The 72,089-nt window shown below is 42.0% G+C and overlaps 1 protein-coding gene and 1 long non-coding RNA gene across 2 annotated transcripts; one reads left to right on the top strand and one right to left on the bottom strand.

The window, feature by feature from the left end:
* Window positions 1–33,926: 33,926 nt before the first annotated feature.
* Window positions 33,927–38,128, bottom strand: bambia (BMP and activin membrane-bound inhibitor (Xenopus laevis) homolog a). Its single transcript, XM_059972003.1, has 3 exons — window positions 37,702–38,128; window positions 35,273–35,557; window positions 33,927–34,713 (listed from the first exon to the last, which is right to left on the bottom strand). Exons 1-3 carry the CDS (start codon window positions 37,775–37,777, stop codon window positions 34,295–34,297), a joined length of 780 nt encoding a protein of 259 aa, XP_059827986.1. The 5' UTR covers window positions 37,778–38,128; the 3' UTR covers window positions 33,927–34,294.
* On the top strand, window positions 37,923–59,902 carry LOC132395425 (uncharacterized). The gene is made up of 3 exons (XR_009512607.1): window positions 37,923–38,013; window positions 54,861–54,965; window positions 58,206–59,902. It is a non-coding gene; the product is annotated as an uncharacterized LOC132395425 (long non-coding RNA).
* The last annotated feature ends 12,187 nt before the right edge of the window (window positions 59,903–72,089 follow it).

The following is a 72,089-nucleotide window of genomic DNA, read 5'->3' as shown; positions in this document are numbered from 1 at the left end:
TGTGTGGATAGTCAGAGGCTTTTTCCCCAGGGCTGAAATGACTAGCATGAGAGGACATAGTTTTAAGGTGCTTGGAAGTAGGCACAGAGGAGATGTCGAGGTAAGTTTTTTTACGCAGAGAGTGGTGAGTGTGTAGAATGGGCTGCCGGCAACAATGGTGAAAGCAGATATGATAGGTTCTTTTAAGAGACTCCTGGATGGGTACATGGAGCTTAAAAAAATAGAGGGCTATGTGTAACCCTAGGTAATTTCTAAGGTAAGGACACATTTGGCACAGTTTTGTGGGCCCGAGGGCCTGTATTGTGCTGTAGGCTTTCTATGTTTTTATGTAACGTTACAGGACTATTATCACTTACATGCAAAACTGGACATATAACCTTACGTCGTTAACATATTTTGGAATTAATAAAATGATATGAGATTCACCTGGACTAGAATGTTTCAGTTATAAAGAGAGACTGAATAGGTCAGATAAAAACACAAAATGCTGGCAGAACTCAGCAGGCCAGACAGCATCTATGGGAGGAGGCAGTGACGACATTTCGGGCCGAAACCCTGGATTTGTTTTCCCAGGAGCAGAGCAGGCTCTGCTGTGGCCTGAAAGAGGTATATAAAATTACAAAGGAAATAGATAGGGCAGATAATGAAGAACTTTCTTCCCCATGGAAAAAGTAGATTTCTGAGAATGCCAAGGCTTGGGGAGCCGAGTTATAGGGAGAGGTTGGACAGGTCGGACTTCATTCACTGGAGTGAAGAAGACAAAGGGGATGACTTTATAAAGCTGTATAAAATGCACAGACTTTTTCCCCAGGAAGGGGAATCAAAAACTAGAGGGCATAGGTTTAAAGTGATTGGGGAAAGATTAAAAGGGAGTTGTGGGCCAGCTCCTTCATACAGAGGGTGGCATGTATGTGGAACCAGCTGCTAGAGGAAGTTGTTGAGGCAGGTACAGTGACACCATTTCAAAACACCTGGAGAGATACATGGATAGAAAGTGTTTAGCAGGATATGGGGCAAATGCAGACAAATGGAACTACATAGATGGACACCTTGTTTGGCACGAACAAGTTAGGTCAAAAGGAACTGTATTGTACTGTATAATTCTATAACTATGATGGAGTGTCTAAGGCAAGGTGGCAGGTGCACAAAGCCCTCAGCCTACTGCAGTAAATGGGATTGGCAGCATCTATAATTTAACTTCCTAAAGCCATTCAACGGTCCAAGATAGGAACAGAGTACAAATTGTTAGATGAACAGGATATTCATACTCATTTTTGGCAAAAAAACTCACATTATAAACAGTACATATCGAGAAAACAACTTCTTTATCCTTTGTTGCTGAATTGTAATCAGCGTGGCAAGCCAATCTGCGCCAAAAATGGACCCAGGGAAAACATTTGTCCATCAGAGGCAGTAAATTACATTTAGCTCAGACTTAAGGGTGCGTGAAAGGTAATTCCTTATTTATTCAAAAAATTGACCATATAAAGCCCCCTTTCATGAGCACAGGATCTCCTTAGCTCTCATGAACAATGACTGTGATGCTGTAACTGGGGATACCATTTATTCTTGCATTATAAATCACAAATTCAGCGATTTTTATATTGCCCATTGAAGTCACAGAAAATAACACAGGATAAAGAGAGGACATTGAACCCATGAAGACCCTACTGGCTCTATACAACAACAATCTAATGTTCAACTTTTAGTTACTTAACCCTTTCATTGACATATCTACACTTTGTACATAAATGGCCTGATATATTTGTTGCTGTATTTTTCTTAGAATTATGTCCTCTAGTTCCAAAGTTCAAAGTAAAGTTAATATTAAGGTACATATATGTCACCTTAAACATCCCAGTGATTAAATTTCTTGTAGGTCTAGCCCCCTGGCTCACCTCAGGCTCGCTCAGCTCACTTCTGTCTGGGGGAGTAGTCTTTGGTCCCGTCAAACTGGGCAATCAGCTTGTGTGGATGCTGTGTGACGTCCCCGCCTCGCCCAAAAACAGACAGTACTCCATATGCGATTAAATGATCACACTTTACAGATATTACTAGAACTCAGTGATTAATAACGATACAGTATATATGAAGGAAAAGAAAATAAAGAAAGGTTGCCAAAACTTATCAAAGTCCAAATCACTTCGTGCACAACCATTGGAGATCAATTAACGAAGTCTTTTGGCCACCATTCGATCCCCTCCGAACTCCTCGACTCGTAGCTGAGGACCACCCGAAATGATCAACCAAGCACGTCTGTCCTTGTCTCCTCTCCTCGCCGACAACCCTGGCCTCAGACCCCGAGCAGGGGTCCATTCCATCGCCCAGCTTACAGCATCGTGTCCTCTCTCTCTCACCCTCTCGCGCCGACTCCCCAAATCCCGCCAGCAATAACTTACAGACCCAGAAGAGAGAATAACATTAATCCCAGTTGGTTAACAAATGAATACAATCCCGTTATCAGTAAATTTTAACCCAAACAAGCTTCCAGCACTCTCTCATAACAAGGAAGCATTCCTACTTTTAACAAGACAAAGAAGTCATTTTGATTAACATACGCAGAAACAAAGAAAAAGAAGAAACCCCCTTACACAATAAGAAATCTCCTTTACATAGGCGTACTCAATAAATCCATATAGAATAATAACCAAAAGAGAATCAATGAAAGACAACACCAACTGCGCATTCAACCAGTGTTCAAAAGACAACAAGCTGTGCAAGTACAAAAAGAAGGAAATAATATTAATAAATAAGCAAGCAATATATATCAAGAACATGAGATGAAGAGTCCTTCAAAGTGAGTCCATACATTTTGGGAACATATTAGTGATGGGGCAAGTGAAGTTTTGTGAAGTTTTCCTCTTTGGTTGAAGAGGCCGATGGTTGAGGGCTAATAACTGTTCTTGAACCTGGTGGTGTAACCCCTGAGGCTCCTGTGCCTTCTTCTTGATGGGAGCAGTGAGTGGAGAGCCTGACCTGGGTGGTGCGGGTCCCTGATGATGGCTGCTGCTGCTTTCCTGCAGCGACGCTCCATGCAGATGTGTGCAATGTGGGGAGGGCTTTACCCATGATGGACAGGGTCATATCCATTTCTTTTTGTATGACTTTCTATATCAGGGCATTGGTGTTTCCTTACTAGGCTGCTAAGCAACCAATCAATATACTGTCCACCACACAATTATAGAAGTTGGTCAAAGTTTTAAATGTCATCCTGAATCTCCGTAAACTTCCGAGAAAATAGAGGCAATGTCGTGCTTTCATTAGAATTGCACTTGCATGCTGGGCCCAGGACAGGTTCTCTGAAATGATAACTCCGAGGAATTTAAAGTTGCTGTTCTTCTCCTCGTCTGATCCTTCGATGAGAGCTGGCTCATGGAACTCTGGTTTCCTCCTACTAAAGTCAATGATCAAGTCCCTGGTCTTTCTGACATTGAGTAAGAGGTTGTTGCTGTGTGTGGCACCATTCAGTCAGATTTTCAATCTCCCCCCATATGCTAATTCATCATCACCTTTGATACAGTCTATGACAGTGGTGTCGTCAGCAAACTTGAATATGGTGTTGGAGCTGTGCTTAACCACACAGTCCTAAGTGTAAAGTGAGTAGAACAGGGGGCTAAGCACACACCTTTGTGATGCACATGTGCTGGTGGAGATTGTGGAGGAGATGTCGTTGCTAATCCAAAATGACTGGTGTCTTCAAGTGAGGAAGTAGAGGATTCCTCACTTAAGGAAATAAGGTTTATATTGCCTCAAAGTGGTCTTCCTACCAAAAATGTATCATTTGGCATTTTTCTGTGTTACCTGTGTCATGTGCATGTCTGTTCCAACCGCTTACCTGCAATTTTACATGACAGCAGTTAATACTAGGTTATATTCCTAGTATTTAGGACCACTGATCTTGCATGCATTGATCTCCAACAAAGCAAGTTCTGTTCCTGAACTTCTGGAAACAAGTTAAGGTGGATAACCCTGTTAGGCCCTTCATTTTACAAACCTGGGCTGCAACTACAGTTAGTCGTTTTTGTGTTAACTGAAACTACATTGAAGTAAGAATCAAACACGAGGAAATCTGCAGATGCTGGAAATTCAAATAACACACTGAAAATGCTGGTGGAACACAGCAGGCCAGGCCGCATCTATAAGGAGAAGCACTCTCGACGTTTCGTCAGGGTCTCGGCCTGAAACGTCGACAGTGCTTCTCCTTATAGATACTGCCTGGCCTGCTGTGTTCCACCAGCATTTTGTGTGTGTTATTTGAAGTAAGACTGATAGGTTTTGTCATTCTTTCTCAATGCTAGACCCACAGTAATTCCTTTCAAATTTACCTCCAATTGGCCATCACAAATTCGCTCTTCATACCTCAGGTCACTTTTCTGGCAGTATAAACTGTGCGCCTTTATTAAGTTTAAAATCCCAAACCACAGCCTCCTATCATCTTAATTCAGAATTTTGCATTGTAACCGATAATTTTTGAAAAGGGCATGTTGCTTTTTTTCTGCATGTCTTGAAGAAATGATTAGTTTCCTGCTGTTGAGGCAATACAAGTGAGTTTTATAGCTGCCTGGGTTGGTTTGTCCAGTGTAAAAAAAATCTTCCTCAGTATCACTTCTATCAATAACACACAATCTCCTCTATTCTACTGTCCATTGCTCACTGCTTATTTGCTGCAAGCTTTTTTTCCCACTAATATAGCATTTTCTTCCCTCATTTTCAAGCAAGTCTTTAAGTATTATTATTTGGTGCTTTAGTGGTGGGAGTGGTAACGTAGGAGGCAAATTTGCTTGCTTACTTCTGTGAATAACTTTAATAACAGTCAAATGTCAATCTAGGTTAGCATCTATCTGGGTTTTCACAATCACCCTGGCATTCTTTTTGTTTTTACTGCTCAACATTGGAAGAAATTCCTTGTGTTTTTTACTTAATGTCTGTAGCAGTGTTCCTCCTCTGGCCCTCACAGGAGAGAGTTTAAATGTGGTTCTATGTATTCCTTCATGCATGCCAAAAAACCCAATTTTTAAAGCAAGATTTAGTAAGTGATGCTTTCTCTCAGTTTGCCTTTAGTTATTTTAAGCTCCTTTAGTTGGTGTATGATAATCTCAGGGAAAGGTATCATCCCTCATGTTCAGCCTAATGTTAATTCACTTGGTGATAATATGAATGTTGTTGAATCCCCTCTCTCCAGTTGATTTATGTCACCTGCACTGAATTTCAGTTATAGACTCCTGCCTCCATTCAGTTATCCCTTAACCAAGGACAGTAAAATCTTTGTTTGAATGTGATTACATACCATGGAGCTTTTATGTCACAAATAATAACATTTACCTTGATGTCAAGCTGTTGATATGAGCAGAAACTGCAATTTTGATTTAGGATATCATCACTAGTAATATCACAGTGAAACTGTGGTGAACTACATATACCTGTCTGGACACGCCCCCTGCTGACTGCTCCTGTGGCTCCTCCCACAGACCCCGGTATAAAGGCGATCAAGGCCTGAGCCCGGCCTCTCAGTCTCCAGGATGTAGTATGGTGGTCACTCACTGCTTGTTCCTTCTTCCAGTCAATAAAAGCCGCTATCTCGCCTTTACGTCTCAGAGTGAGTTATTGATGGTGCATCAGAAACCAAATGACTTTATGCCAAAAGCACTTCAAGAGCTGAATTCCAGTACAAGAAAGCACTGAGTGATGCAAGATATGTTGTTTTCAGCACTCTGGCAAAGCTTCATATCCGGTTAACAACTCCATTCCTGCATCTCTTGTTCTTTTCAAAAACATGGCCCACTCTGCTGATACCTCGGCCCCATCGCCCTTAGACTCAAGTACTCCAATGTTCTCTTTGATAGTCATCTCCAAATCTTAAACTCTGCTCTCTGTAATCTTATCTCCCATCAGCCTAGCTTTCTCATCCTTCAAGCTTTCATCGTTGTACAGTAGCCCAATTTGCAATTAAACTCATGCATGACAAAATCTCATTCTCTTTTTTGCAATTTTCTACAAGGCAATTTCCACAACATTTTCCATTCCCCTGGCTCACACACCTTGTGTTTCTTTATTCCAACCATTTTTTCATCACACCTTCACCCACTGATGGTTCATGTATTTTAATTCACTTTCAAAAACTTGACCTCTCTCTTAACCTTATTTGAAATTACGGTTTTGAACCAGATTTCATCACCTCCAGCTACTATCTACATTTGCGTTCCTTACTTGTATTGACAGTCTTGTTGAAGTTCCATGGGCAGTTTTCTACATTACATCATTGTACACTCAGTAGCCATTTTATTAGGTACCAGAGTGTAACCCAGAGTGGTATTCTACTCCTGTACCCCATCCACTTCAATGTTCAATAAGTGTACTGTCACCTTCCTATCAGCTTGAACCAGTCCAGCCATTCTCCTCTGACCTCTCTCTTTATCAAGGCATTTTCCCCAAAGAATCACAATTCATTGTAGTTTGTCATTTTGCACCATTCTCTATGAATTCAAGGGGCCGGTGTGCATGAAAATCCCAGGAGATCAGCAGATTCTGAGATACTCAAACCACCCTGTCTGGCACTAACTATCATTCCACAGTCAAAGTAACTTGGATCACATTCCTTCCCCATTCTGATGTTTGATCTGAACAATACCCAAACCTCTTGACCATGTCTGCATGTTTTTAAGTATTGAGTTGCTGCTACATAATTGGTTGATTAGATATTTGCATTAACGAGCTGGTGTACCTAATAAAGTGGCCACTACGTATGATTTAGCTCTGGTGAATTTTCCATGAACCTGATAACAGCTCTTGCTCAACAGGTAATTATAGAAAAGAATACCACGCTGCGAAATACTAAGAAAACTCCACAAATAGCCTGCTAATTGAAGGTCAACAGCTCTGTGAATAAGGGAGCAGAAATGTATGAAGATTTAAACTTAATCATTCAGACTGGCTTGCAATTATGAACTGCCTTTTCAAGCTCATTGTTAAAATCCTTCTAATTAACTGAGTGGCACGTCCAGGTTTGGAAAGTGTCTACATCACCAATGTGCAGAATACAGAACGAACGCAGTCCTGTCATCACCCATACAACTGCTAATCAAAAAGCATCTGTTTTCGGTTTTCATTTACAAGAGGGCCTAGCTTCCCCTATATTGGTTTCATATGTTGCCGTAAACAGTTTCTCAAACACAGTCAGTAAGAAATTGGGATCATTAGCGCCAATCTTTGGGCATCACCAGTACTCCAAAATGGCATCTGCAAAATTCTGATAGGGTGAATTGTGCTGGCCACCATGTTGGTTGAATTTGTTAAAGCCATGAGTCCACATTGTGATAATCCACTGCAAGCATGCCTGACAAGTAGTTCACAACGCTAGTGGGTATGGAAAACTGATGGAAACCAACAAATATAATTATAAAGCTCTGTACCTTAGCTAACATCCTTCCTTAACCATGTACATTCTGTAGTAGGTAGGCTTCACCCCCTCACTCCCACCAATCACCACTTCCATTGCTAAGTTGGTAAATGGATTATTTTTACTTGTACTGAGGAACAGTGGAAACCTTGTGTTGCATAATGTCCATATAGATCAATTCATCACAACTTCATTGAGGTGCTACAAGTTCAACTTCAATCGTTATTTAACCATACATGAATATCCATGATTGCAGCCAAACGAAACAGAGTTACTACAAGGTAAAACAATAACAGAACACAGAACCAAATGAGCAACACACACAAAATGTTTGGAGGATCTCAGCTGGTCAAACGGTATCTATGAAGGGAACTGGGTATGTCTGGCTGAGACTTTTCAGTCATAGGGAAAGAGTGGGGCAGACAGACAATAAGATGCAAGGCAGATGGACTGTGAGATCAAGAGTCCATCTTATTGTACTAGGGAACTGTTCAGTGGTCTTCTAAAGGCTAGATAGCTGTCCTTGAGCTGAGTGCTATGTGCTTTCAGGCTTTTGCGGCTTTTACCTGTTGCAAGGGAAGAAGAGAGAGAATTGTGTGTGTGTGTGTGTGTGTGTCTGTGTGTGTGTGTGTGTGTGTGTGTGTGTGTGTGTGTGCGTGCGTGCGTGCGTGTGTGTGTACGCACACACGTTTCTTTTGATTGATTGATTAAGCTCTGGAACCTGGGTCTTAGCACTCAGATCTGCAGCTGGATCTTCAACTTTCTCACAGACAGGACCCAGGCTGTAAAAAAAAAAGAGGACAAGCTCTCCTCTACAATCACTCTGAGCACTGGTGCCCCACAACGCTGTGTACTCAGCCCCCTGCAGTACTCACTGTGCACCCATGATTGTGTAGCCAAGTTTCCATCAAACTCAATATACAAGTTTGCTAATGACACCACAATTGTAGGCCGTATCTTGGGTAATGATCAGTCTGAGTACAGAGAGGAAATTAAGAACCTGGTGGCATGGTGCGAAGACAATAACCTATCCCTCAACGCCAGCAAGATGAAGGAATTGGTTGTTGACTTCAGAAGGAGTAGCGGACCGCACGACCCCATCTACATCGGTGGTGCGGAGGTGGAACAAGTCAAAAGCTTTAAGTTCCTCAGGGTGAATATCACAAATGATCTGACTTGGTCTAACCAAGCAGAGCCCACTGCCAAGAAGGCCCACCAGTGCCTTTACTTTCTGAGAAAGGTGAAGAAATTTGGCCTGTCCCCTAAAACCCTCACTAATTTTTATAGATGCACCATAGAAAGCATTCTTCTAGGGTGCATCACAACCTGGAATGGAAGTTGTCCTGTCCAAGACCACAGGAAGCTGCAGAAGATCATGAACACAGCCCAGCACATCACACAAACCAATCTTCCATCCTTGGACTTACTTTACACTGCACGCTGTCAGAGCAGTGTTGCCAGGATAATCAAGGACATGACCCACCCAGCCAACAGACTTTTTGTCCCTCTTCCCTCCAGGAGAAGGTTCAGGAATTTGAAGATTCATACGGCCAGATTTGGGAACAGCTTCTTTCCAACTGTGGTATGACTGCTGAACGGATCCTGACCCGGATCTGGGCCGTACCTTCCAAATATCTGGACTTGACTTGCACTACCTTACTTTCCCTTTTCTATTTTCTAATTATGATTTATAATTTAAATTTTTATTATATTTACTTTGATTTGTACTTCAAGGAGCGCAAAGCGCAGAATCAAATATCGCTGTGATGATTGTATGCTCTAGTATCAATTGTTTGGTGACAATAAAGTAAAGTAAAAAAAAATGTTGGCTACTTTACCGAGATAGTGAGGAATGTAGACAGATTCCCTGGAGGAGAGTTTGCTTTGTATGATGAGCTGAGCTGTGTCCACAAGGCTGTGATTTCTTGCAATCATACGTAGAGCAGTTGCTACATCAAGCCAGGATCTTTTCAAATAGGATGCTTTTTATTATGCATTGATAAAATTGGTGAAGATCAAAGAGGACATGCCAAATTTCTTTCTTCCCTGAGGAGATAGAAGCATTGGTGAGCGTTCTTGGCCATGGCGACAACAAGATTACACCAGGTCAAGCTTGGCTATTGGTGAAGCTTACTCCTAGGAATTTGAAGTTCTCAACCCTCTTGTCCTCAGCACCACTGATGTAGACAGGACCATATGCACTGCACCCCCTCCCCTTTCCTAAATTCAAAGACTAGTTCTTTTGAAAAGGGAAAGGTTCTTATAATGCCATGTTACAAGGCTCTCTATCTCCTTCTTGTACTAATTTGAGGTACAGCCCAATGCAGTGGTATGATCTTCAAACTTGTAGGTGGAGTTAGAGCAGAACCTGGCCATATAGTGAAGAGATTTGGGGGCTGAAGATGCAACCTCGCGGGGCACCTGTGTTGAAAATAATCATGACAGAAGTTTAACTTCTTATTCTTACTGACCGTGGTGATTCAAGGATAGAGTTGCAAAGGCTTCAAGTTGCACAATGGATGCTGAAGGAATTTGTCTGCCTTTCATATTTTGCACAATCTCATTACTTGCACTTAGGGATACACAAGAAAGTATTTCCCTTACACTCAGCAAAATTAGCAAAGGCCTCACAAGTCAGGGAAATCACACCAATTATACCATATTGCACACTTGATTTAACTAACTACCTCATGTCCATGCTCCTGTATATCTTAAATGTTCCTCTTCTTCCCATTATGGTCCTTTCACTGTTACCTTAGTCTTGCTGTGTAGAAAACACAAAGTACACTGCAGATGCTGTGGTCAAAGCAACACATACAGCACGCTGGAGGAACTCAGCAGGTTGGATAGCATCCGTGGAAATGAGAGGTCAACGTTTCGAGGCCACATCATTCCCTCCACGACTGTCTGGTCCACACATCCCTCCCCACAGATCTCCCACCTGGTACTTATCCCTGCAAGCACAAGTGCTACACCTGTCCCTACACCTCCTCTCTTACCACCATTCAGGGCCCCAAACAGTCCTTCCAGGTGAGGCAACACTTCACTTGTGAGTCTGGTGGGGTCACCTATTGCATCCGGTGCAGCCTCCTCTACATCGGCGAGACCCGACGCAAATTGGGGGACCACTTCGTCGAATGCCTCCACTCTGTCCGCCACAACAGACAGGACCTCCCGGTTGCCACCTATTTCAACTCTGCTTCACATTCCCATTCGGATATGTCCATACATGGCCTCCTCTACTGCCATGATGAGGCCAAACTCAGGTTGGAGGAGCAACATCTCATCTACTGTCTGGGTAGTCTCCAGCCCCTTGGTCTGAACATCGAATTCTCCAACTTCCAATAATTCCCTTCCCACATCCCACTTTCACTCCGCCTCCTCTTCCAGCTGCCTGTCACCTCTCTCATGATTCTGCCTTCTTCTACTACCCATAGTGCTTTCCCCTTACATTCCTTCTTCACCTCTCCTGCCCTGCCTATCCCCTCCCTGCTTCTCCTCCCCCACCCCTTGATCTTTCCCCTGATTGGTTTTCCACCTGGCACCTACCAGCCTTCTCCTTCCCACCCTCCCCCCATCTTCTCTATAGGGCCCCTACCCCCTCCCTCTTCAGTCCTGACGAAGGGTCTCGACCCGAAACGTTGACTGCTCATTTCCACGGATGCTGTCCAATCTGCTGAGTTCCTCCAGCGTGTTGTACGCCTTGCTGTGTAGGAGACCACTGATGACTGTGGAGGAAAACTTTGAGTCATACTGTGCCAAGCAAAGAATCCGTACAATGGCATGGTGGTTAGCATAATGCGTCATCATTTGGGGATTCAATTCCACCATTATCTGTACATTTTCCTTATGACTGTATGTGATTCCTCTGACTGCTCTGCTTTCCTTTCACAATCCAAAGACGTATGGGTTAGTAGATTAATTAGACACATGGGTGTAATTGGGTGGCATGAGCAGAAGGACCTGTTCTATTTCAGTATCTCTAAATAAGCAATATAACATTTTAAAAAAACTTAAAAACCACAAGAGATTGTGCAGATGCTGGAATCTTGAGCAACGCACACAAAATGTTGTTGGAACTCAGCAGATCAGGTAGCATCTATGGAGGAGAATAAAGAGCCAACATTTTGGGCCGAGACTCCTCCGCAGGATTGGGAAGGAAGGGGCAGAAGCCGGCATAAGAAGGTGGGAAGAGCACAAGATGGCAGGTGATAGGTGAGACCAGATGAGAGGGAAGGTGGGTGGCTCTGGGAGGGGGAGACTAATGTGAGAAGTTGGGTGGTGTTAGGCAGAAGAGGTAAAGTCCTGAAGAAAGAGGAAACTCGCAGAACAAGATAATGGAATATGGGATAAAGGCAAGGAACTGGGAAAGAATGGAGAGATGATGAACAGGTCATGAAGACGGGGAAATGGAAAAAAATGGTGAATAGGGCCAGCCGTTCTCTTCTATTTTCCTGCCGCTTCCCAAATTTTTCATATCTCTCTAAATTAAACATGTATCTCGCCCTTGAAATATATTCAATGTCTTAGCTTCCAAAGCTCTCTGCATTAGAGAACTCTAGAGATTCATAAGAAAAGAAACCCTTTTGCATAAGTGGAGTCATGAGATTCAATTCAAAATTCTTCATGAACAGTGTAATAATCTGAGTTTATCTACCCATATTTCCTGAATCCGCATCTGTTTAATGAATGCCATTCACTTGGCTGAGAAAAATGAGACAAGCATTGCTGTACTTGCTATCTAAAGAACTGCCAGAGCTGGAGATACTCAGCAGGTCAGGCCATGTCTATTGGAAGAGAAACAGAGTTAATACTTCAGATCAAAGACCCTTTGTCAAAACTCAGAAGGAGAAAAAGAAGTCCATTAGACTTTGGGGACCTGAAATCCCACACAAAGTTATTGGCATCAGGCTGAGAATATTTTTGGTATGTTCTGAAATAGAACATCAGAAATGCTGGAAATGATAGCAAACAGGGCAACTTGTTTTGTCTTTTGTCAACATAATGAGACAGCTGAGGTAGAGGTATAAAGGCTTGATTTAGGCATCAAGGAATTGTCATCTGCTCTGATAAACAATTCTGGATCTGAAAGGTTAACAATTTCTCTTTCTGGAAGAAGGGTCTCAACCCAAAATTTGGACCATCCATTTCCCTTCACAGACACTACCTGACCAGCTGAGTTCCTCGGGCTTGTTGTTTCTTACTCCAGGTTCTAACACCTTCAGTATCTTGTTCTCTTCTTTCCACAGATGCTACCTAACCATCTGAGTGTTTCCAGTGTTTTCTGTTCTTATTTCAGAATTCTACCACGTGCAGTTTTTTCTATCTTCCAAGGATAATTTTTTCTCTAAGCCTTGATGTGCTATTTATCCATCGGAAAGATGGATGGGGCATCTGAGATTGGACATTCCTAGATTGTCAGTGAATCTTGACTTCCAATCTCATTCCACATAAAGTTGATTATTTTACAAGTACAAAATAAACAAATATTATAATCATGACATCACTGTGCAGCCAACAGACAGAGAAACCACAAAGCCCATTATTTTAATGTTCCTTTTGCAGCAGACATAATATTTAGATTGCACCTAACACAGCAAACTAGAATGCAATGTTTTTCAATTTTGTCATTAGCTATCATTGTTAGAATGAGTTTTTGTTTAAAAGAAAATAATGCATCTCCTGCATTTCTATGAAGATTATCAGTGCAAAAATTGGGTGGATAGGTAGATAAGGGTTGAGTTGGTTGGTGATGATATAACTCGATATATCATCTCAAAATATATTATTTCCTAAATCTGATGCTTCAGTGGAGAAGGTAATGGAAATATTGTAAAGGAATAATGTGCCAGATGGAGAGGAAAACAGTGTCTAAACACCTCCAACAGTGAGGGCTAATATGACATTTCTCCTCACCCTTAGTCAATGGTTCAATTTAAGAGAAAGTACACAGTATACAGCCTGAAATCCTTACTCTTCACAGACATCCACAAAATGGAGGGGAAAACCCCAAAGAATGAATGACATAAAAAAATTAGAAGCCCAAAGCCCCCCTCACATGCACAAGCAGCAGTAAAAACATCAGCCCTCCCCACTCCCCCTACGTTCCAGCAGAAAGCATTAAACCACCCACCAAGCAATATCAAGCACCCAGAGACCATGAGCTCTGTCAAAAACTACTGTCCATTCCAGTATTTGATAAAGACGCAGAGGAGGTCAACAGCTTGCTGTTTGGATGTTACAGTCTGCAACATCACTTATTTCGAATTCCCCTGACTCGAGAGTCAGCAGACTCTGTCACTGGCACAGATGGCTCTCTCTTTCAAACTTTGGCGATGCTTCAGTCAGTAACATCAGTGAGGAATCAAGTTGTCCACAGGGCACATACCTTCCAAGCCACTCCTGAAGATCCTGGTCAGCAGCTCCAGAAGAGCAAGAACCCAACATCCATGCAAATGTAGTTTGAGAGCAGCTGTAGATCATGGACTCCAACAGGACCCAGACACCTCGAATAGGGGGAAAAAGCACAAGAACAGAAGATTTAAACTGTTTTGCAGATGAGCTTGAAGAAGTCACCCAGGTCTGCAAAAATCTCCGGCGCAAGCTTCTTCACACCACAGGGAGCAATACTAATCTGAAGAACGTGCTAAAACACAACTCAGATCACTGGAGGAACTCAATGGACAGCAGTTAAAGGGGGGAAATGGCCAGTGGATGTTTTGATTTTGAAACCCTTCATCTTTACTAACGAAGGGTCGCGACCAAAAGGCTCGCATGTCCATTTTCCGCCATAGATTGTGCCGAATCTGCTATGCTTCTCCAATGCTCTGTGTTACTGGGAAGACCTTCCATTTTATCTTGATAAACCCCTGTCATAATTCCACTGCTTTAAGAATTATCGGGTTTATTGAATTCAGTTTCTAATATACAATGATGAAGTTTGATGAGTGACTTTAGCAGTATAATTCAGTTACAGAACTAATTTGACAAACCTGTTGGAATTCTTTGAGGAGATTTCAAGTAGGGTAGATAAAGGAGATGCAGTAGATGTAGAATATTTGGACTTTCAGAAGCCCTTTGACAAGGTACCACACATGAGGCTGCTTACCAAGTTAAGAGCCCATGGTATTACAAGAAAGTTAATAACATGGTTAGAGCATTGGCTGATTGGAAGAAGGCAGTGAGTGGGAGTAAAAGGATCCTTTTTTGGTTGGTTGCCAGTGACTAGTGATGTTCTGCAGGAGTTGATGTTGGGACCACTTCTTTTAATACTGTATATAAATGATTTAGATAATGGAATAGATGGCTTTGTTGTCAAGTTGCAGATGATACAAAGATTGGTGGAGGGGCAGGTAGTATTGAGGAAACAGGTAGGATGCAGAAGGACTTGGACAGATTAGGAGGATGGCAAGAAAGTGACAAATGAAATATAATGTTGGAAAATGCACAGTCATACACTTTGGTAGTAGAAATAAACGTGAGATAACTATTTTCTAAATGGGGAGAAAATCCAGGAATCTGGGATGCCGACGGACTTGGGAGTCCTTGTGCAGAACACCCTAAAGGTTGACTTGCAGGTTGAGTTGGTGGTGAGGAAGGCAAATGCCATGTCAGCATTCATTTTAAGAGATCTAGAATACAAGAGCAAAGATGTCATGCTGGGTCTTTATAAGGCACTGGTGAGGCCTCACCTTGAGTATTGTGAAGAGTTTTGGGCCCCTTATCTTAGAAAGGAAGTGCCAGCATTGGAGAGAGTCCCGAGCACTTTCACAAGGATGATTCTGGGAATAAATGGGTTATCATACGAGGACCTTTGACAGCTCTGGGTCTGTACTCACTGGAATTCAGAAGGATGAGTGGGGATCTCATTGAAACCTTTCAAATGTTGAAAAACCTAGACAGAGTAGATGTGAAAAGGATGTTTCCCATGGTGGGAGAGTCTAAGACAAGAGGGCATAGCCTCAGGATAGAGGGGCACCCTTTCAAAACAGAGGTGTGGAAAAATTTCTTTAGCCAAAGGGTGGTGAATTTGTGGAATTTGTTTCCATATGCAGCTGTGGAGGCCAGGTTGTTGGGTGTATTTAAGGCAGAGATTGATAGGTTCTTGATTGGACACGGCATCAAAGATTACAGGGAGAAGGTTGGGAACTGGGTTTGTGGAGGTGATTTTTTAAAAAGGATCAGCCGTGATTGAAAGGCGAGGCAGACTCGATGGACTGGATAGCCTAACTTTGCTCCTATGTCTTATGGTCTTATAGTCTTTATAATATCCAAACAATTGATCCAGAGGTTCAAACTGATATTCCACAGTAGTAGCTAGGGATCTTAAATTCAAATAGTTAAATACTGTTAAGGAGTTGAAGAAAAAGGCTAATCTCAGGAATAGAGGCAAGTTTGTTAAAGACCTATCTGATTTGATAACATACTTCATGAAAGAATTCAGCATCATTCTCATTCTAGCCTACGAATGACTTCAAACATAAAGATCACAGGGAATTAGGACAGACAACAGGCGTTCACATTGCCATCAGTATCCACATCCATGAACAACATGGTCACTTACACCCATTACTCCACAAGATAACCAAACACGTCAGCTCACTGTGGCTCAATATGTTTTTTAGTTTGCTTTGCACGATTTAAGTTCACTATTATGATGTAAGATCATCAACCTCTCCACAGATTTTGCTGACCTGCTGAGTATCACCAGCATTGTGTTTTTATTTCCTTTGGAGTTATTGCCAACATTCCTCCCTGAACCATTACAGCAAACACCAAATTAACTACAGATTCATCTCACTATTCTTACTGGGATAATGTTTTCCACAAAATGGTTGCCACATTTAACTAGGAGCTGCATTGTTCTATAAAAGTACTGCTGTGTATCTAAACTTCAGTGATTTTTGAGTAATTTTCTGAATATATTGTTTGATTATGCATTCTTTATACATTTACATAATTCATCATGGGTTATATGTAAGAATTGTGTGAATGGCATATGTCACTATGCCACGTCAATGTGAGTGCCTCGTTAAAGTACAATGAAGTACATACTTATACCCAGCTCCTACACTTTTCTTTTGATTCATTTCTGGAGTTACAGAACATACCAGCGTGTTACTGTGTGAGACAAAATAGGAAATTTTGTGAATGCAGTTTATTTTATATTTCCACTGCAATAATGGAGCTCTAATAAATCAGGTATTAGCTTTATTTGTCACAAGTGCATTGTTTGGCAGCCCACAAGTGTCCCCATGCTTCCAGTACCAACGTAACGCGCCCACTGCACGCCTTTGGAACGTGGGAGGAAACCAGAGCACCCAGAAGATACCAACACAGTCATGGGGAGAATGTAAATACTCCTTATGGATAGCGGTGTGAATCGAACCCGATATTATATCTGGTATTGTGCTAACAGCTACACTAATGTGCTATCCCAATTAGCCCAGTGAGCACTTCTCATGCGTGGGTCCAAATAGTGCCATAAAACCACTCCTAGCATTACTGCCTTGACCAGCCACCACCATTTGTAATTGGGGAATTGCAATATTGCCCCTTCTCCAGCTAAAGTCATCACAAAATAGCAAGCTGCGCTCTGCGGCTGTTGTATTGCTTACTGTAACTATCTTCCATAAATGACCATTTGCATTGGCTTTATTACATCCACAAAATTCAATGAAAGAAGAATTGGGAGAGCAGAGATGACCTGGTCTAAAAAGGGCCCCAACAGCAGGTTTTCGTGAGTAGGGAGTAGGCAGAATTTATGAAGGGAAAATCATAATCAAAAAGAGGGATATAGCATCAAGACACAGGGAAGTAGATTTAGGTTATGGGGAAAAGGCAGATAGGTGGAGATGAGTCCATGGCCAGATCAGCCATTATCTTATTAAATGGCAGAGCAGGCTCACCAGGCCAGATGTCCTACTCCTGCTATTTCTTATGATCTTACGTAAAGATAACCAAGTTCTTCCACTTATTTAGTCTTTTCGTGCCATCTTGAAGTTTGGTCACAGCGTTAATGTGGGTACATGACAACCAACTTGATCCCAGGAATGTTCTGAAGTAGTATGGCATTGGCAGAATTTATTTTGGAACTCAGTCATGGAGAATTATCACAGTCTATCTATCAGAATAATGTTCTTGTATTTTGGTGTTTTTTAAAAAAATACTATTGCGGGATCTTTTAAATCCTCTCAAGGCAGCAGGGATAAGGAATGCAGCAAGGCTACAGGTTAACCCTTCGAGATCCACCCTCTATTCACAAGCAGTGATATCACACACAGACACAGCATATAAGGAAGATATAGGCCAAATTATTGCCTCCCCCAAAGATACTTGAGATTTAGGCCAAGCATGAATGAAAGGTATGATGAATTCATAAAAGAAGTCGACACAGCCTCTAAGCTGAAGAATTTTGCTGATTAAGTAAGCATATGGCCTGAAGTATGCAAGAGTGATTTGTAGAACAAGACGGAAGCATCTTATTCTTAGTACTTTAGAAACATGGATGGAAACCTGTAGGTGTTGCAGGCCCCAGCACTTCCCAATCCTGGTGACTGCCACAGGCTGCAAAGCCTGTTGTGTGGAATACAGCAGAGAGAAGCCCACCCAACACCAAAATACATTCCATGCTGAACTTGGGAAGGCGGGCACCATTGAGATGCCATGATTAGCAAGTCCTTATCTGTTTGTTTCCTGTGATCTATGTATGGCAGGCACATGACCCTTCAGCTATATTTCTGGGCTTGCATCCAAATAGGCATCTGTAGCAAGAGTGAAAGTAATTTCAGTTTTTTGGTAGCAGAATAATATTACTAACATCAGTCACTTGACTAACTGGTAAATATGACATTTGCCTTTTTTTTCAAGCTTCAGTGCTCTGCAGCCTCTTATAATCCTATGCACGGACATCTTTATACCAACTAGAATGCTTCCCACCATACATCTGCAGAAAGTTGTATGAGTGTTTGCTGACACACTAAGTCTCCTTAAACCCCTAATGAAGAGGAGCCACTGGTGTGTTTATTTCATGATTATATCAATCTGTTATGCATTGGATAGATCATGAGTGAACTCGAAGCGGTGCAGCTTGAGAATCACAACTACATCCAAGTCTGTACAGTCAATAAAGATGCTTTAATGCGATTGGACAACCTACCACTGCTGAAAACCAAAAGAAAGTGCTGACTGTGGCTGTACTATCCTCACAAGGGGGACTCCTTGGAAATGAGGTTGTCACTCAAGCTACTAGTGCATAAAAAAAATGAGGCGTTTGAATCCCAATACTGACCACCTTGCTGGAAAACCTCTGGCAAATAAAACTGAAGATCTCAGAGCTGGGGTGCTGTATCAGGGGGACACAAGGACTACTTTAATCCTTTGTTTCACGGAATACTGGTTAACCCATTCTGTACTGGACACAACGATTCAGGCTGACAGGTTCACTATACACAGCACAGGTCTGTCAAGTCTCTCAAAAGCAGAAGAGTAGGTACATGCCTCATGATCAATTCCTCGGTGCAAAAATGTATCAGTGTTGTCCCAATTCTGCTCACCAGACCTGGAATATCTTGCAATGAAGTGTCATCTGTTTTACCTGCCATGAGAGATTCCTGCAATCATTTTGGTAGTGGAATACATTCCACCTCAGGCCAATGTCAGACAGGTTTTAGATGATCTGAGCAATGGGATCAACGTGCCAGCAGAGCTCACCATCATTTTGGGAGATTTTAACCAGGCCAGCTTGAAAAGGTCAATAAATTCAGGGATTCATCTTGGAACCTGGATGAGTATGTTACTGACTTCATTAAAATCTGTGTGGATGAGTGTGCCCACAAAAACTTGCTGTACATTCCAAAACCAAAAGCTGCAGAGGAACATTGACAGCTGTGGGCTAGATCTGTGGCATTCAAGTTGGGTGACCCAGGACTGCACAAAAAAAAAAGCAAACATGTATGATTTGCAGAAGGCTATTTCAAGAGCTAACAGACAATTCCAAGCGAGGTTGGAGGCGATATCGAATGCCCATCAACTCCGGGAGAATTTCCAAGACGTTACATCCTACAAAATGAAACCCAACATCATGAATGGCAGCAATGCTTCACTGCCAGAAAAGCTCAATACCTATTATGCTCACTTTGAAATGGGAAAACATCAGGCCATCCTTCAGGAAGGTGAACCCTCACAAAGTGGCTGGCCCCGATAAAGTACCTGGTAAGGCTCTGAAAACTTATACCAACCAACTGGCAAGTGTATTCAAAGACATTTTCAACCTTTCACTGCTACAGTTGGAAGTTCTCACCTGCCCAAGGAAAGCAGTGTGAGCTTCCTTAATGTCCATCGTCCAGAAACACTCACATCTATGGTGATGAAATGTTTTGAGAGGTTGGTCATGTCTAGAATCAACTCTTGCCTCAGCAAGGACCAGGAACTGCAATTTGCTTATCACCACAATAGGTCTATGGCAGATGCAATTTCAATGGCTCTTCATGCAGCCTTAGATCCCTGGCACATATGTCAGGATACTGTTCATTAACTATAGCTCAGCGCTTAAAACCATCATTCCTACAGTGCTGATCAAAAAGCTACAGAACCTGAGCCTCTGTACCTTCCTCTGCAACTGGATCCTCAGCTTCCTAACTGGAAGAGCACAACCTGTGAGGATTGGTGATAGCACCTCCTCATTGATAATCAACACTGATGCACCTCAGGGATGTGTGCTTAGCCCACTGCTCTACTGTCTACACCCATGACCGTGTAGCTAGGTATAGCTCAAATGCTATCTATAAATTTGCTGATAAACCATTGTCGGCAGAATTACAGATGGAGACAAGGAGGCATACAGGAATGAAATATAACAGCTAGTTGAATGGTGTCAACTCAACGTCAGTAAGACCAAAGAGCTGATTGTGGACTTCAGGAAGGGCAAGACGAGGGAACACAAACCAATCCTCAGAGGGATCAGAGGTGGAGAAAGTGAGCAGTTTCAAGTTCCTGGGTGTCAGGATCTCTGAGGATCTAACTTCATCCTCAACACATCAATGCAGCTATAAAGACAGCAAGTTAGAGGCTGTATTTCATTAGGAGTTTGAAGAGATTTGGTTTGTCAACTAAAACACTTGAAAACTTCTATAGATGTACCATGGAGAGGATTGAAAGAAGCTACACAAAGTTGTAAAACAGTCAGCTCTATCTTGGGTACTAGCCTCCATAGTATCAGAGACATTTTCAAGGATTATTAAGGACCCCCATCACCCAGGACATCCGCCTCTTCTCATTGTTACCTTCAGGAAGAAGGCATGAAGTCACTCACTCAGCAACAGCTTCTTTCCCTCTGCTATCTGACTTCTATATGGATATTGAACCCATGAACTCTACCTCAGCTTTTTTTTTTCTGTTTTTGTACTATTTTTAATTTAAATATTTAATATACATATATGCTGTAATTTATTTATCAGGTATTTTTGTAGATATATCATGCATTGCATTGTACTGCTGCTGCAAAGTTAAAAATGTCATGATATTTGCTGGTGATATTAAACGTGATTATGAAATGTTGATGGCCAGGAAATTGAAGTTGCTCACTCTTTCCATCAGTGACCCCTCGATGAGGACTGGTGTGTATTCTCCCGACTTCCTCTTCCTGAAATACGCAGCAAGTTCCTTGGTCCTGCTGATATTTTATTGCAACACCACTCAACCAGCTGATCCATCTCATTGCTGCAGACCTTTTCATCATCTGCGATTCTGCCCACAAGGAGGAGATCCTATTCCCAATCCACACTGACTGTGGTCTCCTGATAAAGAAGTTGCGGACCCAGTTGGGGGGGTGGGGGGGTGGAGGAGAAGAGAGAGAGAGAGAGAGAGAGAGAGAGAGAGAAAGTTTTCAGAGCTTGCTGATCGGTGCTAAGGGGATGATGGTGTTGAGCACGAAGCTATAAATGCTCAGCAGCAACCTGACATACGTTATGCTCCTAAGCCAAATGGAGAGCTCGTGAGACTGCATCTGCTGTAGACCTGTTGTGGCAGTAGGCAAACTGCAGTAAGCCCAGGTTCTTGCTCAAGCAGGAGTTAATCCGAGGTACAGTGGCAAAACCAAACCAAAAAATCAAAACAATTGCCATTAGCCTCTGACTGCAACGGAGTTGTTATACTTGTATGACGCTGCACCAGCTCCAATGATTGCTCCAAAGATCAAATCCTTCATTAGCAATTAACAAATATACAATCTTAAAGCAACAAATTTAAGTACAAGCTAAGCACAATTCAGCAGTATTAGGCATTGCCTCTGTGATATTAAGCAGTCAGCAAAAGATATGACCTCAGCCGGTCAAGCTACAAACTGCCAGGAAATAAGAATATACAACTTGTCTTTTACTACACGTGACTAGTTACCATAATAAATGTTCAACACAGAGTATAAGGCAAAAATGTATAAGCCGTTACATGGCTCGTACACTAGCCATTCACAAATTCTCAACGTACTTCATTGCAGTAGATGTGACTTATATACTTGCCAATAGCATTCAGTACATATCAGAAAATTTAAATTGTACAGTAATGGTACTCATTCAAATTTCCTTAGCAAAAAAGGCTCAAGCCTTGTCCAACAGCTGGTGATTGACTCATAAACCTTTCATGTATATGGCTCACTCAGCTCCTGTCACTTGGTTGTGTCATCTCACCTACAGCCTGAAAATATTATTATATAACTCATCAAATGGAACACTACTTGATCTACAAGTTGCAAATAATTCTCCAAAACGCAGGGAGAAGTAACTTAGTGGCTCTTACCATCCAGCTGCAGCTTAGAGAATGGAGTTAATAACCAAAGTAGTTAGATGCCAGACAGAATGAAGCTGCACCTCAGTTTGCTAGAGTTTGTGCATCTCTAGAGTTTAGTGATAGTTAGGCGTTAGACTGGCCCCAAGATTCAGTAGCAAGGGGCACGCATCTCCAACTGTAATACTGTGATCCATTTGTAGAACAAGCTGCCCTCATCCTGGATACTGGGAGGAAATGGACTCCATCAGAAGCAACCAAGCAAGCAAAGGCGGCACTCAAGCACGGGGACATCGTGGGCCGACTGCATTAAGGGAGGAGCGGTCTGGTCTGGAACAAGGCTGCTCCGTCCCAGAGACGTGGGCTCGTGATGCAGGAGATATATTGGCAGGAGGAGGCAGCAAGGTGCACAAAGGCTGTCGCTCAGGCAAGGCAAGGGCAATGGATGAGGTGGAGGGAGTGGAGAAAGGAAAGCTCTCCTGGAGAGAGCTGTGGGAGATGGGGACATTCAGAGAGAGCTTCACCATCAGGGCTGCCCACCACGTCTTGCCGTCTCCCATGAACCTCAGCCAGTGGTATGGAGCGGACCCCACATGCTCCCTCTGCCCAACTTCAGCAACACTAAAGTACATTCTGGTGGGCTGCAAGACCAGCCTCACTCAAGGCCGATACACCTGGCGGCACAATCAGATGCTACGGTGTCTGGCAGCAGTGCTGGAAAGTCGGCAGACGAGCATTAACACTCTCCATCCCCCGTCATCCCGCTGGCCATTAACAGCATTTGTCTGGGAAGGTGAGGATCAAGCCAGACTCCCCACATCAAGACCAGACACTGGGCGGCTAGGCAAGGCACGTGATTGGAAGATGGTGGCCGACGTAGGTCGGAGGCTCTGCTTCCAACTGAAATCGCGAAAACCAACCTCAGACCAGACCTTGTGCTATGGTCAGCCTCACTCCATCTCACTTACATTATCGAGCTTACAGTGCCCTGGGAGCATGCAATGGAGGAGGCCCACGAGTGCAAGAAGCTGAGGTACGCTGAGCTTGCAGCCGATGCGTAACAACATGGCTGGAAAACTAGGGTGCGACCGGTCGAAGCAGGCTGGAGAGGAGTTGTAGCCACATCGACATCAAGACTGCTCCTGGAGTTAGGAGTGTGAGGGAAAACACACTGACAAACAGTCAAAGACCTCTCCAGAGCTGCTGAAAAGGGTAGTCAGTGGCTGTGGGTGAAGAGGAAGGATTCCATCTGGGCCCCCAAGTGAGTGAAAGGCATCTAGGGGGTGAGCCCGGGACACCGGGATTCACTGCGGAACCCTCCAGAGGTGCCGTGGGCCTATCAGCGAAACACTGAGGAAAGAGGTTGCCCACTTGATAACCCGGAAGATGGCACCACTCACTTGGCCACCCAACAGAGTCTGGGCAGCATGTCTCTGGAGCGCGAATAAGTGATATTGACATCTAGACCTACAAAATATCAACACACCGAGTAGAAATTTCATACTGATGATGCAAACCGCAGGTAGAGACTTCTCTTTGCTTCATTTTTGTCGCAGTGGATGGAAGCTCTGTTGAAACACTTGCTGGAGGTACAGCAACTGTCATTTGGGCCTCACAACAGATGATTCCCGTAGAAAAAACCCCCAGCCCAAAATCCAGATGAATGCACCATTGCTGCACTGGAGGCTCACAACTTGGGAGAGATATTAAATTTTAATCAAAGACTGCAACGGGTAACAGGCCGATCACATCTCCATGCACCAAGACAACATTGATCTGTTCTAGTATCCACTTCCAACGTTTCTTTTGCAGTTTCGGAAAAGTCAACATGCATTGGCACAGGTCACATGGAGATGGTCTGGTTTTAATAAACAAGCAAAAATGGCAACCTATAATTAAAATAAATTCCATTCTATGTGCTTCCAAAAATGGCATAAACAGACTGGGCTAAATGCTCTTTTTTTTTGTACAAAGATGGAAGGCAAATTAAAACTAATTTAGGTTTCTGAATATTAAGCCAAAGTTCCATCCTCAGAAAACTGTCACAAATTCCGTGGCATGATCTTGGAGAGAGGGAAAATTGTTGCAGTTCTCTGGCCAATATCTGTTCTTCAACAAGTACTTATAAAATGATTTGGTAATTATATCATTCATGCTGGTGGGAACAATCCGTCTTGTATTCAAAGCTTGCCACGTCTCCTTCGTGACAACAGTGTTAACACTAATAGCCAAACCACACTTCCAAGACTTTCAGAAGTTCATAAATGTGCCACCCCAACAGGCAAGTGATCAGAATGACCACTTCATGGAGGATGAATAAAAAACAAAGGCATTCCCTTTGTTTTATCAACTTAAGAGACTTTACAGATGCTGGAAATTCAGAGTAACACACAACAATGCTGGAGGATCTTAAAGGGTCAGGCAGCATCTATGGAAATGAATAAACAATCGACATTCCTAAAGACTACCTTTTTCAGTACTTTTTCCTTTAACTTGGTGTACTGTCTACTGTCATTTAGAAACATGTTTCAAACGAGTGCTATTAAAATTAACAATTTGATTTGGACCAAAGGCCTGAGCACCCAGCAAGTGTTTCACTAGGTCCGTATTCAAGCAAGGCAACTGAAAAGTTATGCCTTTTAGGAAAGGAACGGTGCTGCCCAGAAAACGGTTCACAGGCCAGGGCTAGGGAGTTGGAATGTCTGAACAGGCCTAATGGGGCAAGGGTGCAGGGAATTAGGGTTAGATCTGTGGAGTCAAAGTTCAAAGGGGACAGAGGTAAGTGGGAAATAAGAGATCAATGTCTCCACTGATGACCATAGGGGATGGTGATGTTAAATAGGCCAGATCATAGGGCAAGAGGGGATGGTTTAGTAGAATTTACTTAAATATTACATCCATCCCACAATGTGAGGGAGTAAAATTCTTTACATTATGACTCCATTACAAAGTACAGACCAGGGTGGGACCAGGCTTTGGGGTGATTGGGAGATGAGCAACAGCACATTGTGGGATTGACAGAAAATGTGAGACAAGAACATTCCCTTAATGCTCTTAACCCCACCATTGTGCCAGTGAGATTGTGCCCTCAGTCAGTTCTTAAATCTCTAACAAGTCCTTTGCAGAGTGACAGTGACGCAAGCTCAGTCCTGACCTCAGGGTGCTTGCTCTGTGACCTCATGGATTACCTGGGGCTTCCCAAAAACGTGGCTTGGTAACAGCCACTAAACTGCTCCTAGTGTGTAGAATCCATGGGGGGGGGGGGGTGGGAAAGAGGTGCAGAGGCTGACACAGATAGGAACATGGAGAGAATGAAATGACTTGGTGTCGGGCCTAGTGTAAAATTGGATGCTTGATGGTCACCATTCTCAGCCGGCCAAGGTCCAGTGTACACTTATGGCCGATGACCCAGCATGCAATGGGCTCAAAAACCCAGCCAGTTACGTCACAGGATCTTCACAGACCAACGGTGGGCTTTCTGCACTGCTACTCACATACTCCTTTGAAGGGCGATTCTTGCCAAAACCAATATTACCTACAGCACCCCCACAAAATGGTGCTTCAGAGGGAATGGCTGCATCTCGCAATGGAAGCTGCATGAGTTGTGCAAGGATATCTGCAACCCTGAAAGCACCTGGGTGAAAGAGGGAAGTGATTAATATCACATTTCAGCCACACAAAAGATCATCTTTAGTAGCATCATGCTGGGGGATAAAATATAGATTTATTCTCAGGCCACAGTGCCTACTCTACCAACAAAGGGTTAGCTGCAGCTTCTTTTCATTCTACCACATGGCTGGTCCATAAAACTTCAATAGTTCAATTACTTTCTAAAGCAATGCACTTGGAGGTCAGAACTCTCATTGATTATGCACTGGATATTAATGGACTATGCTTTCCCTTTACAAGCTTTGATTTAAAGTTATTTAATCTATTATCCTTTTAATATCTTTGGGACAGCTTTGACAAATTGTATAGGAGACGGCAATTATAAAATATCTTCATCTACTAAGGAATGGTTGCTCAGCGATATGGAGTTACCTGCAGCATCAGTCTTTTGGCATCTTGCCAAAGAGTCTCCTGATCTCAGGGTTAAAAGTGTCTACAGGCGATTTGACTGCAGAGGTGCTGAGTTTAATCTCATTCTCAGAGTCCACCTATCTACAGGGTCACCGTGCAGGGACTTGAAGCAGGAAAATTGATTTAACTTTTCTTTTTGGCTCCCTTCTGGCTGGGGATGACATGCCCTCACTGTCGTACTACCTGGACAGCTCACTACAAGCATCCCTTTGGTGAAGCTGCTCTGCATGAGATTTCTTCTTAAACAAAATTCTTAAACCTTCACTCTGTTAATCAAGAGGGACTACTGAGCCACCTTGTTAAATTTGGTTCTTTGGCTGCCTATCATCAGCAGTGAAGGCCGAGCTCTCAACAGTCAACTTTGCTGAAGGACATGAAAGGAAATGGACCTCATCTAATACTTTCAAAGATTGGTTCCTCCACCATTCTGTCCCTGTTGCAAAACATTACTGTTCAACAATAAAGATCAGTCAGAATTTAGTAGTGTGTAAACAGTCCTTCAGTCCAACTCATCTAGACCAACCAAAATGTCTACCCAAGCTAGCCCCATTCACCTGCATTTGGCCCATAAACCCAAAGGCCTGTTTTTAAAATCAACATACCTGCTGAAATATAATTTCTTCTGGCAGTTTGTTCCATGTACCCTTTGCCCTTCTGTGGGGTAAAGCTGCGCCCTCAGGTCTCTTTTAAATCTTCCCCTTCTAAACGTAAACATAGTTCGCAAGTGACCTATACGGGGAGGAGGGACTGACCATCACCTCATCTACAGCATGTGTTCAGAGTCAGGTTTAATATCACCAGCACACACTGTTGTTTTTACAGCAGCAGCACAACACAGAAAAAATGTCAGTGACAGTAAGCAGATGTATTCAATTGTTAAGTAGTGCAAGAATAAAAATAAAAAGTAGTGATGTAGTGTTCATAGGTTCAACGTCCATTCAGAAATCAGAAGGCGGGGGGGGGGGGGGGTGGAAAGAGGCTGCTCCCGAATCACTGAGTGTGTGCCATCAGGCTCCTGTACCTCCTCCCTAATGGTAACAATGTGAAGAGGACATTTCCTGAGGTATTGTTCCTTGGTGTCCTGGATACTATGGAGGCTAGTACCGTGATGGAGCTGACTAATTTTAAAACATCATGCTGCTTCTTTTGGCCCTGTGCAGAATCATTCCCACCCCTACCCCGACGGTGCTGCAACTCTCCACTGTACTTCTGTAGAAATCTGTGAGTGTCTTTGGTGACATACCATATCTCAAACTCCTAATGAAGTATAGTAGCTGTGTCAATATGTTGGGCCAGAATATATAGACGCTCAGGAACTTAAAATTGCTCACTCTTTCCAGTTTTGACCCATCTGTAAGGACTGGTGTGTGTTCCCTTATCCTTTCAAAAGTCCACAATCAGTTCTTTGTTCTTACAGACATTAAGCGCAAGGATCCCAGCCTATTTAATGCCATGGACCAACACTGATAATGCAAGGGGTCTGTGAAGCCCAGGATGTGAACTCTGGGGCAATAAAGTACTGGATGGGTCAGGCAACTTCAGCTACCTGATGTCCCTTGCTTAAGAGGCTGCAACTGCCATCATTTTATGGGTAGGGCAGTGTTTCTATTCCCATAGCTAAACTTCCAAAACAGATTCAAGGGCATTCTGAAACCCCTTGAAAAATCAGGCTGTCCGATCCTTGGTAATTCTGGGCCAACAACCACTTAAAGTGGCATTAAGCCCATACATCAGGGGCATCAGCACAATCAGGATAACTCCTCCTCCCAAATCACTCTCCATCAAGTATCTTCTGTCCCGATGTGAAAGACTGTAAAGTCCCACTGGAACCCAGCCACCTCAGAGCAGGTAAGCCGTTTGTGGGACCTTATTGTGCCAAAGCCCCAATGTTTCTTGAAAAGGATTCCTTTTCAAAGAAGTCTCATTTTTTAAAATCCTAAAGTTACTGCAGGTCCGGTCCTACGTTTTGTTAGTGACACAAAGGTTTGCTGAGCACCAGTTACTACAAATACATGCATACAGATAACCTTTGTCCAAACCAGCTTCAGTTTCAGTTAGTGTCTCAGGATGAGGTATAACAGAGTGAGTATAACAAGCTGCGACAGACCACTGGGATTTTCAGTTTGTAAGGAGACAGAGACAGACACTTTGGACTGCAAGCTGCCAGTAGGAACTCTTTTAAAATGGGTAATGTCTGATACTTTCCCATGCCGGAAAGATTGGGTTGTCAATGACACACCGTGCACTGGATGTGTGATGGTCACTTCGGATAATCCATACGTGGGACCACTGTTGTTAACCCTTACCTGGCTTCGGGTGTGTTACGTGGTAACCACTTGGAAGAAAGCATATTTTGTGACCGTCTGCTGGTATTTCGGAACGATTCGACCGATATCTTCGGCGACTGTTTGCCCAGCATGGAATCAGTGGAATTCTTCATAATTGTCTTCTCTCTACATTTTAACGTAGATTTACAGTCTCTCTCATAATTTATTCCATGGATTACTGGACCTTTCTACTTTGGCATCTGAATCTTAAGACTTAAGATAATTGTTCCTAAACTTGACTGTTTAGAAGCCACACACACATATAACTGTTAACTTCTGTTTATTGTTTAATCTTTTATATTAATGATCAGATCACTCTTAAAATTAATAGATAAAATCAGTTACTTCTAAAATTGGAGAGCAATGCTCTCTCCACTAGACTAACCCTCAGGCAGAAAGATGTAGTACTATCAATGTTTGGACAATTAACTTCAATTTACCAAAAAAAACTCACAGATCAGAGAGCTCAAAGTACTTTGTATACAATAAATTGTTTTCAAAGGACATCTTTCTCATTGTGAAACACTGGTCAGTTCCTTGAACAGCAGAAAATTTATTGATCCACTTTTACAGATGCCATCTGACTGAACTCTTCCTCAGGACCTTTAACATCTGCCTAAAACATGTCTTGCAATACTACTTTTCTTGTCATGCATTTCAACATAACTAATCTACACTTTAATGGAGGATGAGTCCAAGCTACTGAAAAAAGTAAAAGCCAGGGGGAAAAAAAGTTCCATTCCTCTATCCACAACTGCTGTGGGGAAAACTCCTTCCTTCTGCTGTAGAAGCTCCGTTTCCAGTCCTAGAATGGTGCTTGAACCCACTCTCCTGATACAAAAAAAACTAATGGCACATTAACTATGACCCACTCTGTATCCACCTTTTTATAAAAAAAAACTTTCTAGAAAGCAGTAGGGAACGAAATAAAAACTTCACTCCATCTTAAATTTCTCTCCCCAGTTAATCTGATTTACCATTCCAGTTAATCAGGCAGATTGACAGCACTATAAGTGTGCTCAAAACCATTTTAATAATTTTAATAATTTTAATAATTTTTTTTCAATTTTATTCCGTATTTGTACTCTAATCTCCAACTTTGTTATACAATTTATAACTTGTGTTGAAACCATGATACGACTAGCACAGCAAATTTGTATTAAGTGTAAATGAATATGGCAAATTAAGTTGATTCATTTGTAGTTTGTACCATGAACACTCGTCAGTTACATGTGAGAATGAACTTCCCACCTCGTTCCATCAGGATTGACTCGTCCAGTCTCCAATATCCATCATCACACCCGCCCCCTCCATTTCTTTGCTTCCAGAACTCTAGAATTACAACTGCATAATCTCATTACACTGCTAAAAATGTATTTTTCCCTCCAAGGCCACAAATCCAAGTTCAAGATTCAATCACCCTTTCACTGCAACAGTGTTTACTTCCTTTTCAATGATTATCAACTGCCCCCTCTACTGACAACACACTTTTTGTCTCCTTGAAACTGTTCCGAACTTCTAGCTGGCATCCGACCAAAAGTTTTACCACTTGCATCCCACCCTGCTGCAGTTAACTCGCTCAATACCCTTGTCTTCATTGGCTTCCAGACCACCGATGCATCAAGCTTTAAATTCTCTAGCATGTTTCAAACCTCTCAAGATCCCCCTTAAATTTTAGTCTCAAGAGTTAGCCATCCCAGTGATGGGCAGCAACAAAGATTGTTATACAAACCTATTATAGGTTGTTATTATATACGCTGCTCTGCTGCTTTTGTGTTTTCTGTGTTATATTAGCAAATTGCTTTGAGATTTTCTTGGGATATAAAGATGCAATGAAAACAATTAAAAAATCCCTTTGATCTTTACACATTTCTTGGAAAATGTCCCAAAAAAAGGTTAAAAGAGTATTAATAAACCCTATTTGTTATGCAGCAATTCAGATCTTTTTGTTGTGTAAGAAGCAACTTACCCCGACAAATGTTAGGTACTGACAGACTAGGCTGTCATACACAACCAGTAACTGCCAAACTGCAGAGGAACATGCAAGGACCAGCCAAATTACCACTTAAGCATGGAGAATAAGATCACAAAGTTAACTATCCTTGAAAGAGGCGTATTTCACAACCAGCACAATACAAATTAAACAATTTCAAGTAACCTTGTAAAGACTGGATATAATTTGCATATAAATAAAAACATTTCCACCACCCATCGTTCAACAACATGCTGGATGGGGATAAAAGCCAATTCTCCATTCAATGGACTGCCTGACTGCTGTGGCTAAAGATGTTTGCCAAGACATGGGGATAAAGGACAATGAGCTGCTGGGCAATTTACTAGAAATCCTTACATTTCTGCTTCTACTAGCTGATTATTTTCAGTGCATTACTTTATCAGCTTCTTTGTTTTGGGAAAATGTGATATTGAAGTAGGCAAGCAGCATAATACGGAATGCTTCCACCCCTGGCAGCTACCTTAAACTTTACATTGGGGTCCTTTTTGTAAACAATAGCAATTTTTGCCCCAATCATTCATGTAGATATTGCAATAGCCACAACATTCCAGAGCCTAATGTATTCTAGGTGGAAGGAATGGATTATGAACTAACACCTACTCTTCATGATGCAACCTCAAAACCTTGCAAGCACTTAATATTGTTCGTTGCACTCTTCAACACGATTGTAAAGAACAATGTTTTTCCACTCGCTAGGTAGTTGGCTTCCAGTTCGAAATATCAATAGCTCATAACTGTTTACGCATAAATGCAAGGGTGTAGTTCCTCTCTACTAGTTACTATTTCCAGGTTTGTAATTGAGTTTTCCAGCAGACAGTATTTTGCCTTAGTATTATTGCTCTGTTCCATATCAGGGGCTAATCCCATTTCTAGAATTCCACTCTGCCCTGACCATATCGAGCTAGAAACAGGCAAATTGAAGGCCCAGAGATGATACATTTGGAATCTTCCAAGCATTATAAATAATGGCTAACACATTTTCGATCCCCTCATTCTTGTTTCTTTCGGTTTTCGATAAGCAGCGACCAGAGGATATTTCAACCTTATAGCTAGGGGCAACTGCCATGATCAAGAAAATCATATCTTGCAACATTGGGGGTTTGGGTACAAGTCAATTTTGGACATAAATGCCTAGGTACCAGATCATTTGGTAAGACAGTTCTGATCTCGGTCACCAGATCACATCGCCCCATTACAGAATTTTCTCTTACTTCTTGGGAAGCAATTTCTCTATTTTACTAACTTAATCCATTTCTCTAACTAATTTCAGGAATTCAACAAAATTGCCATTCAAAATTCCAGTGGGAAGATTCATGTATTAAATAATACATCCTGAAATGTTGCAGTTACAATCCTTGAAACAGGTTGACTCCCAGAGGAGGTGGTAAATTCCAGTTAAAATACTGGGTGCAGTCAAAACTCAGTACTTATTATACAGTGTCATACCATTAAACTCCTCACTGAAGGAATCACCATGGCAGGAAATTATAAATAGCACCTAAACTGAGGAAAAATGGCTTTAAAATACAATACACATGAATAGAATGAAAAATTATCACATTCTCATTGGTCTGACTTGAAATCGAAGCAGTCATCTTCCATTAAGAGTCAGTAGTTACCAAAATAGAAGATATTACTCGTAATTACCATGTAACAAGATGCATTATTGATCAGTGATTTGCAAGCTGCTTGCATCAGTCACAGATAAGCACAATGAAAGCCATGAAGTGTGCCCTACGTGGTACTGAACTACACTTTAGATCTTATCCATAGCAGAATCTGGGTTGCTGCTGCAACGATTTTCACTCTATTTGGAGGAGAAAAAAATGGGTCTTCAATTTGTGAAAAATCCTCTGGGTCCATATACACTTGGAACCAAGTACCAGTAATGCAGAATATAAATTCCATAAAAATCTAGTTGTCTACAGAAGAAAAAGTTAACCCATGTAAAAAAAAGGGAAGTTTAAACACCTAGCAATTAATAAAATGTCTAGATTTAAAGGGCAGAGTGCAAAAATTAGCAGCCTGCATTTTATGTTTGCTTCTCTGGAGCTATAAGCATTGGTTCCTTTACTTGAAGTGTTACGTAATCAATAACTTTACCTATCATTTGCATTTATTCAGGTATTACAAGGTCTTTTAACAAAATGAATAGAGTGAGAGATTGGGCATCTACCAAGAGAAGCTCACTTCAACTGAAGGGCCAAGATTAAAAGGGGAAAATGCCATTTTAAAATAGAATGCCATGGCTGCAAGAAAAGCAGGAAGTGGTGCACTACATTAGATACACAAGTCAGATGTCAATTGAACGTTTTAATAGCGAAATGGAACTTTTAGCAGGAAGTGTCCCCAGGACGATGTTGTTCAAGGGACATTGTTTTTTTTTAAAAAAGGCTAATTAGTCATGGCAGAGCTGCCGATTTCTTGGTTGCATTTAAGTGAAGGACAGATGGACTCTGAAATGTTGTAACTCAATACCTTCACTGGATCTTTTTTAAGATTATGGACACAACCAATGTTGAAGCAACAAATGTTTCAATTGCATAGTACTGATTAAAGGCAAAAATAAGCACATCAACAGACAAGCAGAAAGTTGGTGGGCTAATGAAAAAACTGAATCACAGCTTTGGCTTTCTAACCCAATTCTATAAACCTTTTCAAACCAGCAACACACTACACTGTATTTCAAGTGAATTGTTTCCATGTAGCAATTATACAGTTCATTATGCAAATAATGACCAGTGTATTAAATAAACTAATCCTCTCAGGTGTGTAAATTGGTTTTGCTCAACCCCCGTAATGCCTTCTCATGTGTTACGAAATTTGATTAAAAATTGCAGGTTATCATAAAATTTGTATTTCAACTTACCTGTACTGAGGCTTATTATTGAAAATATTTGGGATTTAATGTGACTGCAAGCAATGGCAGGAAAAGGAACTGGAAAACCCGGAAGCAATTGTAAATCAATGTGTGGAGGTGGGGGCAAAGGGGTATCTGATGGAAATGTGTCAAATGATACAGGGTACAGAACAGAACCCTACTGTTCAATGTTCAATCCATACATAACCGACCAATAAATAATTGAGTATTACATTTCTGTTTCAACCATGTTTTCGAGAAGCTAATTGGTATTAGGGTGGGGTAGGCTGGAGCATGTAGAAACATTTCCTTCTACATTAAGGCAGCATGCAGAGCCATTGCATTTTTGCAGCCAGACTCCTATCTCTACCTCCATTAGCATATGTCAATCTCACTATCTTCAAGTATTTAATTAGACCACACTGCACCCATATGCACAATAAAACCAGGATGCCTTTTATCAGAATATTAGAGAAAAAAATATATTTCATCTTTTCAGTCAATTGGAACAGGAAACATATAAAGAGCAGGAGTGCACACAAGTGTACTGTTTCTCCACTTCTGCTAGCTCAAGAAATCCATCTTTCTCTTGGACCCTTTCCTGAGCTATGCATAATGTATCTGGAAACACAAATTCATCTTTATACAAAGTGTGCAAATGAGAAACTCGTAGCGAGGCATGCCAGAACTCCAGTACAGAATATATTAAAATCAGAGGTCCCTTGTTCAACCTAGAGTCTTCGTTCAAATGTCACCTTCAAGTTCTGATTATCTTTTCACATAAAGTGCACTTGTCCAACAGAATAGAACCGTGAGCGGCTCAGGCCGAAAGCCAGTCAAACAAACTCCAGCTTTCCGTGCCCACTGTACATCCCCCAGTGAACCAGGGAGAGAAGCCGGTCGTTGCTGAGGTCAGAATGCCTGACCTTATCACAGGTCATGCAGCAGTTCTCGTGGCCAGTCACAGGCACCACACACTCCAAGTCCAGCTTGGCCATCTGCCCCTTTTTGGAATGGTGCCCGTGGAAGCTATAATGCAAACGGGACAGCATCTGCCGCCGCTGGTCGTGGAGCCTCTTCTCACTGCGGAGCATTCGTAGGGCCAGCATGATCAGAAGTACCAAGATGAGGCCGCCAGCTATGGGCACTGCGATAACGGCGGCCCTGAACCAGAGTTCCTTGGAGGAATTGAGTTCCTGGACCCTTGTGATGAGGTTCTTGCTACTGGAGTCGTGATGGTATCGACTTCCCTGATCTGGAAAGAAGCAGAACAGGAAGGCTAATGAGCAAAACTGGTAGATGTTTAAGCAGTATTTAAGAACATAAGGCTAATTAAACGTCAATATTCAAAGTCTAACCTGCCATTATTGAGTGACTACCTCTTTTTGTTCTCATTTTGTATTATTTCACATTTCTTATCTTCATGCATCTCATACACTGCTGCCACAAAACTAATTTCATGACATGTGATGCTGTTTCTGATTCAATTTGACTTGCTGATACTTCAGAAATATTACAAAGTATAATGACAAACTACCCTAAAACATGAAAAACACTTTATACCACCTGTTCTATCAAAACTAAAAATTTTAGCTCAGTTTACTGCCCCAGAGGGGTAAAATACTTAACATGGAAAACCTTTTACTAGTCTGCTAATGTTAGTGCAGACATTTAATACCCCATTTCTGAAGATCCAGTTGTGAATCTACCCACCCCCTCCCCATGTCTCTAATTACATTAACAAAATCAATACCAGCCATCCAAAAGTCTTGGCTGTCATCACCTTATGGACCAGGCAGAGAAAGCCTTCTTACCAGAGATTTCACTCCGAGGATGGGAAAGCACATCTTGGAGCCCCCTGTAATTGCACATGTCATCGTAACAGCACTCTAACATGGGCCAGATCCCCGTGTGGTTCTGTGATCCTTTGGCCTGGCAAATGTTGACTGTCGTTGAGATAGTGTCCAAGCAGCCATGAGTTAAAGGAGAGTTTGTATTCTGGGGATCCAGTAATCTTGAAAAACAGGCCAACAGTTCCGACTTGCACATATAACCCGTCGCCACACAATTCGGGGCATCACAGTAACATCGAATTTCACCTGAAAAGGAGAAACCAAGATTGATAACCTGTGATTAAAAGTTACAGCGGTCATACCCACACGCAGTCGCGTACTATTTGCTACTACACACGTGAATGATGCCAGTTCGTTACTCTCAGGGCCACAATTAATCCAGCAAAGTCAAACTGCGACCCACAAGACCGCATTCACAATTGAACATTGGCAGTCGGGCATTAAATCTTCGCTGATCAGTGAAATGGTAGGGTTTTTAGTAAATAACAGTTAATAACACTGGAAGAAAATAACTCTACACTTAATGAGCACTTCATAAATAAAACAGGCTATTTTAAAGGTGAAAGCAGACAGGAATAAAAAAAAAGACGAGAAAAGGCTTCCTTCTTACAAAATAGGAGCCGTGCAGCTTAATTAGTGGTTTGTTTTTAAAAGACTATGCCTTTCAAGCTCAGAGGAAACGCACAATAGGTGAAACATGTAAGGATACCGTGTCTCGCCCTGGATTTACCTTAAGGGAACTTGCCTCTCCGCGATCAGACCAAAAAGTACTCCGACTCAAAAATGCACGTGCACTTCTCTTAAAAAAACATTTTAATAGCTTCCGCTGCTGAGATATTACTTTTAAAACATACAGTGCGAGTTCTTTGTATGTAACCGAGTCTCGCCGCATTCGCCCGACAGCGATCAGATTTCAAGCAGCTTCCAGCCCATTGCTAAAGACCCCGAGGAGTCGCTGCGCGTAACTAGTCGGGTCTAATGGAAGGTAAAGGATCGACTGTGTAAAATTACTAATGTGGACGCAATTAGTTACGGTATAGTCCGAGCTACTGATCTTTAAATGGGTCGGAACGGAGAAACCCTCTCGAGTCTGTAACAGCCTGCAACCCTCACTTTAAGGTCTGCAAAACCTCATATCCAGCCGTTTATTCTCTATTCTCGTTGCAGATTTGATTTGCATTACTACTTTAGAAGACTGCACTCCGCCAAAATGGCTGCAAGAGCCGCTTTTTAAAAAAACAAGAGGCTTTTGATGTGTATGTTAGTAGTGATGTTTGTGAACACCTCATCATATCATTATCAGCCACATAGTTTCGCTATCGGTGACTTCACTTTAGCCTGAATCGCTCCCAGCCCTTTGCTTTGATGGGGCCAGAAACCCAGCTGCTGACGACAGGGCCCTTATTTGGGTTAATTACAAGTTTCCACCTAAATAAATAACTGTTACAATTATACTGCTCATCTTAACCTCCAGCGATGATTAGCATGTTTAAACGAGAACGGGACGGGGTTGGGTGGGGGTGGGGGAAACACAGACCGTGGAAGATATTAAGGTTAAGTGCTGAAACTTGCCTTTCCCATTCTCACAGTACAGTTTATTCAAACACTTAAAACATTCTTCGGGGATGGGAAGCAATCATTCTTCCACAAAAGCCAAGCATCAAACTGCTGCACTTTCAAAAAGTCTTTGCCTTTCAAAAGCCGCTGAAGGGTTTATATTGCAACCTTTTAAGATGGCACCGTTCCTTTTCACAGTGCAGCCTTTAATGAATTTCTGCAAGCTAACAAAAACATTTTGACAACCGCTTGCCCCTTAGGTCTACTTACATCAATGGAGGGCAATGAACTGCCAAGAGATTGATACCCTTAATGGAAATCAGCGGGTTAGAATTAAAAATATTGACGAGACAGAAATCGGGAGGAGGGGTGGCGGCTGAAATTATTTTTTTCCACGACCAAGAGAGCTTGATCTTATTAAAACGTTTACCCGGATTAATAAGTTTTGAATTCAGCAACAAAAGCCCGAGAAGCAAATTGACGTGAAGAGGGGTGGATAAAGATGTAACCAGGAGCTAGGATTCACCATGGCCCCGCTAGAAGGGAGGCAAGATCCCGTGCGAAAAGCCCTCACCCGGGTCAAAGTAAATTTATCAAAGTACATACATGTCACCATATACCACCCTAAGACCCATTTCCTTAATGGCAATCGCAGTAAATACAATAAAAAATAATTACACCCCTTCTCCATCAAACAGCCTTCTCTCCGGGACATTAGACTGGATCACCAGACACTGCGTGTAAACAGCCCTTTCCTGGGACATTGTACTGGGCCAACAGGCACTCCGTGTAGAACAGCCCCCTCCCCGGAACATTACACCGAGTTTGCTCACCTTTGGTCAAGAGGATCGCCATCGCGCACAGTTCCAGCTGTAGCCAAAGTGTGAGGAGATTTGGATGGCGATCCATTTAAATCAGGCTGAAACAAAGTAAAACGAGCGAAGCTGGTGGCCCCGATCCACTCTTAAAACAAGTGGTCTCTGCTGCCAATCCCTCCGCCCTCTTCGTTCGACCTGCTAGGATCCGTGACCGTACCCGCTTGCCCTCTCTGCTCGGCTGCTTCCAACACCAGCTCCCTGCAGAGCGGCGGGGGTGGCGACAGCAGGAGCAACGTCAGTACTGCATTCAAACTCGCTCCACCACAGGTAAGTCAGAGCCTTTTAACAGCAGCGACAAGCGTAACGTCGCCCCAGAGATCCTGCTGGCGCTCGTTCTTCAGCCTTCCCACTCAATGCCCACCGCTCTCGATGGCCATCCCGTTCCACGTCCCCCCGCCACGCATATAACCAATCAGAATTTAGCCACCCGCCCAGTTCTGAGGATTGATTGGCAACTCACTGTATCCAACAACCTCCTTACGTTGACTGACAATGCAAGAAAGTTGTTCGGGAATCATCCCGCCCCTTAAGTCTCCAATGATTGGTTGTTGTTGTTTCCAAGGTAACGTTGTTGAAAACTAGTTGCCAAATGGATACCTTGGTATGTCAATCAGGGCTATCCGCAGGTCTATTGATGCTGCAGACTCAAATCTTGGGAATTTTCCAGTATAAAGGCTAACAGTATTTTATTTCCTTTATCTAATCTCTTATCCCGCACACACTTATTTTAATGTTGAGAATTAGGCATTACGTCTATCCGCTCGCTCTACATTAAGAATGTGCTGAAATTCACACTAGTTTAAGACAGTAAGATTTGTACTAAATGCTATCTTTGTCACAGAAAACTGTATGCCCATTGCTAAAGTAATTGTTATGTTTTTTATGTGACGGTAACACTTCTTTAAAGCTGCGTATGCTGAAAATCCAACAAAATTATAAAATTACTAGAACTAACACGTTAGGCAACAACATCTGTGGCAAAATTACTTACGCTCCATTTGTACACCTTATTGTAACAGAATGGAACAAATTTAACCATAATGTTGTGCAAAATTTTGACTGCCTGATGGCGATACTTTGCGGAAGATATGAGGGATTGGTTTGTGTTTGAATACCCCTCTCTACAGATCGTTGTCTTCCGATAGTTAATGTACTAAGAGGGGGTATATCAGAGTCCACCATGTTTACGGGGAAATGGATTTCGCGTCAAGCTTGGAAGGCAAAGAAAGCGCGTGTTTGTGTGTAACAGAGGAGAGGCTGCAGACAGTTAAGTTAAATTAGCAATCAAAAGGCACCCGGCGCCACCGAGACGACAGAGGGAGCGACTGACAGTCAATTATCAGCCCCCAAACAATACGATGCAAACACCGTCGATTGTGATCAGTATCAAACGAGTGGAATATTGTCAGTGATATGTTAATTACTTTGTTGGTTATACGGTCTAAGGCCATCAAAAGGCAGAGCTCTCAGACCTATTGCATTTGATATCTCCGCTTTGAAACGAAACAATAGAGCAAAGAGCTTAATGAACTGTGCGTGACATTTAGCGAATTCGCATAAAACGTTCCACACACCCAAAAAATTACATTCACAAATTTCCAGCTGATGCTTTCCCCGCCCCCTCCAAAATAAAACAATTCGGGTGCTTACCGGCGAAATCTTTTACCTTCGCTCGTATTACTGAAGGGGTTCCCTAAGTGGTGGAAGTATGTCATTGGCACCGTGAATGTGGAAATTTGGTTTGCATTTTATGAATAACGAATACGTTTTGAAATAAACAATATGCAGAGTTATTAAGATTCCACTCAGCTGCACCTTATTTCAGACTTGTGGTTCAGGATTCTCAAAAATACATTTTTGTGTTTCGCTCCGACAAACAAAATATTCATAAACGGCCTGACTCCTCCACTCAAACCGAGCGAGTTAACCCCTTGAAAGCCAAACCAACCCATTGCATCAGTCGCAGAACGATGCAAGTATACAATCGACAAAAAATTCAAATGTTACGGGATTTGACTTAAGATTGTTGACCTAAACTGTACCTTTCTTAACAGATACCGCCTGACTTGAGTATTTACAGTACGATTTATAAAATAAGTAAGATTTGATCCAAGTTTTAAAAAAGGCCATTTTCTACAAACTTTTACTGCAAGGACGAATAGGCAGCTGATCCCAGCTACCGGCAGTTCTATACAACGTCCCAATTTCTAATTGCAATGACATTATAATCCTGGAGAACTCAAGAGTTTCTGTACAGTCTTCTACTTTGCTGATCTGTTGGTAATAACGCATGAAAGGACTGTGAAGTAACTTTGATTTCATTTGTTGCGGATAAAAAATATTTATCCTATTTGAGGCGTAAACGCGTGAAATGAAATTCTTCTGTCTATGTAACGTGACAGCATTCGAGTTTAAAATTAAGGTCTCGCATGCCTCCTGCGTTGGGAGCTGGTCTGGGAATGTGCTATATTTTGCATAGAGTCGAGATTGTGTCCGTTGATGGGACGATAGAGATACCCGAACAATGAAGTGGGAAAGGCGCTCGGTCTCAGGGATGCCTCAGGGGAATGCAGGAACTGGATAGGCAGCAATTATTTTAATTGTAGGTAATGACGTTCAGGCGCCAGTTGAGTATCTGTTTTGCATCAAGCCCCAGAGACCCTCGAACCAGTAATGTTGCTGTGTCACAGTGTCGCTTAAAAATCATTAGGCAATATTCTCAAAATTAATTATTAATTCATTAAAATTGAGCCTGGACGCGGGGCTGTAAGAAGCAGAAATCTGTGAAACTAGACCAGCAAAACTCCGATTTAATGCGCTTCTATCTAGTTTTTTAAATGGTAATTTAGGTTTTCTTTTCATTTTCTTTCTTTTTAAGTTAAAATTGGCCAGCACTGCAGAAAGAGAAAAAAAATAGGAATAATTACTGAACTACAACGTAAATTAGTTTCAGATTCTAGGGTCCATGCAAATATATGGTTTCAGGATCATTAGTTGAATGATTTTAAAACGCTAATACTTTTTATCAAGTAGAATTAATTAGGTGTAAACGACATTTCAAGAACATTCCTATTTACTTTTTGGCACATTTCGACTTCTTCCTCAGCTTCAAACTGGTCCTACTTGTGATCCACTAATTCATGGATTATCGCTGCTTTCCCTTTGTTATTTAATCTATATTTATCTCTGCATCCTACTGTTTAAAGCAAAACTTCCCAGGTATTTATAAAATTAATTAGTGATTATTTTACAAGAGCTCTCTGGAATGTTAATATTTCCTTCCAAGATGTCAACAGATCTTGGATTTGAGCTGACATTAAAAGAGTGTGAGGCTGTTAATCAACATAGCCTTAATTCCTCAAGGGAGTGTGGTAACCCTGCACACCATTAAGGTATCATTTTGATTCCTTTTATGATCTTGTACCTTATTGTCTACCTGCACTGACTTCCAGCATCTGCAGAATCTCTGGTGTGCCTGCTAGTCTGTATTTTGCTACTGTTTCACCTCAAGGTGTTTTTGTAATGAAGTGATCTGTACGGGCAGCGTACAGAGCAATAACCTCAGTATATGTGACAATAACAAACAAACTTACTCATTTGCACAAAACCACACTAAATAAAATGTCTTCTGTCTGCATGTGATCGTATCCCTTTGTACCCTGCATATTCACTTATCTGCCTAAAAGCCTCTTAAATGCCAGTATCATACTCCACCACCATCTTCGGCCGTCTGTCCAGGCACCACAACCTCCTATATTTAAAAAAACTTGTCCCGCCTGTCTCCTTTAAGCATCCCCCCCCCTACCCCCACATAAGTGCATATCCTCTAGTGCCCGGTACTTCTATTATGGGGAAAAGATTCTGACTATTTACCCTATTAATGTCTCTCCTCAGAATGATTTTATAAACTTTGATGAGGTCTCCCCTCTGTCTCAGACACTCCAGAGAAAACAACCCTGTTTTTTTCTGTCATTTCTGATAGCCCATGACCTCTAATCCAGGAAACACACTGGTAAACCTTTTCCAAAGCCTCCAGATCTATCCTGCAATAGGGCAATCAGAATTGTGCACAGCACTCCAAGCGTGGTCTGACTAGTTTTATGTAGCTGCAGCATGATTTCCTTATTCTTACACCCAATGTCCCAACCAATGAAGGCAAAGGACCTTCATCACCAACCTACCTACTTGCATGGTCACTTCCTAAGACCCTGCGGTCCCTCTGTACATAAATCCTACCATTCACTGTATATTTTCCCCTTACATTTGATTTCTCAAAGTGGAACATCTCACTCTTCCCTAAATTTAGCTCCATCGGCCATTTCTCTACCCATATCTGTAGCTTATCTCTATCCTGCTGTATCCTTTGTCAACCTCCATCACTGTTTACACCATCACCAATCTTTGTGTCATCTGCAAGTTTAAAAATCCACCCATCTACACTTTCATACAAGTCATATCTATATATATCTATATATCACAAAACAACAGAGCACAGATTTCTGTGGAACACCACTAGTCATGGACTCCAGCCATTACTACTCCGTTATAGGCAAGACAGTTCTGAATCCAAACTACCCAAGCAACCATTGATCCCATGCATCTTAATCTGGATCAGCCTACCATGAGGGATCTTGTCAAATGCCTTATGAAAGTCCAAGAAGACAACATCTACTGCAATTCCCTCATCAATCACATTTGTCACCTCCTCAATAACTCGAGTTTGTAAGACATGACCTGCTCTGCATAAAGCCGACTGTCCCTAATCAGACTATGCTTTCCCAAACGTGCAAGTATTTTGTCCTTAAGCACCATCTCCAATAGCTTCCCTACCACTGGTGTGAGCTACAATTGTTGTATGATAGTTTCCTTAGATTAGATTATTCAAATTATTTGCTTGTATCCATTGCTTGCTCTCCATCAGAACACTTCCAATCAGTGGTCTTTTTTAATCCATATTAATGCAAAGAAAAATGTCTGCTAGTACATTTTAATAAAAAATATATTTTGAAAATGAAAGGAAAACATAGTATCTGATCATTACAGGGCAAGGCCATCTTTGATACCATCACTTATTACCCCTGAGAAGCTGGTGGTGGAAAGCCTTTGACCACTGGAGACTGTGTGCTTGAATTGTACCAGAGGTTTTTCTCTCAGTGGTTTGGTCTTCTTCAACTCAAGTGATTTTCTATCTATCTGAGAGAGTAGTTGAGATGTTAGTTCGATATTTCATTGAAAGATCACATTCCTGACTGCGTTTTGTTCCTTCAGTCAGGCACATAATTCAGGAACTGTGTTTTCAGTCCAAGCCGTGCACTATCCAGACATGGATGATCCCATGTGCCCGCTGCCTTGTGGCCTGAGCTGAAATTGGAGCAGTATGTGAAGAGATGTGCACCGCTTTTGAAGGTGGTACTCCAATAGCCTGTCCTAGTCCAATCACATAAATGCAATGCCTAGAGTGGACAATCAGCACTTCTACTTCTCACAAAGCTAAGGAAATTCAGTGTGTCCCTGTTTACCTTCATTTTTTACAGCTGCTCCATAGAAAGCATCCTATTCAGATGCATCACATATCGCTACGGCAACTGCTCTGCCCAAGACCACAAGAAACTGGGGGCACAGTTCAGCACATCATGGAAACCAATCTCCCCTCAACAACTCTGTCTGCACTTGCTGCATAATCAAAGGCTCTTTTCACCGTGGGCGTAATATCTTCTCACCTCTTCCATTAGACAGAAGATACAAAAGCTTGAAAGTACAGTACACACCACTGGGCTCAAAGACAATTTTCATCCTGTTGTTAAAAAACTCTTGAACAGACGTCTTGTTCAATAAAGATGAACTCCTGACCTCACAATCTATCTCATCGAGGGCCTTATACTTTATTGTCTCTGTGAACTTCCCATTAACCTGCACTGCTCTTTCTCTGAAACCAAATTTAGAATACTATGTTCTGCATTCTGTTATTGCTTCTTCCTCAGTACTACCTCAATGCTTTGAAAATGACTTGTGTGGATCACATGCAAGTGAAGTACTTCACTATTTCCTGGTACATGTGACAATATTAAAACTATGACCAATTACTAATGTGGCCGTGTGCACCGCTGGTCGAGGTACAGTCACTCTTGGCAACCTCCCTGTTCCTTGATCATTCACACCCATGTGGTTTGAAAATCTTTGAACCAGATTTATCAAAGCAATGGGTAGAGGCACGTATGGTTCAGGCCTTTAATTGTGAAAGGTAGGTGGAAGGGCAGAGAGTGTTGAGGAAGCAACTATTGGTACAACTTAGTAGTGTTGGCGTGTGGTTAAGACATTCGTCTAATGATCTGAAGGTCGCTAGTTCGAGTCTTAGTTTAGGCAGCCTGTTGTGTCCTTGAGCAAGGCACTTAACCACACATTGCTCTGCGACGACACCTGTGCCAAGCGGTATGGGTCCTAATGCCCTTCTCTTGGACAACATCGGTTGCGTGGACAACTGCAAGTCTTCCATTAAAAAAACCTTGCCCAGGCTTGCCTTGGAAACTTTCTAAGGTGCAAACCCATGGTCTATCAAGACTAATGGAGGCCTACACAAAGGTTAAAGGCAGAAAACCTGGGATTGAGAAAGATAATAAATCAGCTGTGGAGTGGCAGAGCAGACTCGATGGGCCAAGTGACCTAATTTTGTTCCTGTTCCTTGATCCTTGTTCCTTTCCTTGATTAAAAAGTTGTTTGCTATGGAATGTCTAACTCTTACATTTTTACTCTTCTAATTTAAACACGTTGTTGACTCCAATGTGTGTTGTATGACATCATAGGGTTTAGAAGGGTGCCACATAAATGCAATGCTTTTAAAATTCTTTATAGCTTTCTGCCACCATAATCCTCCAGTCAAAAGAATAACTTGAGGGCATGCAAAGACATGAATGATTGGCAACAAAGGCCCGTGAAATTGTTGTTGGGTAGAGAATGAATAAAAAGGAACCATTTTACAGCACTGACCAACAGTATGTTACTTCCCCAGTGATGACTGTATAAATGTAAAACAAATTGGATTGTACATTTAAGTGAAAGTTGAAGTGGTACAGAGAAACAAAGTAAAGCAACCATTATTAAAAAAGCCTTTATTGTGCCTTTCAAACCATAGTATACAGTATTATCAAATGCATTACAATTAACAAAATACAGTCGGCCCTCCTTATCCTCGAGGGATTGGTTCCAGGACCCCTGGCGGATACCAAAATTCGCAGATGCGCAAGTCCCTTAATCAATCTGTCTCAATGCAGTGGACCTTAGGACCCAGCAGAACCCAAGACCTTATTTAACCTGGCTCAGTGCGGTAGGACCCAGCAGCAGAGATCTGAATCCGCAGTGTTTCTGTTCACGAAAATAATCACGATAACGATTGAAAATAAAGTGGAAATAGTAAAGCGATCGGAAAGAGGTGAAACGCCATCGGTCATTGGAGAAGCGTTAGGCTATGTCAGACAACGATCGGAACAATGTTAAAGGATAAAGTGAGAAAGGTTGTGCCCCGATGAAAGCTACAATTATTACTAAGCAACGCAATGGTTTCATTATTAGGTTTCGGGTTTTTGATCCTCCACATCAACCCGGCACGGTGGAGAGTGCACTCCATAGCGATCTGTCACTATATTGAACTTGGGAACTTCCCAAGCCTGGTGCTGAAACATACGTTCTTAAGTGTTTTATATGCATAGGAAGGTAAAATATATACTATATACGAATGCAAACGCTTGACTAACTGACACTAAATAATACCGGATGTACCTGTTCCGACTTGCTTAGTAAGAGAAATTCAGATTTTTTCAATCCCAATCCACGATAACCCACGCACATCCTCCCGTATATTTTAAATTGTCTCTAGATTACTTATAATACCTAATACAATGTAAATGCTATGTAAGTAGTTGTTATACTGCATTGTTTAGGGAATAATGACAAGAAAAAAAGTCTGTACATGCTCGAACAACAAGTGCTGGAAGAGCACTTCCGGGTTTTCGCGATTCACAGTTGGTTGAATTCGCAGATGCAGAATTCGCGGATAAGGAGGGCCAACTGTACTCTGAGAATTGTTGTCATTGTTGCAATGCAGAAGCTAATTTGCACGCAGCAAACTCGCAAGTAGTGATGTGACAATAGTCAAGTAATCAATTATAGTGGTCCTTGACCTCAGGAGATCCCAAAATACATAAGAACCAATAAAGTGATTTTGTGATGTACAGAAAGTACAGCTACTATTTTTTTGTGTGTAGGAAGTTCCCATAAATAGCAATATGATGATCTATTGTCATAATGAAGATTGAGAGACTGATGTTAATCCTGAGAGAACAGCAGAAGATACCCCTGTATGTCTTGTATACACCTGAAGAAGTAGATGGAACCTCAATCCACTGCCTCATTGGAAAGGTAACACTTAACCCTCCTTCAGCACTGCACTAGAATGTCAGCCCACGTTATACAGTATGTTCATGTCCCTGTTTAATCCGTGATCTACTGAATCAATGAACAGTAATTGAACCAAGCAATTAATAAGAATTAGCACAAATAAACAGGGGACTTTCAGGAATAATCCTGAAAAGAAAAAATACAAATTAATTAATAAAATGGACTATTACTAATGACAGGAGAACCTGAAGCTAATGGTCAGGTCCATTTTTATATTGGAGCAAGGCAATGGTAGATCAGGAACAGGAGAAGGTAAATTGATCTTTACATCTCCCCTGCTAGTCAGTAAGATCACACTGACACATTCTTCGCCTCAACAGTTGTGGGCATGTGATGTTGACACTAGAATGTGTGGCAACATTTGCAGGCTGCCCCCAGCACATCTTTAGGTGTGTCAGTTTTTAATGAAAACAACATATTTCACCGTATGTTTCCATGTACCTATGAGAAATAAAACTGTATCTGAATCAGAACACCATTTCCCAGTCCCTCTGCATTTCCCCTTATTCTCTATCGCTCTCTGTCTTGGATATATTCAATGGTTCTGCCTCCACAGCTCCATGGAGTTGAAAATTCCAAAGATGCATAATCTTCTGAAGGAAGAAATTCCTCTTCATTTCTATCAAATTGTACAATCCCCTATTCTGAAACTATCTCCTCTGTCTCTTCATGCATCCTTTAGCGGAAGCATCCTCTTGGCATTCACCCTGTCAATCTCCTCATAGGTATAAAGAATCATTTGCTTTCTCATTCAGCCTTTCAAAGTTGATAACCTCACTTACCCCTGTTATACCTCAACTGCTTTTTTGCCCACACACTCACCTATCAATGTCTCTTAGTAAGTCCCTTGTGCCTTCCATACAACTTCCAAATTCACCTGTCTATCTAATTAGCAGATCTGGCCTGGGCACAGTTGATTTTTTCATTCGTTATTCAGTAGCTGAAACCCCAACAATAATCTCCATGGCACCCCAGTAACTCCTGTTTGGCAATCCATTCACCGTGACTCACTGTTTTATGTTAGTTAGCCAATTCCTTATATGTGCATACAACCACCAATCCTGAATGTTCTTATCTTGTGTAATAACCTATAGTAAGACACCTTATGGAAAATCTCCTGGAAATCCAGTATGGATCCCTGGTGAATAAAGTCCTGTTGGAATGACAACTGACTTTGTTGGGAATTAAGGTGGTAATATTTATATGAACACTCTTTAAAAATGTGCAGTTAAGGTTGTGGGTAGTTAATGTGAAGCTTTTAAGCAAAGTAACCTAGGGATAAAACAAAACAATGTTTATGAGATTATGAGAGCCAGACAGTGCCTTGAAAAAGTATTCAGTCCCAACCTTTTTTTCACATAAATGAGTACTGCAACCAGCGATTTTAATCAATTAAACTGAGAATCTTTATTTGTGGTTTATATGCTCTTTCTTTCTCAGCAGAGCCAAAAAACAGAGAACATTTTAAAGCATGAAAAACTAAAACTTTGAGAACTGCAACGTCAGCAGTGCAAGAGTATTCATCTCCCTTTGCTCAGTACTTAGCTGAACCATCTCCTGCTGATATTACAGCCAGTATTCTTTTTGGATACGTCTCTATTAGCTTTGCACAACATGATGGAGCAGGATTTGTCCATTCCTTCAAGCAAAATTGCTCAAGCTGTGTTAAGTTAGTTGGGGAGTGGCAGTGGACAGCACCCTTGAGATCTTGCCAGAGATGTTTGATCAGGTTAAGGTCAGGACTCTGACTGGGCCACTCAAGGATATCAATTTTCTTCATTTGAAGCCACTCCATCATTGTCCTGGCCGTGTGTTTTGGGTCATTGTCCTGCTGCAAGGTGAACTCTCCAGCCCCGCACCACAGTGTAAGTCTTTTGGCAGAGGTTAGCATGTTTGTATCCAGGATCTGTCTGATTAGCAGCATTCATCTCCCCATCAATCCTGACCAGATCTCCAGTCCTTGCTGCTGGTAAGCAACCCCATAGCATGACGCTACCTTACTTTACAGTAGGGATGGTGTTACCTTGCTGATGTGCAGAATTAGATTTACAGCACATGTACTGCTTAGTATTGAGGCCAGATGTGTTCAATTTTACAAATGTAGTTTCATCTGACCATAGGACCTTCTTCCATGTGTTTACAGTACCTTCAAAGTGACACTTTGCGAAGTCTTTTGAGACAAGGATATGTTATCTTAGTGGTGCATGTAAATCTAACAATTACTTTATTACTAATAATTCTTGATTGTAATGCTCATTTATATGAACAAAGGGTTGGGGGCCGAATACTTTTTCAAGGCACTGCAGATACCATAGGTAGAGAGTTCGTATGTTCTCCATGGTCGCAATGTCTAACAGTAAAGGGCCATGCATTTAAGATGAGAGGGGCTAAGTGCTAAACAGATGTGTGAAACAAATTCTTTAAAAGAGTGATAGTTTCCTGGAAGTAAATATGGCAGAGGGGTTTAAGAAACTCTTAGAAAAGCACATGAATATGCAGAGGATGGAGGGATATGGACAGTAGAGGCAGATGTGATTAATTTAGTTATCCGTTTAATTACTGAGTTCATTTTTTTAGCAGAATATTTGGGCTGAAGGGCCAGTCCCAGTGCTGTACTGTTCACTGTTCTACATATCAGAAATATACAGCAGCTGATCAGTGCCCGCAAAAAGATTTACTTTTGAATCCAAAGGTGAACTAATCTATTCTCTTTACAGATGTGGATTGATATATCAGTATCTCTAGCACTGCACATATTTCAGATTTCCAGCATGTAAAGGTCTTTCTATTTAATTCTTGCTCAGCGAATTTATTGATCAGGAAGAGGAAGCCTGGGTTAGGACCAATGAGTTGAAATATGCCAATGCACTGTAGGATGGACTGATTGGTGAGAGCACACCTATAACCATTATCTGCGTGACAAGGTGCGAGTATATTAAATAAGACTTTTCATGTATCTGGATAATAAGATCCTGTAGAAATATCTGCATGTTCTCTGATCATCTGAAAATGGTAAGTTGCATGGCTCAGGACCTAGGGCAGGGGTCAGCAACCTTTACCACTGAAAGAGCCACTTGGACCCATTTCCCACAGAAAAGAAAACACTGGGAGCCGCAAAACCCATTTGACATTTAAAATGAAATAACACTGCATACAACGTTTTTTTTGCCTTTATGCTATGTATAAACAAACTATAATGTGTTGCATTTATGAAATTGATGAACTCCTGCAGAGAAAACGAAATTACATTTCTGCATGCAACAAAAACATTTTGAACTCCGAAAAAAAGACGTTGGGTTGAAAGTTACTTTTAAGTAAAATACTCAATGTCTATTTGAGTCCTTCTTGTATTTATGAAAAACGCCGAACTTAAATTTTCCGCCAGCAGCAAACCAAAAATAACATCAGCCAGCTGTCAGCCTGAAAAATAAAAGGACTATTTCACTGAACAATGAAAAAATATGAATATACATAAAATAATAGGCAATTAAAATATTTATCATACTTGGTTAATGGGATTTCTGCTCCTGGACCTCAGCGCACAGCGCCTGCACATCAGGGCTGTATGACGTCACCTTCATCTTTACACAGGATCGCAAGCTGTCATCTGTGAGGCGTGCGCGATGTTTGTTTTTAATAAAGTTCATGTTGGAGAACACCTGCTCACTTACATATGTGGATCCAAAGATCGACAGGACTCAAAGCGCATACTTTTTAATGTTTACATAAATGTCGGGCATAGCATTCCATGTTTCGAACACAAGTTTGTCCGGTTTTAGAAGGTTTTCAATATCACTCCATTTGTGTTTCTGAGCAAGAACGGCCTTCTGACGGGCAACATCTTCAAGGTCTGCTGTCAAGCGTCTAAACTTGGACACCCATATGTCTTTGTCAGCTATGTCGGCCAGTTCCATCTCAAGATCAGGTTGACTCACACCTGCCAATGCAGTCGTATTCAGTAGGGAAGGATCGATGCTTAAGGGAGTGACCGGGAAGGATAATGTGTTTTTTTCCTCTCTGAACTCACAGAAGCGTTTCCCAAACGATGTTTGCATTGCGATGATTGCAGAATGTAAATACTCCGAATTTATCATGTCGTGACCTTGTTTGAACTCTCTCAAATTGGGGAAGTGAGACAAAGTGCCTTTCTGTAAATCTCTGGCAAGCACTGTCAACTTGCGCTCGAATGCCAAAATATCCTCCAACACGTGCAGGGCTGTGCGTCCTTTCCCCTGAAGAGCTGTGTTCAGCGTGTTCAGGTGCGCTGTCATGTCTACCATGAAGTGTAGCTTTTCGAGCCACTCTGGCTGTTCCAGCTCAGGAAAGGTGAGCCCTTTGCTGCCCAGGAAAGTTTTCACTTCTTCCAGACACGCGACAAAGCGTTTCAGCACCTTCCGTCTGGACAGCCAGCGATAAAAACACGTTGTAGCGGTGTCAGTAAACTGCAGTCAAAGATAGCTTTATTCAAACTAAACAGCCTTGCTTTTAAGCCTCCCTCAACCCAGCCCCCATGGACGCAGATGCTGCAAAAGACGCGTACTCACAAACCCCCGTAGGCTATCTCCCTTAGCCGGAATGCTGGCTAATTGTGAGCCGTTTCGGATGTGCCAGGAAATGTGTCGCCACACTTAGATTGTACAAGATCACCATAATCTTCAAATTTAGAATTACATTTCAAAAGCTAACAAACTAACATAAAATACATTTTAATTAAATACTGACCAATTATTTCCCAAAGCCACAGGGAGCCGCAGCACAGAGGTGAAAGAGCCACAAATGGCTCGGGAGCCGCAGGTTGCCGACCCCCGACCTAGGGTGTTGGCCACTACTCAAGTGGATGGAGGACTGAGGTGGAATAAATGGTTTGAATTTCTTTTTAAATGAAGATACAAGTTCCCTGAAAATTTCAATAACCATTGTTTATCCATTGTTGAAATTTAAGAGACTACTAGACAGGTATATGGAGGAATTTAAGGTGGGGGGTTATATGGGAGGCAGGGTTTACGGGTCGGCACAACGTTGTGGGCTGAAAGGTCTATACTGTGCTGTACTGTTCTATGTTCTATGTTAAAGAAGGTCCAGTTGAGCTTTATTTTGTATACAGGCTTTTCAATACCTGGCTTTTATTTGAGAGTTTGTAGACAGCCCACCCAAAGCCAAACTGTCCATTTAAAATTGAACAGTCCTGAGTTGTATTTCCCACTTCTAAATAGATCCTCAGAACCGTTCACTTAACCTCAGTTTAGGACAGACTCATCACATCTTTGTATGACGGCTGCTCTGGCCAAAACCACGGGGAACTGCAAGGAGTCGTGGTAAAAGTACAATACGTCACGAAAGCCACCCTCCCCTGCATGGACTCTGTCTATATTTCAAACAGCCTTTATAAAGCAGTCAACATAATCAGGTACCCCTCCCACCTAGGACACACTCTCTTCTCCCTCCTCCCATCAGGCAGAGGATGCAACACCCTGAAAGCACACACTGCCAGGCCCAGGAACTGCTTCCAGCCCACTGTTATAATATTATTGAATAGCCCCCTTGTATAAGATGGACTGCTGGCCACACAATCTGTGCTATCATGGCCTTGAACCTTATTGACTGTCTCCATTGTACTTTCTCTAACTGTAATATCTTGTTCTTGTTCTGTATTTTGTTCTTGCTTTTCACTAGTACTATCTCAATGTGATGCAATGACCTTGACGGATGGCATGCAAAACAAAGTTTTTCACTGTACATCAGTACATGTGACAATAATGAACCAAATTACCTATTGAATTAGAAGCTAATAATTGAAGCCTCACAGCACTTTGAATCTGTAGTTTAATAAATGCTGTGTGTTTGCACTGATTTTATATTTGGCTCTTTAAAATTGAGGAAAAGGGCTCTGAAGTGCTAAATATATCTTTGTTGTTAAATATGTTTTAGCAACTATTAAAGAAAGATGTAGGGGAGAGAGATTGATAGGATTGCTGAGAACTGACATACTGTATATTCTATGCACTAAATATCTTCCTTGGTATCATAGGGAAATGTGAAATAGTTCAGGATAACATGGTTTAATTATGGAAAACTGACCTGAATCCCAATCGGAAAAATGTGCAATAAATCTAAATTAGACTGAAAAAAACAGCAATTGGTGAGGACAATCACTACGTCATTCGGTGTTCATCAAGGGAGACCCAGGGAAGAACAGAGAACGTTCCCCTCAGTTACAGCAAAAATACCAATACCAGCAAAAGTATCTCAGAGTTGGATTCATTCCTTATATCTGTGACCATCTTTTCGATATTCACAGCTGATATGCTTGAGTCAGTATCCTAAAGGGGCTGGCTGTGACTAATTATAAAAATCAGGGATCTGGCCAATTTACCCCTTACTAGCATAAGAACGCTGAGGCCAGCAATGTGTTATCTGATTGTTGCAGCATTTAACTCTATATCACCTTAAGGTTTAACAACGATTTCTCCCACTGCTGTCCGGTTCTTAAGCCAACCCGAAAATCCTAATTCTACTTTGGACTACACATCCCTCAACAGCACTAATGCCGCTACGTTTATTATTGTTAATTTGGTATAATTTATGTTAATTTAAGCTTACACAGTTTATGTTGCCATATTTGTAATGTACTGTGCTATTGCCACAAAAATCTAATTTTCATGCATTTATACCAACCATGTATTCTCATGAGAATAAACTTGAATTTGAAAAAAAATCAGAGAGTAGTTCTGGAGCATCTTGTTTCCATAAGACTCATTTTCACACTGGTGCCAAATAGAGAATAATTGAGCTGTTACGGGAATTGTGTAATTGGGTGTACTTTTGTTGCAGATTCTGTTTAACAACATATGGAAGGATCTTGAGGTGCCATTGCTTAGCTCCCTGAAAGTGGCAACACAAAGAAATGGGTTGGTAAAGAAGGCAAAATTCATGTTTGCTCTTATCAGTCAGGGCATTGAAGATTGGAATTGGGAAGTCACATTGCAGCTATATAAAAATTTGGTTAGGCCATGTTTGGAGTATGATGGGCACTTCTGGTCCCCTTATTGGAGAAAGGATGTGGAGGCTTTGGAGAGGATGTAAAAGAGATTCACCAGGATATCACCTGGATTAGAGAGTATTAGTTATAAGGAGAAATTGGACAAACTTGTGTTGTTTTCTCCGGAGTGTCAGAAGCTGAAGGACAAATTGATAAATGTGTAAAAAATTGTGAAAGGCATGGATAGATTCTTTTTTATTCCCAGGCTGGATATGTCAAATGCTATTCGGCAGCCCAATCAGTGGTGGGAGCAGTACGGAGATGAGTAAGTAAAAGTACAGAAGGATTAAGCAGAGTGGCCATTGTTGGGAGTGGGCCAGAGTTGAGAGAGGGAGCGTCAGGCTTTGGCTCAAAGGAGGTTTTGGCTCGGAAGAGGCATTGGCTCTGGGTAAGTTAACCAGGTAAGTTTCTGTTAAGCTTCCCTTTTTTTCTTACTGCGTCAGGGGTACTTAGTGTAGCTTCAATGGTCATGTGTGTTCTGGATGTTGGGGTTCTGGGAGACCCTGAGTCTCCCAGGGAACCACTATCTGCCTGAAGTGCATCTGGCTGCAGCTTCTTGAAGACCGCGTTAGGGATTTGGAGCAGCAGTTGGATAACCTTCAGCTTGTACGGGAGAGTGAGGAGATCATCGATCACAGTTACAGGGAAATAGTCACCCCTAGATTGCAGGAAGCAGGTAGCTGGGTATCTGACAGGAGAAGGAATGGGAAGGTGAATAGGCAGTTAGCACAGAGCACCCCCTCCCATAGCCATTCCCCTCAATAATAAGTATACCGCTTTGGATACTGTTGTGGGGGATGGTCTTCCAGGGGAATGCCACGGAGACCGGGCTACTGGCACTGAGCATGGGTCCCTGGTGCAGAAAGGAAAGGGAGAGAAGAGGGGAGCGGCAGTGATAGGGGACTAATAGTCAGAGGAACAGACAGGACATTCTGTGGACTTGAATGTGACATCTGAATGGTATGTTGCCTCCTAGGTCAGGGACAGGGTCAGATCGTGTCCACAACATTTTGGAAAGGGAGGGAGAGCAGCCAGATGTCTTGGTACATATGACATAGGGAGGAAAAGCAAAGAGGTCCTGAAGAGAGAATTTAGAGTGCTAGGTAGAAAGCTGAGAAACAGGACCACCTGGGTAGTAACTTCTAGATTGCAGCCTGTGTCATGTGCCAGTGAGGGTAGAAACAGGATGATTTCGCAGAATAATGCATGGCTGAGAAGTTGGTGCAGGGGGCAGGGCTTCAGGTTCTTGGATCATTGGGATCTCTTCTGGGGGAGGTATGACCTGTTCAAAAGGGATGGGTTGGACTTGAACCTGAGGGGGACTGATATTCTTACGGGCAGGCTTGTTAGAGCTGTTGGGGAGGGTTTAAGCTAATTTGGTAGGGGAATGGGAACCAGAGTGAAGGGACTCAGGATAGGCAGATAGTGAAAAAGCACAGATGGCGTCCAGTCAGACTGTCAGGAAGGGCAGGCAGATGATAAGACATCATTGCAGTCAGCAGGCTGAGAATCAGTGCATTAGGGATGGAGAATTAAAAATGGTAGCAAATGCAGTACTCAAAGTGTTATATCTCAATGCCTGGAGTATAAGAAATAAAGTAGAGATTTTGTTGTTCTATTACAGATTGTCGGGAATGACGTTGTGGCCATCACTGAACCGTGGCTGAAGGATGGTTGTAGTTGGGACCTGAATGTCTAAGGTTACGCGTTGTATCGGAGGGATAGGAAGGTAGGCAGAGGGGGTGGCATCTGATAAAGAATGGCATCAAATCATTCGAAAGATGTGACATAGGATCGGACCCTTGTGTATTGAGTTAAGAAACTGCAAGGGTAAAAGGACCCTGATGGCAGTTATACACAGGCGTCCAAACAGTAACTGGCATGTGGACGACAGATTGCAATGAGAAGTAGAAAAGGCAAGTCTAAAGGGCAATGTTTTGATAGTCGTGGGAGATTTTAACATGCAGGTAGATTGGGAAAATCAGATTGATAACGGATCTCGAGTTTGTTTAATGCCTACAATGAGCAGTTTGTCATTGAGCCTACCAGGGGATCAGCTATACTCGATTGGGTTTTATGTAATGAACCGGAGGCAAGTAGGGAGCTTAATATAAAGGAACTCTTAGGAGCAGTTATCACAATATGATAGAGTTCAACTTGAAAGTTGATAAGGAGAAAGTAAAGTCTGATGTAGCAGTATTTCAGTGAAGTAATGGAAATCAGAGAGGAGCTGGCCAAAGTAAATTGGAAGGAGATGCTGGCAGGGATGACAGTAGAGCAGCAATGGCATGAGTTTCTGGGAAAAATGAGGAAGGGGCAGGATAGGTGTATTCCAAAAATGAAGAAATACTCAAATGGCAAAATAGTACAACCATGGCTGACAAGGGAAGTCAAAGCTAATGTAAAAGCAAAAGTGAGGACATACAACAAAGCAAAAATTAGCAGGAATATAGAGGATTGGGAAGCTCTTAAAACCCTACAGAAAGCAACTAAAAGAATCATTAGGAGGGAAAAGATGAAATATGAAAGCTAGCTAACAAACAATATCAAAGTGGATAGTAAAAGTTTTTTCAAGTATGTAAATATAAAGGAAAAGTGAGAGAGGATATAGGACCATTGGAAAATGAAGCCAGAGAAGTAGTAAATGGGGACAAGGAGATGGCAGTTGAACAAAATGAGTAGTTTGCATCAGTCTTCATTGTGGAAGACAATAGCAATGTGCCAGTTGTTGAAGGGTATGAGGGAAGAGAAGTGAGTGTAGTTACTATTACAGGGCAGAAGGTGCTCAAAAAGCTGAAAGACCTGAGGTTACATAAGTCACCCAGACCAGATAAACTGCAACCTAGGGTTCTGAAAGAGGTAACGGTAGAGATCATGGAAGCACTTGTAATGATCTTTCAACAATCATTGTACTTTGGCATGGTTCTGGAGGAGTGGAAAATTGTGAATGCCACTCCACTCTTTAAGAAAGGAGGAAGGCAGCAGAAAGGAAATTATAGATGAGTTAGCCTGACCTCAGTGGTTGGGAAGATGTTGGAGTCAATTGTTAAGTATGAGGCTATGGAGTACTTGGTTACACAGGATAAGACAGGACAAAGTCAGCATTGCTTCCTTAAGGGCAAATCTTGCCTTACAAACCTGGTGGAATTCCTTGAGGATATTACAAGTAGAATAGATAAAGGGGATGTAGTGGATGTTGTATATTTAGATTTTCAGAAGGCTTTTGACAAAGTGCCACACAAGAGGCTGCTTACCAAGTTAAGAGCCCATGGTATTACAGGAAAGTTACTAGAATGGTTAGAGCATTTGCTGATTGGTAGGAGGCAGTGAGTGGGTATAAAAGGATCCTTTTCTGGTTGGCTGCCAGTGACTAGTGGTGTTCCACAGGGGTCTGTGTTGGGACTATTTCCTTTTATGCTGTATATCAATGATTTAAATGATGGAATAGATGGCTTTGTTGCCAAGTTTGCAGAAGATATGAAGGTTGGTGGAGGGGCAGGTAGTGTTGAAGAATTAGGTAGGCTGAAGAAAGTCTTAGACAGATTAAGAGAATGGGCAAGAAAGTGGCAAGTGCAATGCAATGTTGGAAAATGCACGGTCATGCACATTGGTAGTAGAAATAAATGTGCAGTCTATTTTCTAAATAGAGAAAAGACAAATATTTGAGATGCAAAGGGACTTGGGAGTCCTTGTGCAGAACACTGTAAAGGTTAACCTGCAGGTTGAATCAGTGGTGAGGAAGGCAAATGCCATGTCAGCATTCATTTCAAGAGGTCAAGAATATAAGAACTGGGATGTGATGCTGAGGCCTCACCTTGAGTATCGAGAACAGTTTTGGGCTCATCTAAGGAAAGATGTGCTGGCATTGGAGACGATCCAGAGGAGGTTCACAAGGATGATTCTGGGAATGAAAGGGTTATCATATGAGGAACATTTGACGGCTCTGGGTCTGTACTCGCTGGAATTTAGAAGGATGGCGGGGGATCTCATTGAAACCTTTTGAATGTTGAAAGGCCTAGACAGAGTAGATGCGATAAGGATGTTTCCCATGGTGGGGGAGTCTCAGACAAGAGGGCACAGCCTCAGAATAGAGGGGCATCTATTTAAAACAAAGATGTGGAGAAATTTCTTTAGCCAGAGGGTGATGAATTTTTGGAATTTATTATCACAAGCAACTGTGAAGGCCAGGTCATTGGGTGTATTTAAGGCAGAAATTGATAGGTTCTTGATTGGTCATGGCATCAAAGGTTACGGGGAGAAGGCTGGGGAGTGGGGCTGAGGGGAGGAAAAAAAGAATCAGCCATAACTGAATGGTGGAGCAGACTGGATGGGCCAAATGGCCCAATTCTGCTCTTATGTCTTATAGTCTTATGATCTTAAATGGTGCGGTGTTAAAGTAAGAGTGGAAAAGATTAAAAAAGATTTCTGAGTCTAGTTTTTTAATCCTGTAAGTGGTAAGTACTTGGAACTTGCTGCCAGGATAGCCACATTTAAGGGGCATTTAAACATGAACAAGCAGGAAATGGAGGGATATTTTACCATGTGCAGGCAAATGGGATCAATTTAAATTGGCGTTATGCTTGGCACAGGCATCATCAAGGGACGATACTGTATATTGTATGTTTGTTCAAAGTACTTTTATTGTCGAAGTACATATATGTTACCATGTACTACATTTAGAATCATTCAACTGAAACAGGTGCATAATAATGTTACTGGGTCTTGAGAGACTGTGTTATGGAGAGAGGTTAAGAATGACTGGAGCAGAGGAAAATGAGAAGTGATTTCATATAGATGTATAAAATTATGAGAGGCATAGAGAAGATAAATTTGGAAACTCGTTTTCCTGGAGTTGGGTAATCAAGAACTAAAGGGCATAGGTTTAAGATCAGAGAAGAGAGATTTAATAGAACAAGATAGATAATCGTTTTACGTGGAATTGCAACAACACCTTTGTATTCAATATCAGCAGGACGAAGGAATTGATAGTGGACTTCAGGAAGGAGATGTCAGGAGAACATACAGGAGTCATCATTGATAGGTCAGCGATTGTAAAGATGAACAGCTTCCAGTTCCTGGGTGTCAACGTCTTCGAGGATCTAACCTGGGCGCAATACATTGAAAAAAATCACTAAGAAGGCTAACTAGCAGATGCCTGATATGTCACCAAGGGCATCCTGGATCACAGGCTGGTATGCAGCATGTAGACTCAGCCAACTCCATCATGGGCGAGGCCTCCCCACCACTGAGGACCTCTTCAGGAGGGGATGTCTCAGGAAGGGGGCATCCATCACACAGGAAACTCATTATTGAGGAGGTACAAGAGCCTGAAGACCCATACTCAATGTTTTAGGAACCCCCTCTTCGCGTCCACAATTGGGATTAAAATGCACGCATCAATTTCTCTGAATGGTCCATGGTGCCATTAACACTACTTCATTATTCCTTTTGTTTTGCACTACCTATTTTATAATTTCTAAGAATTTTATGGCCTTGGGTTATACTGTTGCCACAAAACAACAAATTATAAGACAGTGTTAATAAACCTGATTCTGGTTGGCATGAACCATTTGGGCTGAAGGGCCAATTTTCTTGCTGTATGACTCTAGGAATCTATGCAGCTCAGCTGACAGCTAAATGGGGTTTTTGGCATTGGGATTAAAACGCACGCATCGACTTTCTCATCAGGAAAGCCGTTATAGACACTTTCATGTCACTTGTTATTCCTGCCAATGCCTGTAAGGAGTTTGTATGTTCTCCCCCTAACCACATGGCTTTCCTCCAGGTGCTCAGCTTTCTCCCACAGTTCAAAGACTTACTGGGTGGTAGGTTAATTGGCCATTGTAAATTGTCCCATGATTAGGCCAGGATTAAACTGGCAGTGCAGCTCAAAAGGCCAGAGGGGCCTATTGCATCTTGTATCTCACTTAAATAAATAAATAGATAAAAGTACTTGGAAAGTTATTTCTCCACTGAGATCCATGGGACCTTTCCTATGCTCAAGGGCATGTACTTGCTGCTTGTTGGGATGAAAAAAAACACCAACCTATTCAAAACGATGTCTTAATATTTATTCTGCAGTCCAAAGTGATTAAGTTGATTAAAGAAAAACCTCAACAGCTCAAAAATAGGATTTATGTCCAGAGAATTTGTGTCAGCAATCTTTGCTATTGATTCTTGAGTTCAGTGATACAGATGTTATCATGTGTGGTTTGTACACTTAACAATGTTCCACTATAATAGGAAATAAGGACCGGATGAGTGGTGTTGATTTCTGTACATTGTTGTGTCTAGATCTTGGCATTGGGCAGAAATCAACAAAACTTCCAGACTTAACTGACCCTCTCTAAATATCTGTAACAGACAATAATTAATAAAGAAGCCCTAAAGTAAATATGATTCAACAATAAATCTTATTATATCTGTTGTGAATACTGATTGCTTTGTTATCTTGCGCAGCTGTTCTCTCTTTGGTATGGAGAACATTTGCCCCCTTGTGGCTTCTCTGAGTACTGTTTGGGCTTTTCCACATGTTCAAGAGCCAGGAAATGATGTTACAGATTTATACATTTCTGATTAGGTCACACTTATATAATTGCACTCAGTTGTAGTCACCTCATAAGAAAGATGTAGAAGCTTTAGGGAATGTGCAGAGACAGCTTACCAGAATGTTGCCTGGTTTGGAGCAGTTTTTTATGAGGGGACATTGGACAAGCAGGACAACAGAATCAAAATGCGGGAGGAACTCAGCAGGCCAGGCAGCATCAATGAAAAGAAGTACAGTCGACGTTTTGGGCCAAAACCCTTCAGCAGGACTGGGGCTGTTTTCTCTAGAGCAGCGAAGGCCAAAGGAGATTTGATAAAAGTTTATAAAAGATACTTAATTTTTTCCCAGGATTGAAACATCTAGTAGGCGAGGGCACGTACTTAACATAAGAGGGAGAAAATACAAATGAGATGTGCAAGAGAATTTTTTACACATAGCATAGTGGGGACCTCCAATTCACTGTCCAGGTTGGTGGTGGAGGCAGATACACAAAAGCATTTAAAAGACTCTTAGATGGGCACATGAATATGCAGAGGAGGTAGTGGGAATGGTCAATTCATGGCTAAGAGGACTTTGATTAATTAGGAGTCATCAGTTTAATTAGTTCGGCCCAACACCGAGGGCCAAATCTGTGCTGTACGGCTCTATGTCCTATGTCCACATAGGAAACATCAAGTTCAAAGTTCAAAATAAGTTTATTATCAAAGTACAAATATGTCCCTGAGATTCATTTTCTTTCAGTGTAAAGAAATACAATAGAATCAATGAAAATCTACACAGAAAGACTGGCAAACAACCAAAGTGCAAAAGAAGATAATCAATGCAAAAGTTAAAAAAATAATAACAACGATCAAATAAATAATAGCAAGAATATGAGTTGCAGAGTCCTTGAAAATGAGTCTAAAGGTTGTGGAATGTGTTCAGAGCTGAGGTGAGTGAAGTTATCCGTGCTCGTTCAGGAATCTAATGGTTGAAAGGTAAAAACTGTTCCTAAACCTGATGGTATGGGGCGTATAGGTCCTGTGAGGTTTATTTATAATTTCAGTAATATTGTAAATATATTGTTTGATTGAGCATTCTTTGTTTGTTCACATATTTCATTATAGATTATATGTAAAAAATATATACATGTGTCATTATGTCCTTTCTTTATTATTAGTTTCTGGAGTTACATAACATAACGGTGGTGATGACTAAGTTTTAAAATGAACCGAAGATGACTACCTACCTACTGAAGTGTAGCACAGTTTTCCTTCGTAAGGGGAGAGAGGTTTAAAGGCAAAACCTGCAGAAATGCAACAAAGTAGGACACGTACAAAGAGCATGTCAAGCAAACACAAATAAATGGACTACGCAGGGAAAAAGAAGATAAAAACATTAAGTTGCAGATTTAAAGAGAACATTGAGGTATTGAGGAGGAATCTGATAATTATGAGAGTGACATAGGTCAGAGTAGCCTTGAGATTTACAATGTGAAAACTAACGAGAGACAAGCAATATGGCTTACACCAGAAGTTGTTGGCAAATTAATTTAAGTGGAGTTGGACACTGACCTGGCTGTTTCAGTTATTCTACAAAATGAGTTTGGATGGCATTTCGAAGATACTGAAGGCTGCAGATATCCAACTAAGAACTTATACTTATACTGGAGACAAGATGACTCCTGTGGGAATGACAATCGTACCAGTGAAATTTAACAACCAACAAATGGCATTGGGTTTGTATGTGACAAAACAAGAGGACCAGCATTGTGGGGCCATGACTGGCTGAGACAACTGTACACGATTGGAGATCCATCCATCATCTGCATGCCACATGCACTTCAATAGTTGATTGAAAGCAAATTAACACTGGTTGAACACCCAAGTTGGTGTGGTCTTTCCTTAATTCAATTATGGATAGAATCTGCAGATAGAGATTGTGGAGGAGATGCTGTTGCTAATCCAACAAGGGTCTGCAAGTGAAAATGTTGAGGATTCATTTGCCCAAGGAGGTATCAAGGCCTAGATATGGGAGCTTAGTTATTAGTTTTGAGAGGATGATAGTACTGAATGCTGAGCTGTAGTCAATGAACTGCATCTTGATATATATATCTTCACTGTCTGGATGTGTCAGAGCTGAGTGAGGAGCCAATGAAATGGTATCCACATTGAACCCTACTGTGACGGTAAGCAGACTGGAGAACAGCGAGGTACAAGGACATTTTTCTGCACTTGAGGAGTTGAGAATTTTTCTCACCATAATTTTATGAGCCACATTATCCTTTAACCAATTTTCCTAGATGATCTCTGCTGAGTATTAGTATGTTCTCAACTGTAGAAAGGAGAATGATCAGACACAAACTAGCTCATGAAATTATGAAATAAATGGTTTTAAGTTCCCACAATTAATGGCTGAGAAAGAAGGTGATCTAATTCTTCAGTAAAGGAAAATCTGTGATGGATTAGAGGGACTCAGATATGATCTCTAGAGCAGGGACTTGGCCTGCTCATTCAAAGATGTCAGCTGAGTGAAGCCAACATAGAACAGGGTGGGATGGAACGATGGGGACACAAGAGAGTGCCGATGCTAGGAATCTGGAGCAACACACAAATGCACCGGAAGAACCCAACAGGTCAGGTAGAATCTATGGAAGGAAACGGACAGTTGGCATTTTGGGTCAACACCTTGAAAGTAGGAATTCTCCTGGTCAAGGATGGAGTCATTCATGATAATTGACAAATCTGTATAGACGTTGGGTCAAACGTTAGCTCAGCCAATCTCAGACTTGCATCTACATATTCAAACAGCTGACATCTGGGACTGACATGGACCAAGTGGTGATGGTGACCTGGTACATTTCAGGGTCAGTCTGCTGACCTTGAGTATGAATAGAAGAGACGATGGTCTTTGTTTAAGAAGATAAGCTGGATGGTTTGGGACATTGACTCTTCTCTGCCCAAGGTGATGTTGTATTATGGAATTTATGAAGTAAGATGGGCTACAAGATGTGGAAAGGCAGGTGTAACGTTCTCCTTCACGTGTAACGAAATGCCGAATTAAACATCGAGATAAACCACAGTCAATAAGAACCAGATCGCAGTAAGATTAACCATTTACTGTTCACTCTTCACATTAACATATGGTGAAAACTGTTGATAAAACAATACAAGATTGATACAGTATTTGTTCCTTCCTTAATATCACATTTCAATTGTAAATACTTGTAAAGGTGACTATAACCACATTACACTAAGGTGCAGTATACAGGGAGAGTTTACCTGCTCCATTGACTACTTTAAATACACTTCCATGCAAACTATCCGCAACTCTTTAACTAACGAAAGCATAAACATTATCGACCGTCGTTACCTCTAACAGGATCGGCATTAACATCTTAGTTCAATATATCGATTATCTATTAACTTACAGCGTTGCTCTCACTGTGATTTCTCATGCCTGCAAAACAATTTCTGCTCAGGTGTGCCTCGTGGTAAGCCCCCACCCTCGCGCTAATTTCAAACCAGTACTTTCCCACAAGACGCGGCGAAACCGGATGTGACGTCATCGCATGCCGATATATTTTACATGCAATGAATATACTTTAAACACTTCTAATTCTAACTAGAAAATACTATCGAATGAATTACTAAGCAAAAATATTATAAACTAAATAACTGTCGTAAAGACAGCACAGCAGGGAAACTCACACCTTCCCTAATGACTACATCTATGAGAAGTGCTTGGAGGTGTAACCTCTAGCAGACCAGGTCAAGGAACTGGAGCCAGATCGGCAGATACCCAGGATCACCCGAGAAGGAGAGTGTGGGAGACTTAATAATGAGGGAGACAGACGGGAGATGCTGTAGCCACTGAAGAGACACCAAGATAAGATTCTAAATTGGAGAAAGGCCAATTTTGATGGTATCAGAAAGGATCTGGTAAGCGTGGATTGGGGCAGGTTGTTTTCTGGCAAAGGTGTACTTGGTAAGTGGGAGCCCTCCAAAAGTGAAATTTTGAGAGTACAGTGTTTGTATATTCCTGCCAGAATAAGAGGCATGGACAACTGGTTCAGGAAACCTTGGATCTTGAGATATATTGCGGCCCTGGTCAAGAAAAAAGAAAGGTGCATAGCTGGTATAGGCAGGTAGGGACAAATGAGGCAGTTGAGGAATATAAGAATGCAAAGGAACAATTAAGGAAACCATAAGGCATGAGGTTGCTCTAGCAGACAAGATGAAGGAGAATCTTAAAGGCTTCTACAGATACATTAAGAGCAGAACGATAACAAGGGACAACATTGGTTGGCCCTAGAAGACTAGAGTGGTAATCTGCGTGGAGCTGGAAGAGATGCGAGAGATCTTAAATGCCTCTGGATTTACTTGGGGGACAGATGCAGTATTTATAGATGTGAAGCAATTCAGCAGCAAGGTCTTGGATTGTGTACAGATTGCAGAGGAGGAGATGTTTGCTGCCTTGAGGCAAATTAGGGTGTACAAATCCCCAGGGCCTGACAAGGTGTTCCCTGGGACCCGATGGGATGCAAGTGTAGAAATTGCAGGAGCCCTAGCAAAGATATTTAAATTATCCTTAACCACAGGTGAGGTGCTGGAGGATTGGAGGATAGCTAATGTTGTTCCATTGTTTAAGAAAGCCTCTAAGAATAAACCAGGAAATTATAAGCCGGTGAAGCCTGATATCAGTAGGTACTGGAAATATTCGAAGGGACCAGATATAAAATATTTGGGTAGATGGTAATTGATTAGGGATAGTCAATATGTCTTCGTATGTGGTAAGTCATGGGGTCTAAACATTATTATAGAGCTCTTCAAGGAAGTTACTAGTTCATGAAGGCAAGGCAGTGGATGTTGACGAGGTCCCGCATGGGAGGCTGGTCAAGCAGGTTCAGTGGCTTGGTATGGTGTTGAACCCATCCCCCATTCACCACAACCCACTATTTAGTTTAAAGCCCTGGTTATACTGATTATGTGGTTTTCCAGGAACCTGGTCCCAGCATGGTCCAAGTGGAGCCCACCCCTTTGAAACAATTCCCTCCTTCCCTAACACTGATGCCACTTTCCTACAAATTCATACACACTCCTCCCACACCACTCTCTTACACAAGTGCTCCCCACTATAGCTTGTAGTTGCATGTGCATGTAAAAGTTTGCTGTCCAGGCATCTCAGAGCGTAAGCCTGGATTCCAACAATCTATTGCTCAGAACAGAAGTCTGTTCTTCTTTCCCACATCTGTGTCTCATAATGATATGGAGGCGTTGGCCATCAGAAGTACTAATGTTTTCAATCAATTTTCATCAGCAGCCCAGAGAAAAAAAAGCAGATGGGATCTGACCCTGTTACGCACTGATCCAGGCTCCTATTGAATTTCAGTTTTGGTGAAAAGATGTAGCCTTAAGTTACAGGAACATTACAATACAGGAGCCAAACAGATTCTTTACAGAAAAATCCCAAGCCTACCGAGTTTCAAGCATACATTTTCCTTTCTTGGTTTGCCTTTGGATTCTGTCCTGGGATTCACTGAAGTGGTTTTACAATCAATGGAGTGTTGTTACACAGGAGCTCTTGCAGCTTCATGGAGTGAGTGTATGTTCAAAACCTAGACAGCACCAGAGAGCTAGATTTCAGGCAGGACTTTAGTTCACTCTGAAGCTATAGAGCTTGGTTTCAGTTTTTTTCTCTTATAGGAATTATATGTGTGGGGGACTGTTGGCAGGAGGAAAAATAAATAATTACTAGACGAAGAAAGGCTTTGGCTTTGTACCGAAACACTGGGACTATTTTAGCTGAGTAATCCCACATTTCCTGTGGGGAATGGAAGAACAGGAGAAAGCCATATACTCACTTGCGCTCGTTCTGCTTTTCAAGGAGATCGGGGCTGTTCTGCCTAAAACTTGATTGGACCTAAGATCTCTAAATCTCTTCAGTTTTCAAAAGAAGTTTATCAGCTTTGGATTTAAGGTTAACAGTCGGTTTGGCATTAGTTGACAGTCGTGGTTGAGAAACATAAATTCCTACCATACTCTGTGTCTCAAAGGGTTTCCTCATTTCACTCCTGAGAGGTTTAGGCTGATAGTTTCATTGAGTTATACAGTGTTGCCCCCCGGTAAGCCTCAGGCTCACTCAGCTCGCTTCCACCTAGGGGGAGCAGCCTTCGGCCCCGCCAAACTGGGTAAACAGCTTGTGTAGACGTCTCCACCCCGCCAAGTAACAGACAGTACACCATATGTGAGGTAGGTGATTACACCTTATAGATCATACTGGAGCTATGTAATTAATAGAGATACAATATAAAAGGAAAAAAATTAAAGGTGCCAAACTTATCAAAGTTCAACCACTACGTGCACAACCGTTGGAGCTCAATTAACGGAGTCTTCTTTCCACCATTCGATCCCCTCCGACCTCCTTGACCCGCCGCCTGGGACCAACAACGGTGGTCGACTAGACGCTCCACACGAATCTGTCCTCGTCTCCTCTCCTCGCCGAAGAACCTGGGCCTCGGTCTCCCGGCCAGCGTCCGTTCCATCGCCCAGCTTACAGCATCGCGTCTCCTCTCTCCATCTCCATCGTGCCTTCTCCACCAAAGCCTGCGAAAACAATAGCTCACGGACCCACAAGAAAGAATGACGTCTATCCCAATTGGTTAGCAAATGAATACAATTCTCATTATCAATAATTATAACCCAAACAAGCTGCAAGAGAGAAGCACTTTCTCAGCAGTTAACATAACAAAGAAACCATTTTATTGGCAACACGAGTGAATCTGCAGATGCTGGAAATAAATAAACCATTTTATTAGCCTAGGCAGTAACATAAAAGAAGAAACCCCTTACACCAGTATGGAATCAGGCTCTTCAGCTCAGTGCATCTATGCCAATCAAGTGCTAGGCCGGTGATTGTGGTTGATGCCTAACTCTAAGCATTTCCTAATTTTATGCACGTCCAAAGGTTTTTTTTAAGCATTGTAATTGTACCTGCATCTACCACTTCCTCTGGCAGTCCTGTAATTACTGTGATCATATTTAACTTGGGGCACCACAGAAGCATAGCGGTCAGCATGACACAGGGAATCGGAGCCTGGAGTCCAATTTCTACACTGTCTGTAACGAGTTTGCACGTTCTCCCCATGACTGTGTGTGTTTCTTCCAGGTGCTCCAATTTCCTCCCACAGTCTGAAGCTGCACCAGTTAGTAGGTCAATTAGTCATTGTAAATTGTCCTGTGGTCAGGCTCGGGTTGAATAGGTGGACTGCTGGGCACTGCAGCTCATTGGGCCGGAAGAGCCTGTTCCACACTATATCTTCAAGTAAGAGTAAGTTAAAATCTTCCTAAAGTGTTTTACTTGACTGAGTTAAATTCGATCTTCCCTTCCTTTGCCCACTTTCCCCATTGACCAATAACCTGTTTTAACCTTAGACAACCATCTTTATTGTCCCCTCTAGCACCAGTTTTGGTGTCATCATTCAAGTCAATAGTGTAAATTCTGGAAGAGCCCTACTCCAAAAGCTGACCCCTGGCTGGAGTGTACAAGCACACAAGTAAAGTAACCCTATCAAGAGTATTTTTAGCCTCTTGATGAAAGTCATAGTACAGACTGGGAAAATTGAACTTTCAGCAGCAAATTAAACAGATCTACAGAGAACCAGCCAGCTTAGCGATGACAGAAACCTGTCTATGCTGCCTTGATCTGTAAAATTGAGCATATATCCTAATTGCCTCTGGAAACATTGTGGAAAATAAAACAGTGAGCAAGTATTAGAAAGGTTCCTTCTCTACATTTCAAATTTCATGATTTCAAGGTTTCCCAATGACTTTTCTCTATGCTGCCAGTGTTTTCTTTTTCTGATCATTTCCAGGGCTTATTCAGTGTCCTCTCCATCCCGAGGGCTCCCAAGCCTCCCCCTCGGCCCCGCGTGAGCTTTTTTGATCTCACTCGAGTTTCCCTGGTCTCTCAGTCTGTTGGTGTTCCCAGGTCTCAGTCTCTCTGCTTCTCGAGTTCCCCATGCCTCCCTCTCGGGTTCCCCAGGTCTCTCGAGTCATCCCTGGATTTTCAGTTTTCAGGTCTTCTTGGGCCATCGGGTGCCAACTATAGGGAAGGGTGTCCTGTAATGACTTCAGGCCTGTGCAGAGAGCACTGAGGTTTTTAGATCACCTGAACTGGTTAATTGTTGCTTAACAACAGTTATTAATGGTTTAAGAGCTCCTTGTGTTTCTCTTGAGCGACTTGCTTTATAATGCGGTTTCCTGGTGCTTTCTGTTTAAGTTTATTTTGAGAAATTCAGATTCTGTTAGCTATATGCTTGAAGCAGATGCTGGATTAGCTCCAATTGGAGGGTTCTCATTTTGAGAATGATTCATTTCACGGTGTCACTTGGTCGAGCTACCTCTGCATAAGCTCTTGTTTCTGTCTCTACATGGAAATCTTTGACTCCGACATTGGCAGTGCACACCATGGCACTTATTTACCAGCATCACTGAAGGACATCTTGGACAGGTACCTCATTCGGGACTTCCAGCAGCCACAGGTCTGTGGTGGATCAGGGGCTGTGCCGAGAGAGGGGACCCTGTCACAACCATGGATACGGCAGTGCAGCAGATTCAGCAATTGAGCTCATAAATATGCAAGTGTTATCTAATTATTACTTCACTGTGATTGTACTTAACTCCATTCATTCCGTAATTAGTAATTGTCGAAGCTTGGACACAGTTACACTTCGTTATCTGCATTCCACCTTGCCTGAGAAATTAGACTGTCGGGACAACTGATGTTGAAGACTAGTGGTATTCGTTTATTCTTAGTCGTGCTTTTCCAGCTGCAGTGTAGGCTTCATTTTCCATGAGTGTTTTAGTCAATGGCCCCGCTTCTGCCTAGCACTAATTGTTTTCTTTTTCCCTTTAACATTGTTAGCATTAAAGTCTGTGAAATATCGACCAGCTTCAGTGTCTCTCACTCCGCACTTGGGCCCTATCTGAACCCAGTGACATTGACCTCCTTACCAATCTAGAACCCATGAATCTCTCCCTTAAAAAAAACAAATGATTTGGTCTCTGCAGCACTCTGTGGCAAATAATTCCATAGATTCACCATATTCTGGCTGAAGAAACTCCTCCTCATCTCAGTTTTAATGGGACATCCTTTATTCAGAGTCTGTCCTCTTGAATCTTAGACTCTCCTACTAATAGAAACATTCTCTCCATGTTTCCCTCTATCCAGGCCTTTCTGTATCCAACAGGTTTCAATGAGATTTCCCCTCAACCTTCAGAATTAACTTGTTATGTTCAAGGTAATACAGCTTTGTTTTTCATTCTCTGTAACTTTGCCCTTGTGAAGTTAGCGTTTTTGGAAATCTACGCGGCATTCCCTTCAATATTGGTGCTTTCCTTTTGGGGACTAAATCCTCTCTTCATGTGAGAAATTTTCCATCATGCATGTGTGGAATTACGAATGGAACGGGAATTAATTTGTTACATGCACCAGTGCAAAGCTTGTCTTGCATACTCTTCATACAGATCAGCTCATTGAGATACAGCAAGGTAAAACAGTAACCCTGGGGAAAAGAGTGTAATGTCTATGGAGAAAGTGCTGGTCCGGTGAACAAGATCATAATGAGGCCTACTGTGAGGTCAAATGTCCAATCCTCATACTAGGGAACTATTTAAAAGTCTTATATAGTGAAATAGAAATTGTACTTGACTTTGGTGATTCTTTCCGTCCTGATGAAAAAAGGGAAGGGAGAAGTCATGAAGTAGGGTCTCAGACTGAAACATTGACTGTTTATTCCTTTCCATAGATGCTGCCTGGCCTGCTGAGATTCTCCATCATTTTACGTTTGTTGCTGTGGATTTCCAGCATCTGCAAGATCTCTTGTGTTTAAGAAGAGAGAATATCTGGGGTGGGTGGGGCTGCCTTACTGAGGCAGTGAGAAGTGTAGGCAGAGTCCGTAGAAAGTACCGTAGGCTTGTTTCTGTGATGTGCTGATTCTGCAGCTTCTTGAGGTGACATGCAGAGCAGTTGTTGTTATGTATCTAGACAGAATGCTTTCTTTAGAAACAGAGAAAACCTACAGCACAGTACAGGGCCTTCGACCCACAAGGCTGTGCCAAACATGTCCCTACCTTAGAAATTACTAGGCTTACCCATAGCCCTCTGTTTTTCTAAGCTCTATGTACCTATCCAAAAGTCTCTTAAAAGACCCTATCGTATCCGACTCCAACGCTGTTGCCGGCAGCCCATTCCATGCACTCACCACTCTCTGAGTAAAAGACTTACCCCTGACATCTCCTTTGTACCTAGAGGAGTACCTCCTCTATTCCCCAGCACCTTAGACCAGTGTCCTTTTGTAGCAACCATTTCAGCCCCATGGGAAAAAGCCTCTGACTATCCACAAGATCAATGCCTCTCCTCATCTTATACACCTCTATCAGGTTACGTCTCATCCTCCATCACTCCAAGGAGAAAAGGCCGAGTTCACTCAACCTATTCTCATAAGGCATGTTCCCCAATCCAGGCAACATCCTTGTAAATCTCTTCTGCACCCTTTCTATGGCTTCCACATCTTTCCTGTAGTGAGGCGACCAGAACTGAGCACAGTACTCCAAGTGGGGTCTGACCAGGGTCCTATATAGCTGCAGCATTACCTCTCGGCTCCTAAATTCAATTCCACAATTGATGAAGGCCAATACACCGTATGCCTTCTTAACCACAGAGTCAACCTGCGCAGCTGCCTTGAGCATCCTATGGACTCAGACCCCAAGATCCCTCTGATCCTCCACACTGTCAAGAGTCTTACCATTAATACTGTATTCTGCCATTATGTTTGACCTACCAAAATGAACCACCTCACACTTATCTGGGTTGAACTCCATCTGCCACTTTTCAGCTCAGTTTTGCATCCTATCAATGTCCCGCTGTAACCTCTGACAGCCCTCCACACTATCCACAACACACCCAACCTTTGTGTCATCAGCAAATTTACTAACCCATCCCTCTACTTCCTCATCCAGGTCATTTATAAAAATCGCAAAGAGTAAGGGTCCCAGAACAGATCCCTGAGGCACTCCACTGGTGACTGACTTCCATGGAGAATATGACCCGTCTACAACCATTCTTTGCCTTCTATGGGCAAGCCAGTTCTGGATCCACAAAGCAATGTCACCTTGGATCCCATGCCTCCTTACTTTCTCTGTGGTACATCAATAAACATTGGTAAGAGTCAAAGGCGAAATGCCAAATTTCTTTGACCTCCTGAGGAAGTAGAGGAATTGGTGGCTTTCTAGGCCACGATGTCTACATGATTGGAAAGGGACAGGCTATTTCTGATGTTCACTCCTAGGAGCTTGAAGCTCTTGACCCTCTTAACCTCGACACCATTGATATACACAGGAACTTGTGCAGCACCCCACCCTAAGTCAATGACCAGCTCTTTTGCTTTGGCGATGAGGAGATGTACAGGAATGAGATCAATCCGTTGGTTGAATGGTGCCACAGTAACAACTTTACATTCAATTTCAGTAAGACCAAGGAATTGATCGTGGACTTCCAGAAGGTGAAATTGAGGGAAAACACACCAGTTCTCACCAAGGGATCAGAAGTGGAAAGGATGAGCAGCTACAAGTTCCTGGGTGTCAACATCTCTGAAGATCTATCCTGGGCCCAATATAATGAAGCAATTACAAAGAAGGCTTGACAGCAGCTATATTCCATTTGGAGTTTGAAGAGAATTGGTATGTCACCAAAGACACTCGCAAATTTCTACAGATGTATCGTGGAGGGCATTCTAACTGGCTGCACCACTGTCTGGCATGGAGGGGCCACTGCACAAGGCCAAAAACGCTGTAACAAGTTGTAAACTCTGCCAGCTCCATCATGGGCACTGGCCTTCCCAGTACCCAGAACACTTTCAAAAGGTGATGCCTCAAAAAAGCAGCATTTTTGAGTTGCAATGGTGATTAAAAAGCAGCAATGGTGATTAAAGACCCCAATCACCTCAGAACATGTCATCAGGGGGGAAGTACAGGAGCCAAAAGACACACACTTAATGTTTCAGGAACAGTTTTTCCCCTTTGCCATCAGATTTCTGAATGCACAATGAACCAATGAACACTACTTCAGTAATTTTCCCTCTCTTTTTGCGCTACTTATTTCATGAAATTTTCTTTTATATATATATTTGTAATTTATACTTTTATTATTATGTATTGCAATATACTGCTGCCACACAACAACAAATTTCACGACGTATACCAGTGAAAATAAACTTGATTCTGATTTACACCAGCACAAACTTGCTCATCCCTCGCTCTACCATTA

The sequence above is a fragment of the Hypanus sabinus genome, chromosome 6 (assembly GCF_030144855.1).
Source record: "Hypanus sabinus isolate sHypSab1 chromosome 6, sHypSab1.hap1, whole genome shotgun sequence".
Lineage (NCBI taxonomy): Eukaryota > Metazoa > Chordata > Chondrichthyes > Myliobatiformes > Dasyatidae > Hypanus > Hypanus sabinus.
This window is presented reverse-complemented; position numbering and strand designations above follow the sequence as displayed.

Bases quoted from the DNA above. Each gene is read 5' to 3' on its own strand.
- bambia (XM_059972003.1), bottom strand. From the start codon at position 37,777: ATGGATCGCCATCCAAATCTCCTCACACTTTGGCTACAGCTGGAACTG. The intron at 35,558-37,701 runs GTGAGCAAACTC...TCTCCTTTTCAG, and splicing joins GGCGATCCTCTTGACCAAAG to GTGAAATTCGATGTTACTGT. The intron at 34,714-35,272 runs GTAAGAAGGCTT...GCTTCTTTCCAG, and splicing joins TCCTCGGAGTGAAATCTCTG to ATCAGGGAAGTCGATACCAT.